General features: G+C 35.3%; 6 protein-coding genes across 13 annotated transcripts in view; 2 read left to right on the top strand and 4 right to left on the bottom strand.

Annotated features, from left to right (window-relative positions):
* The window catches only part of LOC125683060 (uncharacterized), a 10874-nt gene extending 4926 nt beyond the window's left edge, over window positions 1–5948 (top strand). Inside the window, exons 2-4 of the mRNA XM_048923776.2 lie at window positions 1579–1687; window positions 3632–3747; window positions 5433–5948. Of these exons, the coding sequence (XP_048779733.1) occupies window positions 1579–1687; window positions 3632–3747; window positions 5433–5512 (305 nt within the window). The 3' untranslated portion in view covers window positions 5513–5948. The remainder of the gene's footprint in view (window positions 1–1578; window positions 1688–3631; window positions 3748–5432) is intronic.
* A 12679-nt stretch (window positions 5949–18627) lies between these two features.
* Window positions 18628–26779, bottom strand: LOC125683063 (uncharacterized). The gene is made up of 10 exons (XM_056140803.1): window positions 26634–26779; window positions 26139–26302; window positions 25850–26015; window positions 25521–25687; window positions 22939–23092; window positions 21578–21802; window positions 20917–21042; window positions 20043–20147; window positions 19799–19877; window positions 18628–19495 (listed from the first exon to the last, which is right to left on the bottom strand). The coding sequence occupies exons 1-10, from the start codon at window positions 26689–26691 to the stop codon at window positions 18889–18891; spliced, it is 1851 nt and encodes a 616-aa protein (XP_055996778.1). The 5' UTR covers window positions 26692–26779; the 3' UTR covers window positions 18628–18888.
* Window positions 26780–27228: 449 nt separating this feature from the next.
* On the top strand, window positions 27229–30715 carry LOC125683062 (uncharacterized). Its single transcript, XM_048923777.2, has 3 exons — window positions 27229–27250; window positions 28253–28345; window positions 30202–30715. Exons 2-3 carry the CDS (start codon window positions 28264–28266, stop codon window positions 30405–30407), a joined length of 288 nt encoding a protein of 95 aa, XP_048779734.1. The 5' UTR covers window positions 27229–27250; window positions 28253–28263; the 3' UTR covers window positions 30408–30715.
* A 15598-nt stretch (window positions 30716–46313) lies between these two features.
* On the bottom strand, window positions 46314–52534 carry LOC125683059 (uncharacterized). The gene is made up of 4 exons (XM_048923774.2): window positions 52371–52534; window positions 47554–47732; window positions 47223–47342; window positions 46314–46664 (listed from the first exon to the last, which is right to left on the bottom strand). Exons 1-4 carry the CDS (start codon window positions 52441–52443, stop codon window positions 46605–46607), a joined length of 432 nt encoding a protein of 143 aa, XP_048779731.2. The 5' UTR covers window positions 52444–52534; the 3' UTR covers window positions 46314–46604.
* A 1947-nt stretch (window positions 52535–54481) lies between these two features.
* LOC130046261 (fatty acid-binding protein Fh15-like) lies at window positions 54482–57020 on the bottom strand. The gene is made up of 4 exons (XM_048923772.2): window positions 56834–57020; window positions 55705–55883; window positions 55374–55493; window positions 54482–54824 (listed from the first exon to the last, which is right to left on the bottom strand). Exons 1-4 carry the CDS (start codon window positions 56904–56906, stop codon window positions 54765–54767), a joined length of 432 nt encoding a protein of 143 aa, XP_048779729.1. The 5' UTR covers window positions 56907–57020; the 3' UTR covers window positions 54482–54764.
* A 14943-nt stretch (window positions 57021–71963) lies between these two features.
* Window positions 71964–72089, bottom strand: part of LOC125646778 (tektin-3-like) — a 13108-nt gene continuing 12982 nt past the window's right edge. For all 8 annotated transcript variants that reach the window (XM_048873304.2, XM_056140800.1, XM_048873307.2 and 5 more), the window contains exon 10: window positions 71964–72089. This exon is cut by the window's right edge and continues 1196 nt beyond it. The gene's annotated coding sequence lies outside the window, so the exon portion shown is untranslated.

Here is a 72089-nt window from a genome sequence, read left to right as displayed (position 1 = left end):
ATCTTGTTCAGTTGCTAAATATTTCTATATTTAGTGAATGAGATAACTGTTATTCACGAATAAATGTTGAAACAGTTTCATAACAGTATTGTAATTACATAATTCAATTACAAGACTTTACTTTTGGAATTTTTCAGATAATATTAAAAGATTTGTAACAGAATAGCATCTTAAAAATCCAAGCGATAAATTAATGATATGCGTAATATGTCTTTAAAAAGAGAAGTTGTTCCCTGATCATGGTCTATGTGTAGCTGTTTGGGGCAATATGAAAAACAAGGACGGTCTTTACAAATTATGCAAACTTCAAAAGCGAGCTGCTAGAGTGATTTTAAATAGAAAGTGTTATACACCTACAACAGAAATGATGCAGTAACTTAGATGGATGCCTCTGTCAGACTATTTTGTATATAGAACTATCATTCTTGTCTTCAAAGTTTTACATAGTCTAACCCCTGATTATTTAGATGTTTTTCTGTATGTTCATGAAATTAGCGGTAGATCTACCAGATTAAGTCAAAGTAATTCATTATATATCCAGAGAACAAAGACACAATATTTTAGAAGATCTTTCACAATTTACGGTTCGCAGTTATGGAATAATATGCCAGAATTTTTAAAATATTACCCAACATTGGAAACTTTAAATTCGCTTATCTTAGAAATTTTTTTCATTCGGGAAATTAAAACCATATAGATTTGTTTTTGATTATTTTCAGTTTTATTTTTATTTGTTTATTTATTTATTTTGTTTTATTTTCAGTTTTAAATATATAAATAGAATACATGTATGTATACAACATACCTTCATATACTATTTTATATTGTATCTGTATAATACTGCTATCTGTATATATGTTTTCAGGACCACAATGTAAACTAGTTTTAAACTAATTATGCTATCCTGTTTAAATAAAGGACATTATTATTATTATTATTACAACAACAACAACAACCTGTGTCAATCTTTTATTTGTTTCGCATAAGCAGCGTTAATGGAAAGCTTGATAAAATGGCTTGAAAACGAAACCGAAAGTGTCTTTTAACCGATGTAGAAAAGGTAAAATATGACGGCCATAATACTGGATTAGTCTTATTCGTATAAAAAAAACATTCCTCAAACAAATAAATATGTGTGTGCGTGCGTGGTGCGTGAGTGGATGTATGTGCATGTATATATGTGGATGTGTATATATGTATGTAGATGTATATGTGATACATGTATATCAATTTCATATAAAATGTGAGAGTTGAATACATAGTACAAATTAAAAAAGAAAAATTCAGATAAAATTGCAGTATACGTCGTTTAGGTTTTGAATCTGTACTGTTTTAACGATCATTGGTCAACAATGCTCAAATTCTCATTTTAAGAGGGAATTGGTTTTTTTCTCTCTTGCCAGTAGTTCAACCCCGTACTGAATAAAGAATCCTGGATCCGCGCATTCAATAAAAGTTAAAATAAAAATAAATCTGCCGTGAAAACTACACATTATTCTTTAAAGACTTTTTTGATTAGATTTTTAAACATGTCAACTATCAGTGGGATACAGTGTTTTTGTATTCATGTTATTTCAGTGAATGTGGACGGTGAACTCTGTAATATTTCTGAGTCGTACAAATCAATTTTGCTGAAATGTATTCCTGCAGTACTAACCGCTGTTTTGGATGATCCTGCAAACTGCAAGTAAGAATTTTTACCATTCTATAGCAAGTACTCTTTTGTATGGTTCCCTCCATGACCCGATCAGTTAAAACATACCCTGATTTTGATTGAAATTAAAATTGTTCTTGTAATGAGGTCTCAATTTTAATAATTTTTTATTTTGGTTGCACAATTACTTCTTATATATTCATTCATTCATTCTTTATTTCCTCCATGTGGAGATATTGCAATATAAGTTAATATACAATTACCTATACATGAATATTACATTTTGAACAGATATATATATATATATATACACACACACAAACAAAAAGAATATAGAAGAATAAACATATATACTCTACCCTTAAAGTATGTGTTGGATAGGGGACAGATAACGGCATGGTGTCTGACAGCTAGGGAGGCGATACCTGTAACTGAGCCAGAGCTCTCTGGTAATGCGCAGCTGCGCTTCGAACAAGATTGAAGTTCAGTAAGCGGAAGATTTGATTATTGGTTTCGTGTATTGTATACCGCCCCAGAAGAACAAGAAACATTTCCTTTTCTGTCAATCCGCATAACTCTGCACATAGGCGTATGTCGAAACATTTTGTGATCACGTTCCACCAATTGTTCCTAATAATTGCAGTTGCAGGACATGCGCAAGAGGAATGTTGAAACACATTAGAGAAAGAGAGCAATTTTGGAATTGGTCCATTGAGCACGTATTGGTACACAGTTTGCATATGAATTTGCAGAGTTCAATTTCCTTGTAGTTTTTAGCTAAAAACCAGATAGACTAGGATTTTGAGGTCATGACTCTGCCACGTACCATATTCTTCCAGTTCAGTTTCGAATGGAAGGATCCATCCTCCAGAAATTTCCATGAATGGGAAACAAGATCATATGATTGGAGAGTCACTCTGATTCCACGCCTAAGTACTCTGAAGTTGAAAAAAAATACTGAACGTTTGGCGAAGGAGCAGTCACTACTAAATATTACTATTTGCACTAAATTGATACCTGTGAACTAGATTGTTCTAGACTTCATGTTATTTTTAGTAGAAAAGTGACGTAATGGTTGCATCATTGTCTTTCACGATTATACTAGACAATTCATTCTTATTCTGAATACACTGTAATTCTTCTGATTAAAAAAAAGAAAAGAAAAAGCTCTGGTTAGATATTTTCTATGCATTTGGATTTTTTTTTTATCATGCTGTGAACTAGGATTTTAGAATTACTACTTTTGTGTGTGTAGATTCTGTTTGGGTTTATTGTTCAACAACCGTAAGTTGGTATTTTGCTATTGTTACAATTTTCTTTCCATTATTAATTTGAGATAAATATCATTAATTGTTTAATTGTCTTTTGTTATTAAATTCTGCTGCGCTATATTAAGGGTTTGTTCTGACCCATAGCGAATGAGGTTTCAGTATTTGGCAAACGTGTTCGATTATAGAAGGGTTATTATTGAGTGTACACTTTCCTTTCTAGCGCACACTCTAACGAGCAAGTCGATTTTTCTATTAATATTTTCATTAAGTGTATTTCACATTGTAAAATCCATGGAAATGGTATTCATATTGAGTACACACAAGAGTGAGGTTCCACCACTCAAATTTTGCTTACTTCGCAATATTGCCGCGGATACATTTTCAAAAATTACTTTTTTATCTAAGTAGGCAGAGGAAGCTTACATTATTTATTTGGTATGAATAGGCAATGTTGTATCAATACTGCTTTGTTTGCTTTTTTATTTGTAAAAAAAAATAATTAAAAAACCTGGCGTCAACCTGCGCTGTATCTAGGTACAAAGTGTAGTGAAGTGCATATTTGAAAGGGGCTCGAAAATTGTTAACTGTATACGTTAATCCAATGCTTAAAATTCATTAGTCTTCAAGTTAATTTATATATCAAATAAAGTTGTATATCGCAGTTGCTTAATTAAGGAACAGTATGAATTATTTATTATATTTTCAGTTCTACAGACGCTTATTGGGAATGTGTGCAACATATTGCCGAGAAATGCGAGCTTCCAGTCCGTGGAAAAATACTTGACGAAGGAAAGACATTGCTTAAAGACCTCATCTGCAGCGGTTAGATTTTAGTATCCTGTCTTATATTAACTTGTCAATCTGATTAATGCTAACTGAAATAGATGCCTTTGTTTCTTTTTAACTATATTTTGTTTTCTTAACGATTTGGTGCACGCAATTTCTTATAAATGGGCCCTGTCAATTCTCGTAAAAAGGGATTATGCATAGCTCCTGCATAGCTCCTTAGACGAATTTGACTCCAACTTTTTGGCACTCTGTTTTCCCCTAAACTAGCTCTAACACGTTTATCGTTATTTCGGATTTCAAACATTTCGGTTGAGCATCACTGAATAGACATTATTTGTCGAAATGTGCATCTGGTGCATCATAATTGGTACCGTATAAGTTTTACATCATAAACACTTTTTTCTTTTGAATTAATAAATAAAATAAATAATCTTAAAGCTGTATGACCCGATGTTCATGTATTATTTTTGTACATAATTACTTTAAAGCAGATTAATTACTTTATAAAGTTATTAACTTTCCCTTAATTACATGCTTGAAAACATCTGCATGTAAAAGAAAACAGTGAGAATATTATTTAGAAAGTAAATATAGTGTGGTACATATATAAATCATGCAGTGTTAGACGTCTTATAAATAGACCCATGCGCGTCAGGGGAATCCCAACATGATGTATTAACTCATACGCAACTGTCTAGTTTTAAGGCTGAAAGAGCGTAAAACAACGAATTACTAAGAGGTATTTGATATTTTTATTTCTATTAAACTTATGGCACGGTACTGTTGTAACAAAATACACAGCTTTACATAAATAAGACCACCGATGATCTGAAAGTTTCAACTGGTCACGTGACTGTCACTTGAAATGGCAGAGTGACGTGGTTATTTGTAAATATCGAATTAAAATCAAATAATTTTGGTTAAAACAGATGAAATAATGTATGATATGTCATACAGCCTCATAACTACATTCGTGTGATGATTTAATAGCGTTTTTACGAGATGGAAAAAAATATTGTAATTCGGACCATACAGCTTTAAACATTTTGATAAAACATGAAAGGTGACGATAACTAACAGTAATCAGTCTCATGACTCCTATAAGCAATACAAAATAGAGAGTTGGGTAAACACGGACCCCTGGACACACCAGAGGTAGGATCAGGTGCCTAGGAGGAGTAAACATCACCTGTCGACCGGTCACACCCGCCATGAGCCCTATATCTTGATCAGGTAAACGGAGTTATCCGTAGTCAAAATCAGTATGCCACGAACGGTCTAACAATCGGTATGAAACATGTCAGACAACATTTGACCCAATGATAGATTGTACTGGCAAACTAGATCGTTATAACGACCATAGAATTTGCGAAATGCTGACTTTAAACGAGACTTTAAACAAACTTCTTCATCATTCTGAATTCATTGTAAATGTTTAAATCTACACAGTCGTAATCAGAAACAGTTTGATTTAAATAATATAGGCATCGCTGAAAATTGTCGCTTCCGTAACGTATAAAAATTATGATGAATGCACAACAGTCAATGAATTTCTTTAATTTATCATGGTGCACGACAGTATTTAATCAAATACTAGTGTCGTATACTAAGTGACATTACAACACTTTTTGCATTGTCACAGAAATCGTAACTAGGGATGCAAGTATGTCACGATCACCTTTTGATCTTTATCATAATTATGCTTTGTATATTTCCAGGAACAAGAATTCATCACTCTGTACTGCTCCAGACGTTTGCAATCGCTTTCTGTCTTGTCGTCAAGAAACAGCTTGGCTAATTCACAATTCATTGTTCTATTTTCTCTTTGCTTTGCTTACCCGTTTAACGATTATATAATTTTATGTACATTCCACTGATAATCAAGGACAAGCTTTGATATGATGGTATGAGATGATACCACTTTAGACTCCTATGTGTGGACTCTTACAATTTTCTATAAATGTTCATAGTTCGTTTGTCGTTTTGTGTTTCTGAATGATATGCAATTACAAATGATAATCTGGTAACGATACTTTCAGTTCTTAAGAAAATTCTAAACGTTTTGAAAGGTGTTAGCATGTATTTCTATGTGTGTGTACATTTATTTTGTTAAGTTTCGAAAATGTTTGTTTGAACTCCATTTCTTTTTACGCAAATAGAATGTATAGTGTAAATTGTGTTACTAGAATACGTGTAACAATGCTATAGCATAAATAAAATATTTATGTTCAAAGTCAATGTGTTTCAATTTCTATGTTATTGAACTCATTGTGAATTATTAAATATTGCTGTCTATGGATTTACATTACGCTAATCGTAAAATTGTTAATTACTAGTAAAAGCAGCACTTACTGTTTTAATGATTTTTTAAACTAACATATTCTCATTTCGAGATTGTGAATGTCAGATTATAAGATCCTTTGTTGGATGATACATGCAATGAATTTATTTGTCCCTCCCACTGAATTTATGTTGTATAGTAGCCTTCCCCCTAGCCATCCACCGGAAAACAAGGTATGTAACAGTCCTCCTCGGAAACCTGGTTATATACCAGAATTACACCCCGACCCCCGAAAGATTGCTATACAGTGAGGTTATTCCCTGTTATAGCCAAATTGCCTCCGCGGAAAATTTGCTATACAATAGAATTTTACTCTCAATCCCATTCTTGTTAAGTTTATGGAGGACAATTATTAGTTAAAACTAGAAATATCTTAGAAGACGTATTATGAATTTTTATCATTGTGAAATCAACCCATTACAGTTATTGTATTATATTATAGATATTGAAATATGTGTAATTTCTCGTAAACGATTAAGATTTTGTTGCTGTGTTATATTCAAATGTTCATGTAATGTTATTACCTATGAATATTCTAAGATGTCTCAATTTCTTTGACATTATCCTGGTGTATTTTCTGTCAAGTTGAATTGTTATTTAAAGAAAAGTTTTCTATGACGTCATTTCCTATTCTGATTTTTAGCTGATTAAGTTAATCAACTCATTTTCTGCAACCAATATTTATGCAAAATAGTTGTCAGAACGTATTTGAAATACCAATAAGAAATTTTCAGAATATGCTGACGAAAAGTTTAAAAGTTCTCTATGATTTACTTTTGTCTTGTGGCAAAAAGTGTCTGAGATTGTTTATATGGAGCGGAAATTGAAAACAAAATTATTTATATGAACGTCCCTTGAAAATCCTGCGTTTAAAAACACATAAAGTAAATTGATTTAAGAAATGAAACTTATAATTCTTTGTTTGATGCATGTATCAAACAAAGAATTACAAGTTTTATTTCTTATCATTTAATTATGTTTTTAAGATAGAAAAACAAATAGTTTCTCCCATCAAAAAGCTTGAATTAACGTTTTTTGAAATGGTGCGTAGGAATACATATATGTAAGGATGAAAACAACAACAAAACGGCATGGCTGTGCGTTCAGGTCAGGTACAGTTACCGTTCAGATTTAAATGGATTATACGCCGAATTAAAGGTACAGTGGTTAAAAGCTGAATTAAATATATAGGAAGATAACAAGTGGTGACTGGATTTATGCTGCATTGTGTTGGAGGAGACGTTGAACACTGGTTGTGTCGTTGGAACGGTGGAATGCAACTCAGATCCATTTCAATATCGAGTAAAAAGTTCATCACCTCTTCATCTAAAACGCACTCATTGACTGAGCCCCATATAACACAGTTCAATTTTACCAGATCAGAAGTCGCCACTTGCTTCGTCATGTTATCGATCTCGTAAAGCAGACGATTCATACTGGGAACTCGTGTAATCTGTCTACTTCTACCAGTAAGTGCATGGTCTACGTCATCAAGTTGACTATTATGTCACTTCATCGCCTATGTATGTTGTTTCTTTAAATTAATTTGTATTTTATTAATATCTTTAGTTGTGCTTATTTTTGATATCAATAAAAAGCATTCGTTATATATAATGCTTGTGTGGAAAATCCCGTTCTATAAATATCGCTAAAATTAGAACGGGGAAGACGCATTCCAGAGAAAAGTAGTCCCGCGTGCTAAGTGCAGATGAACTCCGAACGAAATTTTGACACAGAAATCAAATGAATTTTTCAACCAATCAGCATCGTTGTTAAGTCATCACTTTAAAAGTTATTAAATGATACAGAATTTAAAACAGAAAATTTTAAATTAAATGAATAAAAAGGAAGGACCTCCTGTATTCGATTGACCGATATATATCTCTACTAGGTACTGTCACAGTCTCTATAAAAAAAAATACAGGTAATTACAAGTAATACATTTTTGCTAAGATAAAGACATGTGCTAGGCGCATGTATATATAATATATATATATTATATATTACATGTGTATAAATATATATATATATGTGTGTGTGTGTGTGTGTGTGTGTGTGTGTGTGTGTGTGTGTGAAGCGCCAAATCAACATAAATTTAAAAAGTGAAGATACCATTAATTATTTGAAGATATCTTTTATTCATTAGATGAGCGCAATAATTCATTTCCATATGTTTTAAGAATTCATGATACTGCTGTATCTTATATTTTTTATTAAATTTTGACCATTGTATGTACTAAATGAATTAAAGTTATCTTAAATCCATTTGCTAAATTGATACTGGCAAAATAGTTATTGTGGGAATTGATTGAATTATTGATTTCACTTATTCCATGGAAAAGTTAAAACAAAACTTCATGTTTCTATTTTCATTATTTAAAGAAAATTTCTGGTCGGGTATCTCCTTGCAAAAACCTCAGTAACTAAGAGCATTTTAGTTATTGGACATGAAATGTTTGACTATGTTCCATTCCTGAACTATTTGGGTAATAACATTGTCGGTGGTATCCCTTCAGAACAGCATTTAGTTCATAGGTGCATATACAGTGTGCATAATTATCACATAAGCCTTTTTAAAAAATTAATCAGTTGAAAAAAAGACAATTCCAGCTTATTCACAAATAAGTAATGCAGTCTATAATTGAAACCGAATTTCAGGACATGAATTCGTTTGTATGCTTTTATCGTACAATTCACCACAGAAATACGTACCTAAAATATTTTTTTCAGTATTAAAGAACCACTGGGTCAGAAGAACTGAAATTTACATGAAAGCTTCCTGACAGTGCAGATTCAAGTTTGTTCAAATCAAAGCCCCCGGGGGTAGAATGGGGTCACAATAGGGGATCAAAGTTTTACATACAAATATATGGAGAAAATCTTTGAAAATCTTCTCCAAAACTACTGGGCCAGGAAAGTGGAAATTTACATGAAAGCTTTCTAACATAGTGCAGATTCAAGTTTGTTCAAATCATAGCCCCCCGGGGTAGAATGGGGCCACAATAGGGGATCAAAGTTTTACATTCAAATATATGGGGAAAATCTTTAAAAATATTCGTCTCAAAAACTACTAGGCTAGGAAAGTGGAAATTTACATGAAAGTTTCCTAACATAGTGCAGATTCAAGTTTGTTAAAATCATGGCCCCTGGGGGTAGGATGGGGACACAATAGGGAATCAAAGTTTTACATACAAATATATGGGAAAAATCTTTAAAAATATTCTTCTCAAGAACCATTGAGCCAGAAAAGCTGAGATTTACATGAAAGCTTACTGACATAGTGCAGATTCAAGTTTGTTAAACCCATGACCCCTGGGGCTAGGATGGGGTCATAATAGGGGATTAAAGTTTTACGTAAATATAAATAGAAAAAAATCTTTAAAAAGTTTCTCCTTAAGAACCATTAGGCCAAAGAAGTTTACATTTCCACGAAAGCTTCCTGACATAGTGCAGATTCAAGTTTGTAAAAATCATGGTCCCCTGACGTACATGTAAGATGGGGTCACAGTAGGGGATCAAAATTTTACATACAAATATATAGGGAAAATCATTAAAAATCTTCTTCTGAAAAATCACTAGGCCAGAAAAGTTTACATTTACATGAAAGCTTCCTGACATAGTCCAGATTCAATTTTGAAAAAACCATGGCCCCCGGGAGTAGGTTGGGGTCACAATAGGGATCAAAGTTTTACATGCGAATATATAGGAAAAATCTTTAAAAATGAGCCAAGGTGACTCAGGTGAGCGATGTGGCCCTTGGGTCTCTTGTTTAAAGATCATATATGAGTTAACTCAGGTGACCTGTTCAATTGGACTGTCTCCTTCGTAGTCCGTAATGCATTAACAATTAAATATTTTTAACTTATTGATACCTACCATTCCAATTCTTTACAAATCTGATATGAAGCATCTTCGGGACAAGGCAGACATAAATTGTAAAGTTCTGAACCACTGAGGCCTTACTGGCAGGGCAAAAACACTGCAAAAATCTTCTCTACAACCGGAGATCTTTAATAAAAACTAACTATATTGAGAGAGAGGCCTCTACTAAAAACAGTAAATCTCATGATCCCCGGGCTAGAGCTTCTGACTCCAGGGCGGGGCCAAACTCGGTTTATAGTACCTACATGTATGTGTAAAATATTTTGAAAAATATCGTTAATGCTATTGATATTAGATTGAAACTAAATAGATATTTAGAATGAACATTAACATCTCTAACAAAATTGTGAATTTCACTCTTTTCGAATGAATGGGACTTGCACATTATGTAATGATTAAAAGATCATGTATGTATCATATTGAATCCTTTCCAATTAATGAAAGATTTTCATAACTCCTATAGGGAATACAAAATAAAGAGTTGGGCAAACACGGACCCCTGGATATATTATAGGTGGGGTCATGTGTCTAAGAGGAGTAAACATCCCCTGTCGACCGGTCACACCCACCGTGAGCCCTATGTCTTGATCATATGTCTTGATCAGGTAAACGAGTAAGCTGTAGTGAAAATGTGTGCCAAAAACGACCTAACAATCGGTGGGAAATACATCAGGCTGCATTTGACTCAATTATATGTTGTATTGGCAAACTAAATCATTATTTTACGACCGTAGAATTTGTGAAATGCTGACTTTAAACAAGACTTTTGCAACCCTTTAACATCAACTTGTTGGTCAGTTGCCTGCCTTGTTTAAAAACTGATCATACACAGAACAAGCTCTTGTGTACCAAAATCAGTTGATGATTAATTGTATTTTGTTTAACATCTCTCTCAAAAAATTTCGCTTATATGGAGACATCACCAAGAAAGGTGAAAGGCTTCAAATTTAGGCCTTTGCTCGGCGCTTACGCTCATTGTGAAGTAAGGGTTCTTTATCGTGCCACACTTACTGTGACACGGGGCATCCGTTTTTAAGGATGTCTCCGAGGACCCGTGATATTCACACCTGATGCTGAGCGTTTAGCGATGGAACTGTTACCAACTGTTTTAACGACTTCGGTCTGTCTTCGCCGAGATTCAAACCCCGGCCTACCGCATGCTGGGCGAACGCTCTAACCTCTAGACTACCGCGGCGGTATCCAAATCAATTGAGATATATAAACAGGATATGCAGGTGTGAATGGAATATTACTACATCAATATGGGAAGTTGACGATGGAGGAGCTGAAATCATCCCGTTTGTCGTAAAGTTGAGTTGTTAGTTTGCTGTTAATATTTATTTTCAATAAAATACTACGTACAAAGCAGAAGTGGAGGACTCTGTGGTATCTTTTATCTCGAGTTCACAGGGATATATTGAATCGACATATGAATGAAAATTATTATTGTTAATAGATAATACGTCGTCGATATATCTGAATATTGAATTGAAGGCCACACTAAGAGATTTTTTCTTCTCATGTAGAAGCTTTTGAATAAACTCTGCATCATAAGAATATAAAAACAGGTCAGCTAACAAAGGAGCACAATTGCCGATGGGAATTCCAACAGACTGTTGGAAGGATTGTTCATCAAAGACTAATAAGAAATTGTCAATGAGGAACTCCAGCATATTTTTTAGTTCAAGTTCTTTGTGATTGGAATCAGAATGGTGTTTAACAGAGAAATGTTTGGATGGCTGATCACTAGATATGAATATTTCCCCTTTCCATTTTATTTCAGAAGCAACTGTCTATGATATCAAAAAGTCTAGTCTTTACTTTATCGTGAAGAATAGTCGTGTAAACTGTTGGAAAATCATACACTTTGACGATGTTGATTTGAGAAAAGTTTTGCAATTTACTTAAAATTTATGTAGAATATGTTTAGAATCCACATTTGATTTACACCACTTCTGGCATATGTAGTCACACAGTACGTTTGACGTTTCTCCTTCACAGCTGTTAATATTTTCGTGAGGAAAAAAGGTAGGGGATTGGTAGAACATTTACTCGATACAACAATGAATATTTGATTGTACACGTTTTTGTAAAGGTTAGGAATCCAGTATAGGTACGGTAACTCATATTTATCCATCCCATTGACTGGGATATTAAATGTGTCTAAAACTGGAGTATGAATTTAAAGAATTTTATCTTTTGAAAGGGAAGTTGGAGTATAAGTACGATTACCAAAAGTGGAATTAATGCCAAATTTGTTTGAATTACATTTGTAAAAATGAGCCTTACAAAGACAATGTTGTTACAAGCTTTGTCAGCTGGAACCAAATCATATTCCTCATGAAATTTACATTTGTATAATCATTAGAATTAACTATATGACAAACCATTTCATGTTTTGAATATTGACGTTGCTGGTGCATCTTTGCCTAAAGTTAATAAGATATCGATGAACGTACTCTAATATAAACATGTAAAGGAGACGGCAGTCAAAACACTCTTCACAGTGCTTGTTATTTCATGTGTATCATACATATATGCACTTGTAAATAAATAATTCATAACGATAGGTTTGTAGTAATTGTAAACGATTTTTGAATTTTGGTGAAAAAGGCACATATTTGTACCATTTATCTTTTTGTAAATGGGAGCAGGATTTATGTTAGCTACATGTATAACTGTGTTGGAAATGGACGCAGGTCAAAATTTTAATGCCAGAAAGGGACTCGGGATCCTCAATTAACTTTAGAAACTAAATTTGGTTGAAATCCGACAAACTTGATTTTCTTATCAGACATTTTTAAAAATTTGAAAATTGAATGGAAAGATATTTTAACACTTTGAAATATTTCTGCATATGGCGGCAATTTTTAAAATGGTGGCACAAAAAATATGATGGAAATAGACTCGGGGTCACTAAATTACCATAAAAATAAAATCTTGTTATAATCCGACAACCTTGATTTTTGTTGTTTTTGTGGCAGTTATTTTAATTGGCGGTCATTTTGAAAAGTGATTCCACACCTCCTCATGACCCCCTATCAGCCCACAAAGTTTGAATTGGATCTGTTGAAGCACTATCATAAAATAGCGAGGAAAAATTCAGCACTAAAGAAGAGGAATAAGAAGAAGAAGAAAGGAGCAAAAACAATATGTCCCTAACACTATGTGTTCGGGGACATGAAACTCACAACGTGACAATTACACTCCAGTAACGGAAGGATTATCCTTCATTTTAGAAAAAAGATCCGCTAAATTCGAGTATGCTTTGTTGATTTTGGTAATTTTCAGGATGGAAAACATGTTCTCGGATGACTATGGTAACTGGGGATAGATTCGATCTGAAGGTCCGTCAAATATATTTTACAGATATAGATACCTCATATATATTTGAAGTGATATTACATGCGTAAAAATATGTTGGATAATTTTAGGATACATTTCAACTGCAGCCGATTGTTTATGAAAAAATTATATGTAATATGAAGGAGTCACCAAGACGCCTAGCATATATTCAATCGGATGTTGACAAATACGTAACTAAGACGCATGTTCATTTGCTGAGGAAACTCAGATTAATACATGTACCTGCATGGTACAGTGAAAGCTGAGAGAAAAGGTGAATCAAAGCAAGAAGGGGGCACCTGCTCAAAGCATGTTTTGTACCAGCACCATGAAGTATGGGTGCATGTGATTTAAGATCATAAAATGTAACCTGAGTAAAAAGTATCATCTGACAAGAAGCCCATGGACCACATCGCTCACTCGAGTTGCCTTTGTCCTGCCGTTGATCAACTATAATTGTTATTGTTAAAAGTTTTTTTGCAGCCTTTATTCCCATGAAAATTTTTGCTTCAACATTGTGGCCCCAACCTAGCCCCAAACGGTCAGGACAAAATCCATTGTATAAAATTTAAGGTCTTGCCATAAGGAAGTTATATAAAAAAGAAAGTCTTACATTAAACACATCTCGTGGTTAGAATTGGTCCTCAGTTACCCTTGCTTTTCGTAAACGGCGACTAAATGGGGCGATCCTTCGGATGAGACCGTAAAACCCGAGGCCCCAGGCCAGAGCAGTTGTGGCACAATGAAGGTCTTTCTCTCGCTGCTCAAAGGCCGTAAGTGCCAATCATATGCTTAAATTTTGCAGCCCTTCACAATGGCAATGGTGACGTTTACATATGAATGGAAAATTCCCGAGCGGGACGTTTAACAATATACAATCAACCAACCAACCTTAAACAGTTCAGGAAATATTGCATACATGAAGGTTAACTTTTCATACAAGGTCAAAATTCAAGGTCAAGGTTACAAAGTCAAAACATTTGGTACCAAAATAAAGGTCTTATCACAAGGAATACATACATGAAAGATGTATCATCATTCGACAGTTATGAGCAATAAAGTTTCAGTTAAAGATTTTATGTCAAACTCCAAGGTCAAGGAAAGTCTAACACATCATACCATCAAAAGTAGTGTTTGCACATAAGGAATCTATATGCAAAATATGAAATCCCTACCTAAATAGTTGAGGAAATATTGCCTTGGTTATGTTTTCTTAAGGTTAAAATCCAAAGTTAAGATCACGAGGTTAAAACTGTAGTTTCACAATAAGGTCTTGTCACAAGAAATGTTCCCATGAAATATGAGAGTTCTATCAATCACCATTTAAAAGTTACGAGCAAGGTTAAAGGTTTGGTTATGGTTTTCAAATTTGGGTCAAACACCGAGGTCAAGATCACAAGACCAAATATCAAAGTTATTGCCATACGGAATCAATAGATACAAAATATGGAAGCCCTATCTTGAATAATTCAGAAGGTGTTCTCTAGGTTATGTTTCTTTTAAAGGTAGGCCGAAGGCCAGCGCAACAGGGTTAAAAACTTTGGTACGAAAATAAATTCATATGAGATCACTTCACTCAGCAATCAAGAGTAATATGCAAGGTGAAAGTTTCCTTCAGTCAGACAAACAGGACAAAAACAAAATGTCCCCAACTTCAGTCGCGGGGACAAACAGAATTGAATCCACACAACTTAGGAACGTTTGTTTTTTTATATGATTTAGTGTGGCCCTGCTAATCTTGAAAATAAATTGTTTTAATTAATTTGCTGTATATTCCCATATAAAACTTTGATCTCTTTTTTGTGGCCCCTCCCTATCCCCGGGAGCACCTGAATTGAACAAACTTGAATCTACATTATCTGAAGATGCTTGCATATTAATATGAATAATCATGGTCCTATTGCAGGAACATTTTAAAAGAGCTTTCCTATATATTCCCTTGTACAACTTTGTTTCCCTTTAGTGGCCCCATCCTACCCCAGGGGACCACAATTTGAACAAACTGCAATGTGCAATACCCGAGGATGCTTTCTTATTAATATCATTCATCATGACCTTGTTGTTCTTTAATAAGATGATTTTTAAAAGACGTGTCCTATATATCCCTATCTTCACTAGCCAAGGATGACGCTCCACTGTGTTTCTCTTTGCTGGAAAGAGAAACACCGTGTAGCGTCACCCTTGGCTAGCGAAGATGATATATGTATTCCATGTAAAACTATTATTCCCTATTGTGGCCCCCGCTCTACCCTTCGGTGGCCATGATTTGAACAAACATGAACCTACGTACTATATGTCAGGAAGCTTACATGTAAATTTCAATTTTTCTGACCCAGTGGTTCTTGAGAAGATTTATATATGGTCCCACCCTACTTTTGCCTTTTCTTGATTATCTCTCCTTTGGGTAACATTTTGAAAACTTTACAAGATAATGAGATGTAATTTCAACTGCACCACTAAAAGGGGAGTCGTAAAGATTCTTGTGAAACATGTGGAGATTAAGGCACTGAAAAATTTATGTATGAACATGTAGTATTTGAACTTTTCTAGTTTCTGCATTGCAGTGTTCAGGAATCTATATTTTGTGTTGGTTTATATGTATTTTAAATTGCTCAGAAAAGGTTTTTTATGCATGTATTTCATTTGGTATAGAGTTCCAGTGCCTTATTGTGAATTTCTTATAATAGAATTTGAACAAAACTATTGAAGACATCGCATTGTTGCATTATTCAGCATACAACTTCTACTTTCAAACAAAAACAATCACAGCAAACCCCCGTGTAAATATCAATAATACATGTACATGTACTTTCTACTTTTATTCAATTAAGGCTTCAAAACTCCTATGTTTGATTTTTGCTCACATTGTTTCTTATTACATCCACCAGTTAATGTCGTATTAGGATTAAAAGTTTCTAAGGTATCTTTGACATCTTGCACATATTTCATCGAGTGTATAGGGACCGCCGCGGTGGCTGAGAGATTAGATCGTTCGCCCCGCATGCGGAAGGCCCGGGCCGGGTTCGAATCCCGGCCGCGACAGACCCAAGTCGTTAAAACAAGGAGTGATAGTTCCATCGCCAAGCGCTCAGCATCAGGTGTGAATGTTCAGGTGTATATGTCACGGGTCCTCGAAGATGACCTTTAAAATGGATGTCCCGTGTCACAGTAGGTGTAGCACGCTAAAGAACCGTCACTCCTCAATGGCCGTAAGCGCCGAGTATAGACCTAAATTTGAAGCCCTTCACCGGTCTTAGTGACGTCTTCATGTGAGTGAAAAATTCGAGCGAGACGTTAAGCAAAATACAATCAATCATCGAGTGTATAGGGCAAATCATTGTAATGTTTAGTATTAGAGAACAGGTTACAGGTAGTCCATGTGTTATCGTTGTTGACCATCGGTAGTTGATTGTTGACAGAAACAGAAGTATTGCTGTGTACTATTTTCGTTGGATTCAATTGATGGATAGGTAGATTTATTACAGTTTTACGTTACGATCATACAATATTTTAAAAGACACAGAGACTGCAATGCACTTTTTCAATAAAGATAGATGTAACTGCCCTAAGTGAAGAACTATTTAATATAAAGCGCCGAGTAATTTACTATATTCAATTTCTGCTGGCAGCGCACTAGACCATCTAGTCAAGTAAATTAAGTTTACTTGTTTTCAAAATTCTCTCAACGCTAATACACGCTACACCTCATACCCAATTGCCTTCAAATATGAAACTTGGTAATTAAAATTGTTGATGAATTGTTTGAAAAATTATCAATTTTGATTTATTATGTGTTACTTTTTATTATTCCGTCTGAGTACTCTCAGTACTTTGATTAACTATCTTATTGGCTGATAGCTTCTATTGCATTATTGGCTGCTAGCTTCAGCCTAGTCAATTGTCCTTATGATATTTTTGTTATATTACTACTTGTGTAGCACGTGCGTGCGTGCGCGTGTGTGAACGTCTTCAGGTGTTAATGTACTAAATGTTAGAGTTTGAACAGGAAGCTCAGTCACCTCGCGCTTGTCGTCATACTCATAGGTTTCAATCATCATATAGCCTCGTGCTTTTACATGATATTTTGTAATACTAACGCTGTTGATGATGCTGTCTCTTTGTCTAAAGTTACTAATATCCTAGTAGTGATTGTAATGTAAACAAGGAAGCGAAGTTCAAATGTAAACAAGGAAGAAGAGGTCAATACACCCGCAATGTGCGTTATTTCATGTTGTGATCCGTCAGTAATGTTAATACGCTTCAAATAATTTGTAAATAAATAATTATTGCATTGTTATAGATTTAATCTGATATTAAATAAAAAAAAAATATTAAGTATTTCTTAATAATATATCTTATAAAAAAATAATGACGTACAATTGTCATAAGTACTAGCATACACTATATATACGTCGCTTTACTACATGTGCACTTAAATATACTTGATATACGTAAGAGAAAATATAAGTCTGGATATCAGTTAATACGGAACAGGAAATTAAAACAAAATACGCTCTTCGTGTTAGATTTAAATCAAACTTTGATTTTGTTCCACATAAATTGCACAACGCATCATACATGTATAGGGCTCACCGCGGGTGTGACCGGTCAACAGGGGGTGTTTACTCCATCTAAGTACCTGATCCCACCTCAGGGCAGTGTTTCACAAAAGCATCGTAAATCAAGTACTATGTAGCTATTTACGACGTACATGTAGTTAGGTACTCCGTACGCCCTACGTTACGACCGTTTCACGAAAGATGTGTAGAACCGACGTAAATACTACGCAACTTTACCAGAAGTTACATATACATGTAAATAATTAGACTTGCTCAAGTCTCTATGTTTAATATATAATCAGTGCTCTCTTTAATACATTTTAATAATGCCAACCATAGATTTATGTTTGGTTACAGTAAATATGATAGAGAGCAGATATTCATACGAAATGATAAAGTATATAAAAACAACATAGAGACTTGAGCAAGTCTAGTAAATAATGGCAGAAGACAGAATAAAGAAAGAAAAAAGAATTTCTCAGCCAAGGAAGTGGAGATATCGATGGGGAGGTGAAAAAACAGCACCATCTTGTTTTCCGCACATCAAGATGTCAACACCGGAAAAAGAAATGTTGGGTCGAAATTTGTTCCCGTAGTTGTCCAAAAAGTCAATAATTGCATTAACTGTCCAATATCACAACTAGAATGCCGCATTAAGGCACCCTAGCATGCGCATTACTGCAAAAATAATATTGCGCTAACAATAACCCTTGTCTGAATAAATGTACGTCGAAATGTTTTGTGTGGGTCTTGTGATGGATTAATGGAATGTACAACTAATATAAATGTGAGTCCATATACGTGTATTTCGACATGAATACTGGATATACTGTAGATATAAAACTTAGAGCAATAAACACGCCGCATCACTATTTTATCTGGACTAAAACTGACAGCTACAGTGATAATTACGTTGTAAATTTCCTGTATGCCTGAAGCAATGCAATACAGTACTTCGATATCCTTTACTTGAGTCAAGTACTACTGTATTGTTTTAACACATGTACACATCACAGTAAGTCATAGTCACATACTTCTTCCACCATCTCAGATACTCGTGACTTGCTCAGACACACAGTCGTGACATACATTGGTCTCCGAGGCAGATTGGTCATCGCTTTTAAGATCGTTATCAAGCATTACAGTAGTGGTATGATCGTACGTGTCATCAAAAATATTGCTTTGTTTACTTTCCCGAATAACATCTACCTGACAGTGGTCGTATAAAGCTTCTGTTTCTTCGTCTGCTCTGCGCCATTTTACTTTAAAAGACCTCAAGTGGTCGTAGTGTCCCTCTCTTGTTCTATTTAAAGCAAATCTCCTGTCGTCGATTGTAAAGTCATCCTTTGCCTCACCATCGACGATACCATACCCATCCTCATCAAAATGCATGGCTAACCGTTTGCCATCACGGAACCTTTTCAAGGTCGTATCCATGGCGACCAGACTGTCTGACGTAGAACTATCTGAGCGTTCTGTTTTGACCTCGATGTTGTCTATGGCAGTGTATGTGATTTCTTCGGATGGAATGTGGATGTTATTCGGATGATACTTGGATCGACCGTATTTCACTTCCTCGGAATCTATTTCATCAATTGGGGGCAATTCTATAGGATGAATTTCAAGGGAATTTCGCATGCTTTGTCTGTTCCTCCTGTGGAAATTTCAACAAGATATATTTTAACAGTATACAATATATCTGTGTCGAAAATACTTAACCGATTTGGATATTTTAATGAATCCTACAATGCATATATGAACTTGTTCATTGATAATTTATTTCATACTTCGTCATTACTCTGGTGCAAATACATTACAATACATATGGTATCAAAGACTAAACTCCGCATTTAGACTAGTTTAAAATTCATTTATTTCTTCCTTTTCCTTATTTGAATTGCCAAGAATGCTATTGTATGACAAACGATAATGAATACTGGAATATGAATGAACTCACATCTGCCTCCTTTTGGCGATAATAAGAAGCAGCGCCATGGCTGCCACGAAAAACGAGACCCCTCCTACAGTTACAGGCACTGCAATAAAACGGAAAATAACATATATAACAACCACTTCCAATTAATTATTTTATGCTTGCTAATTAAACGACAAGTGATTGGATTTTTAAAAAATGAAATTATCGAATACTTATAAAATGTTTTATCAATAACATTATCTATGGATGTCTCATTTTCCCCTACCAAGTACATTTCTCTTTGGAGAATTTGCTGTTTCTCCAGCGTTAGAAGTCTCGTCATCTGCACCGTCGGGTTTACCGGCAGGGGCTGTGTTTCTCACCGGTGTTTCTGTTGATAAACATGCATTACATGATTCAAACATCGAAATATGAAAATTTCCGAAAGACGTTGCATATTTTACAAAGTATCAAATCATTGCTATTACTACATGTGCATGGCAATAATGCCTACCAATAGACTTTTTAGCAGTGAATCATTAAAGAGCAGGACAGCGCTTACTATTCTTACAGTAGTGGATCATTGAAGAGCACGACAGCGCTTACTATTCTTACAGTAGTGGATCATTGAAGAGCAGGGCAGCGCTTACTATTCTTACAGTAGTGGATCATTGAAGAGCAGGACAGCGCTTACTATTCTTACAATCTTACAGGAGTGGATCATTGAAGAGCAGGACAGCACTTAATAATCTTACAGTAGTGAATCATTGAAGAGCAGGACAGCGCTTACTATTCTTACAGCAGTGAATCATTGAAGAGCAGGACAGCGCTTACTATTCTTACAGTAGTGAATCATTGAAGAGCAGGACAGCGCTTACTATTCTTACAGTAGTGAATCATTGAAGAGCACGACAGCGCTTACTATTCTTACAGTAGTGGATCATTGAAGAGCAGGACAGCGCTTACTATTACAGCAGTGAATCATTGAAGAGCAGGACAGCGCTTACTATTCTTACAGTAGTGAATCATTGAAGAGCAGGACAGTGCTTACTATTCTTACAGTAGTGAATCATTGAAGAGCAGGACAGCGCTTACTATTCTTACAGTAGTGAATCATTGAAGAGCAGGACAGCGCTTACTATTCTTACTATCTTACTCACTACTGGTTGTCTGTGGTGTTACGTCGTTTTCTTTTTGTCCGGATTCTCCCGATTTGACCACGTTCACGGTGTCTGGGGTCAGTCCGTTTGACATAGTTGTATTCACCGTAGACAAATCGGTAGAGGCTGAAAATCATATCATTATAAAATTAAAATTTAATGTTATTCAGGTTTCTCTCGTTTTTAAATTTCAAATTTTGCAAACAATGTCGTACTCGGAAATTCGTGATTTATAAAACGAATTCGAATTAGATCTTCGATCCGATGTTTTTTTTATACCGGTGCACACACACACACACACACACCACGCCACATGCGCGCACACACATCATCACCACCACCACACACACGTACGCGCGAGCGCACACACACACACGGCTAACGTATGTGCATTACTACATTCCACTTAAACAATGCATTGCGTGTACAATTTGTGCACTGGAGTATAATTATATGGCAAATTGTCCAACACCTGTACACAAAAAATATAATACAGACACTTACGACATCTATCAATAGAACAGTTCTCTATCAATACTAGAGTTGTGTAACATTTAAATGTCATAATACAGACACGGCATTTATCAATAGAACAGTTCTCTACCACCCCTGGTGTTGTGTAACATTTAAACATCACTACATTCTGTATACAGAAACTTACGACATCTATCAATAGAACAGTTCTCTACCACCCCTGGAGTTGTGTAACACCAAGGTGATGCACGCCCGTCAGGGTTCCTACAGAAGTTTTCTGGTAATTGGTGAAATTCTGAAGATTTTTCCAAATTTTTCCAGTACATACAAGCCGTGCCTGAAGCCGAGGTCCTCATTGTTCCTTGGTACTCAGTTCCGTTATCGGTGTCCTGACATTCTCTCAATTCTTCAACTGCAAATTGTCATGTTGACAAACAATTTACAGATATAAATAGCTTCCTTGTAGATTTGATTTGAAGTATATATATTAGTATTTGTTCATATAGTGCTGCGACGCACATCAATAATTATCATGACTCTAAACCTGACTCAGTCAGAAAGGACACTGCTAGGAACTTAATTCATATAATGCAGATTTAGTGGTGCTAATGACAAACAATTCATTTATGTGTCTAATACATGAGGTGCTATTTTTTTTTTATCGTTTCCCAAAAATACATTTTCATGTTATACTGCAGGCTAAACTGACATACTATAAAATAAATTCCTTAGAGTGATTCCCTTTCGGGTGATTCAAAGTGCTATTGTACGTTGACCTATAGAATAGACCACACTTGGCATTGCATACAAGGTTGAAGTTTGGGGGGGAAATTATGTGATTTTCTACAGTCTGTCATAACCGAAAAAGTGAGTAAAATCGTCCGTATGAAAGTTTCAAGTTTACTCTGCCATACCAAATCAGATGTATCCGACAACTCCACTCTGTAGAATATGAAAGCTGTCTGTTGAAAACTTTTCAAGATACTGTGTCACAGTGAAAGTGTATTAAACTTGGATTGAAGATTTGTTGCGACTTTGATCTTGAGCAATACAAAATCTATGAATGTTTACCTATAATATTCAATTACCTTTGCATAAAATAACCGTTTTTTAAAAGTTCCTCATAAATCATATATATCTATTAAAAAACATAGTCCAATGAACCGTGGAGATCCGGGTTAGAATAGGTCCCCAGTACCCCTTGCTTGTCGTAAGAGGCGACTAAATGGGACGGTCCTTCGGATAAGACCGCAAAAACCGAGGTTCCATGTCACAGCATGTTTGGCACAATAAAGATCCCTCCCTGCTCAAAGGCCGCAAGCGCCGAGCATAGGCCTAAATTTTGCAGCCCTTCATCTGCAATGGTGACTTCTCTGTATGATTTTAAAATTCTCGAGAGAGAGAGAGAGAGAGAGAGAGAGAGAGAGATGTTAAACAAGATACAATCCAATGAATCAGTGAATATCGAGAGTATATATATATATATATATATATATATATATATATATATATATATATACATATATATATATTGGTTTGAGTTTTTACCAGTGTAGTTTAATATGTATCCAGCGCGAGTAAAGTAGAGATCAGATCTGAAATGTAGGCGAAGTCCTTCACCATAACCATATATTGTGCCAGGAAGCGTCGTGCCCGAGAGCTTAAACAAAACAGGAGAAGTCGGAGCGATCCCATTCTGCACCTGTAAAAGTTATGTCTATGTGCACTTATAAAGAATTGATGCATTTTAAAAAAAAAATTTAAATAATCAAACTTGTAGAACAGTAAAACAATTTCGTTAATTCGGGGCTTGCAAATGATTTAACGTTTCACTGTAAATTGACCCTTAGATTAAACATAAAATTAAGGTATATTAAGGTAATGTAAAACTTATACGGTACCAATTTTTGATGCACCAGATGCGCATTTCGACAAATAATGTCTCTTCAGTGATGCTCAACCGAAATGTTTGAAATCCGAAATAACTATGAAGTTTTAGAACTAAATATAGCCAAAAAAAGTGGAGCCAAATTCGTCCAAGGATAAGAGCTATGCATGAGGGAGATAATCCTTAATTTTGAAATGAATTTCTAAATTTTATAACAGCAATTAAATATACATCCGTATTTTCAAGCTAGTAACGAAGTACTTAGCTACTGGGCTGTAGAGACCCTCGGGGACTAACAGTCCACCAGCAGAGGCCTCGACCCAGGGGTCATAATGTAAAACTTATACGGTACCAATTTTGATGCACCAGATGCGCATTTCGACAAATAATGTCTCTTCAGTGATGCTCAACCGAAATGTTTGAAATCCGAAATAACTATGAAGTTTTAGAACTAAATATAGCCCAAAAAGTGGAGCCAAATTCGTCCAAGGATAAGAGCTATGCATGAGGGAGATAATCCTTAATTTTGAAATGAATTTCTAAATTTTATAACAGCAATTAAATATACATCCGTATTTTCAAGCTAGTAACGAAGTACTTAGCTACTGGGCTGTAGAGAACCTCAGGGACTAACAGTCCACCTACATGTAGCAAAAATGTTAAAATGCTGTTCGTTACGCTCCCTGTGTATCAAGGTGTTTCTCACTCGTACAAAACACGTCACACCAAATGACAATGATCAAACTAGTAGCTGATGAAGTGATCCTTTTAAATATATTAAAAGGAGAAGACATATTGTAAATCGAAACAGAAACGTAAAATAGGTATTGCATTTTGTCATTTGATTTCACATGATCTACAAATATGAATGTCAAATGTTGTAGAATTCTACTGTATAGAAAAGTTTAAACCATCTAACCAGTGGTGTAAAATGCTTCTACTGCGACGTGTGAATATATATTATTCGAAATACAGATTAAAATCTATATAGGATGCATGAAGATAAATTCCAGTAACACACTGGTCCAAAGAACAAATAAGCAATGTCTTGAACACCCGCAAGTCGTCATGTACTTTCGATTTCATTATTGAGAGAGAGAGAGAGAGAGAGAGAGAGAGAATATCAGTAGGTTCACGTTCACCACGCCACTTGAATGTTAAAGCTGTATGGTCCGAATTACAATTTTTTTCATCTTGTAAAAACGCTATTAAATCATCGCACGTGTGTAGCTATGAGGCTGTATGACATATCATACATTATTTCACCTGTTTTAACCAAAATTATTTGATTTTAAATCAATGTTTACAAATAACCGCTTCACTCTGCCATTTCAAGTGACAGTCACGTGACTAGTTCAAACTCAGATCAGCGGTGGTCTTATCTGTGTAAAGCTGTGTATTTTGTCACAACAGTACCGTGCCATAAGTTTGATAGAAATAAAAATATCAAATACATGTACCTCTTAGTAATTCGTTGTTTTACGCTCTTTCAGCCTAATACATGATGGTGGGACTCCCCTGACGCGCGTGGGTCTATTTATAGACGTCTAACACTATAATTTATGCGTTATCTGGAACACCTCGGGCCTTTCACCGAAAACACCGTGGGTGAAAGGCCGAGGTTTTCCGAATGATTTATATATGTACCACACTATATTTACTTTCTAAATAATATTCTCACTGTTTTCTTTTACATGCAGATGTTTTCAAGAATGTGATTAAGGGAAAGTTAATAACTTTATAAAGTAATTAATCTGCTTTAAAGTAATTATGTACAAAAATAATACATGAACATCGGGTTCAGCTTTAAGGAAATGTGAAGCATATTCACCGTAAATCACGCGGCTCGCTCTGTCAATCACTTGTTATTGTCCTCTTTTGATATAGCGAATACTCTCTTTAGAGAAGTGGACAGTCATAGCCTATATTCATGTAGACTATGCCTGTCCACTTCTCTAGAGAGAATAGAATAGTGATATTTGACTTACACTCAACATTGGCGGAGAGTACTGTATTATGGTAACGGTGTCGTTCTATGAATGCAAAAACTTACAACATGACGACTTGCCATGTTCTTTTTGTATTTAAGAATAAAACATGATAATGGCATGACCAATGGTACATGGACATATTTATCATTTGTATTATACTGAGCGATAGATAGCATTACATATTTTCACTTCTAACATCATAGACGGAACACTTCATTGCATGTTATGCAAACAGAAATTCGTATTTTTACCTCTAAGAGATCGGTAGCGTGAATGTCAAAGACCAGGAATTTGATAGCGATTCTTGATCTGTTCCGGTTCAGTATGGTAGTAACATGGTTGGCGTTGTTTGGGTATTTACCATAGTACCGTGGTAATGACACCGTGCCCGCCGTATTATTTACGACACTGTCATAATCTGTAAAAAGAGTAGAATTTGGTAAAATACAATTATAATAAAAGCGGATGCATTCTAATTCAAGGCCACAAATTATTAATCAGGGATTATGAATTGGCATACCCAATGCAGTTGTCTGATTATGGCAGTTTTTGGACGAAGATAGATACATGATTTACTTACCCTCCTGAATCCCTGAATACTCAACACGGAACCCTAAGCTTTCTACCGTTGAATCCGATGTCATTCTGAATGCCCCCTTTGAGGATGAAATAACGACAGAAAATATGTCCCATGTTCCACAATACTCGGCTAAAACTTTGTACGTTTTCTCCTGCACGTAAAAAATCTGAAAATGAATTCAAATAGCGTGAGAAATTGCGAGATGCGCGTCCTAAACATCTTGCGACGGTGTATGATATCATAAAGTATCATAAGTCTTTTGGTATAAAAGCGAATAGTCGACTCATACTTCTAACGAATCAGCGCTGCACTGAAAGCTGTATTCGAGTGAAAAATTTGTGAAAGTAATCAGAATATGCTCCGCTCCCTCGACATCAAACCAATAGTCACGGCTAAAGGATGGCGGGTAATCATTAGGGTAGTTCTCCGATGTGATGAATTTTGTCGTCTGAGCTGAAGTCAAAAGATACATGTAAATGCATTACCTATTAAAATGTATATGTTAGAGAGAGAGAGAGAGAGAGAGAGAGAGAGAGAGAGAGGTCATTTTCAACATTGGATCCATAGTTATTGAAATGGTACATGTATCTCATTATCATAAGCTGTGTGAAGTAAAGAATATATATTTTGTGCATTTGACAAGAGTTTTTGAATTCCCTACTTGTGATTTTTGGATACAAAAATTAATTCGGTGTTTCTGAATGTACATTCTTTGTATCCGAAAATTCGCCCTGGGTATTAATTTCTTGTTATAACTAACTTAAGATAAGAATATATTTCTTACCCGAAGAGAATGTGTAAATGAAAAAAATAAAGAATCCTCTGAATATCAATACATCCATTTTGATTTAAACTACTCCAGTCCACATTAAACATGAGAAGTTACGTTTCCTTAATCAATAGGAAAGGAAAAGGACACGGATATCATCATATGCAAGATCCTGTACGTTTTCTCCATTCAGTGGCGGATCTTTGACATTACGTATAATTCATTGAAGGAAGTGCATAGTCCATTACACTTCGTATCATATACTACAAAACAATAGCGCTTTATTATTGTATTACGCAGCGACTATTCAGATATTTTACAATACTTTATATTTCGATTGAAAATTCATAAGGTGAAGAAAATGAGATTGGCATCGCCTAGTCACTCTATAGCTCAGATGCCACACTTTCTTGAAATAAAAATCACTTAATGCATATGGTTTCACATGGGCCTACTTCAAGTTTCTGCTCATATACAGAATAAACTAAAAATGTAAGTGTCTGATGTTATAGTTGACCAAACGTATTCATCCTTAAACTTGATGATCGTTTCGGGAAACCTAATCACAAACACAAAACCATGACGTCATAATGACTGTCGTTAAATGTGAACACAGTTCCCCTTCTTTGGAAGTAAGTACAATTTTGAATTCATAATGCACGCTTTGTATTTCATTGAATGTAAGTTTTGATTCCTATTCATAATTAATTCCCAATCAATCTTACATTTTGTATTATTTCAGTAGCGATGTGCACTATATATGTGTAGCGTGCTATGTTTCAGATCTTACTTGGTTGAATTGCATTGTAAAATACCCCTACCGACATTCAAAATTCTGTTAGTTAAAATGGAAGCCAAAGGCGCTCAATATTTGTTTTTCCAACCCAACCCCGGAGGTTTTAGTATATATTTAGTACGCTTAAAACTCCTTCCATACATTTAGCAGAATTACTTTGTACAGTGTACATCTCGATTTTCTAATCATTCTATGGTTTTGGAGTGTCGGTTCTTCAAGCCCCTATCCCTTCAAAGGCGCCAGTGCAATTATCACTTCATCATACTGGTCCAGTTTTATTTCAAGTACACATGCATGATATGTACACATATGTACTTAGAATATGAAATTTTACAATTATATAACACACTCGAAAAATCCAAGATCCACCAAACTGGTATCTGTGTCATCACAATATGTCGACCTTGTAGTTACACAGTGATAAGAAGGATACTTCAGATACTTGCATGTTTTTGGGGTCCCAGTCTTTGTCTGATCGATTAAACTTTGTGTTTGCATGGCTCAAATGGGTTATGCGGTCAAACCTATTGCGTAGAATTATTATCATGAACATTTCCTACTTGATGGCGGCTTCATGATACTCGAGATATACATGATCTAGCATTTCACTGTAAGTATTATTCACAGATATTTGACGTTTTCCCATATTGTTTTCTGTTATATTTTGATATTTTTATGGTTTGTGAAAACCCAGCTTCATACGATAAAAGTACACGTACGTATATATATCTCTCAAGACGATCGTGTCAGGTCTTTAGAGGCCTATGTTTACCTCGATTTCATTTCATTTACTTCTATCATATCTGGCCTTCTCCCAATGTATATTGTCATTTTGCAGGTGAAGCAGAAATGGTGAAATCAGGACAGGTATTCACTACAGCCATAGTCACAGAGTCGGATTTTATGAAAAGGGCTGAGACACTTATCGAGGGTAAGGGGAAGGGGGGCTATTTACCATTAGAAAAAGGTAGCCGTTCTTTATTGATTATTTGATTTATTACTTAGGTATGCGTTATGTTGTAATGTTTATATTGCGTGTATGCAGAAATTATTTCAGTCTGATTAAAACCAACTCCCTCCTCCTTACACTTTAATCAGACTGAAATTATTTCATTTTGTGATTTTGTATTTATCTAATGAGCATGGCGAATATGCATCATACAATTTTCATACTTGTACCTTGTAGTGTGTGTAGACTTGTTTTGCACGTGTGTGTTGTTTTGATTTCACGTATATGCTCTCATTTGTCCTGAGGAAGGAGTAGATCGTTAAAAGTTTTGACAGTTTTCAGTTGTATGCGTTGTTAGTCATTTTCAATGCTCTATATATTTCATGTACCAAATCCGATGTTTTATTCGTCCCTAGGCGACACGGTTTAGTTTTCATCATTTTGATACTACGTGTACATTTATTATACAGGTATCCAACGAGAGATATTCGATTCAGTTATAAACAACCCACTAAAACTTGTTTCAAGGTTAGTTCACACAAGAAAGTAAATCCAGATTAACTCATGTAGACGTGGGCTAATTCACTTCGCGTTCACACGGAGCTTACTTAACCCACTAAGAAAGTGGATTCAGTGAACCCGATTGGACGTGAAATGGGTTTATTTAACCTGGATTAAGTGCAGTGTGAATACGAAGTAGATCAAGTTGCACTTGTTGTAAATCATTATCAAAGCTGAATTTTTATCCAAATTATCCAGAAGTGACCAGGATCTTAATTAAAGAGGAATACTACATCGTCCCAATGGCCAACTTCTTTTGAAACTTGAATGAAAATATCAATATCAGCAATACATGTATATTCCTTTTCTAAATCTGATTGCCTAGATGGGTAGCTCAGTCTGTTAACGTGTCGACTGTTGATTTGTAGGTCGCACGTCCGAATCTAACAGGGGTTTTCATTTTTTTTCTACTTTACTTTCTTCTAGAACTACATTTTTAAACCAATTAAAGTAAATTTGAAGCTTTTTAAAATATTTTTGTTCATTGTACATATCCTCCGATTTTTCCATCCCTATCATATTTCATTGGTGTGTTGTTCCTCCAAATTTTGCTTGGGTAAAAACACATTCAAATAGTTTCAGATTTTTTTAATTGCTGTTTCTTTCTGCTAACTCTAGGAAGTGAGATGAGTTAACGTACGTCAAGCTGTTGTGGGTCAAATATATCCATTTAAAAAGTTTAGTGTTTAAGTCAATCCGGATTATATCAATCTGAGCTAACTTAAGACCGCCGAACATTAAGTGGCAAGAAATGAAATATACAGCATTCGTGATTTTCATCCGTTACAGTCAAAACATTTGATGTCACAATGCATTTAACTCAGTGCTGAAAAATGTCCCCATCCGTGCGGCGATAGATCTATTCAATCTGCACTGAATTAGCGTTTGTCCATTGCATTGTGACGTCAAATGTAATGGATGATTGGTTTGGTTTTATACTGTTTAACGTCCCTCTCGAAAAATAAATTCACTCATACTGCCGGTGAAGGGCTGCAAAATTTAGGCCTATGCTCATCCCTTATGGCCTTTGAGCAGGGAGGGATCTTTATCGTGTTTCACCTACTGTGATACGGGGCCTTACTGAGGTCCTATTATAACCCGGATCCCAAGGATGAAAATCACGAATGCTGTATATTTCGTTTCTTGCCACTTAATGTTCGGCGGTCTTACCACTGTATGGATCGGCAGGTAAACAACCTTTGTTTTGCAATACTACATTTGTACATGCACAACATATTTCTGTCTACATATACAGTATATTACTATCAATTTTGCAGATTTGGAAGAGGAGAAACATCTGCGGTTAATAATTGTGGTGGTGGTCCTGGGGCTGATTTTTGCCATGGTTGGAGCAGGACTGACAATGTTCTGGCTATGCAGGAAGACAAACCAGAATGCTTACCGCCGAAACCGATTTTACAACCTATGGACACTTCGATCCACAACTTACAGTGGTGATGGCGACAAGCAAAACTTAGTCTGATATAATGTGAATATTTTAAGATGATGTAACTTTACCCGAATATATGATTATTTTGTGGGAGTTTATACGAAAAGAATATTGAAATGACAGAAAATGCTTGTCAGAGTGTAGTAAAGCAGTATATCATAAATGAAGTTTCTGTTTGCTGAGTTATTCAGCTCAAAATAGAAGTAATTGTTACAGTATACGGGTGTAAAGTTTTAAAAACTGGGGTTTTTTTTGTTGTAAGGGTGTATAATTTCACATCCTCTGGTATTGTATCCCATGTTTGAAAGATTTCCTCTAAGAATAAATGTTCCTTCCCTGATTCAGCAACATCATATTGATCATTTCAAAGAAGAAAACATTAAAGCCACATCTTCGCAAGCCAAGTGTCCGATTCGCTTACTCTCACCTCCCCCTTGGCGTATTTAGTCGCATTTCTAAGCTTTCAAAATATCGCGCTTCGATTTTTACAAGGCATTCAATCAAATCGCGCCATACTTACAGTTTGGTTTGAGTAATGGCGGCCCCCATGTCTAGCCTCTGTTGTCGCCTTTGCCATATTCTGTCTTAAAGAAAACAAAGACGGTCGCTTTTCGGCGAAAGTTTTGGGGTTTACGATCAACTTCAAGAGATAATCGATCCGGTACCTCACCCAAATGACGAGAAAGGACGGTATGTGCTGGAATAAACTGAACAAACTCAGCAAAATTGAGTACGATATCAAAACAGAAATAGAAACGGTGAAATCTGAAAAACATGCTTTGATACGTGATTTACGCCTTTAAAGGGCATGGACACGATCTGAGCTGAACATTTTCAAATTTTATTTTTCCATTTTTAATGTATAGAATGCTTGAATAAGGTATTTCTAATGGTCAGCAAAAATCTCAACAACAACAAAAAAGGAAAAATGAATATCATATGTCGACTTACATGGGAGATAAAGAGCTCACAATTCTTTGTCATGTAAACAAGGCTCGTGCCATGTGTTTGTTTACAAAGGTTGAATACACTATCAAAAGTTTTGTTTAAAGCAGATTTTTTAAAATCATAAATTGATGCTGAACACAATTAAACAGTTTGTAGTATTTGTCACATCTCATTTTGTATTAAACACGAATATCTTTTACTTAGCAATTTATTTGTCAACAAAAACATGGCATGAGCCCTGTTTACTTACATAACAAGGAATTGTGAGTGCTGTATCTCACTTGTAACTCAGCAACTGGTATTCAAATTTTCGCTGACCATTAGAAATACCTTAATTAAGCATTGTAAAGAATAAAAATGGAAAAATAAAATTTGAAAATTTTAAGATCAAATCGTGTCCATGCCCCTTTAACACAAAGGTGACATAAGCGTACAGCAAGTATGAATACATAAATTTAAAAAAATATCATTTTATTGTTTTTATCTGTCAACTCAATTTTGTAAACATGTAAATCATAATGCGTTATCTGACTGGTTAGATATTTTGTTTTCGTCAGGAACGATAACTCGCTCGATCCGTTAGATGGCAGTTCAGTCGCAACGATATCCGGCAGGGGGGGGGGGGTGAGAGTAAGCGAATCGAACACTTGACTTGCGAAGATATAGAAGACTTATTCGAAGATCAAACCAATTGCTTAAGTTTGTTGGTACTATCCAAAGCTGAAAAACTGTTCCAGGAGACTCTACATACCTCACCATATCAATGGTTACGTACAGACATGACAGTTGTATACATAATATCACAAACATAAAGGAGAAAAAGAATGACAAGGGGGAATTCCAGTCGCACCTTAATTCTCGGCATTTCCTGCGAGCGGAAATTTTCGAGCCCAAGAAGTTGCAATTGAGGAACATTCTGGCATTCTGGAAGTGACCTGTCAATTAAAATATTTCACATCAATTATACACTACTAACTTCCTCACACTTTAATAAAGTTCTTCATGTGACGTTATATGATTTATTTTTTCCTCAGCAGCATCAACTGTTGACAAGATCTGCCATTTAATGAAAGCACTAAATACCCGATATACTTAAAATCTCAAATACCTTAAAATTGATCAAAACATTATTCTTGTGATATTGCACCTAAAGAAGGAAATTGAACATTATTTTTGGCTTTCTTAATTTTTTGTTTTTGTTTATTTTATTTCATTTAGATTATTTTTATCCATTTTCCCTTTTTTTAAAGATTTAAGTATTTCGGGTCTTTAGTGAGTTTCACAAAATGGCAGTTGGAGTCAGGAGTTGATGTTTTGTAAAATAAGCGACCAAGATACGGTGAACATAGAGAATTGTATTAGGGTATGAGGAAGTCAGTAGCGTATAATTGATGTGAAATTTTAATTGACAGGTCCGAAATCTTCCACACTAGTCTGAATTTCGCTGCTGTCATAGGCGAGAAACGACTCCGTGACCTGGACCGGTAAATGTCCCAGTAAAAATAAACAAGTGAAATCGAGAGAACAATGACTTATATCTTTGTTATTGTAAGAACCTGTGGCCTGAAAGTTGGCATGCAAGTAGCTAAAACATTAATCTATGCAAGTAAAACGACAAATTACGCAGAACATACCTAGTTTAAGAATTTTTTGAGTATTTGAAGCGAGTGGTAAGTTTTTTTGGTTTTTTTTTATCTGTGTCAGAGTTAGACCCCTTTCTATATTTATGGTATCACAGAGTGCGGGCCCAAAACGGGCTTAGCCCCTGTGACCTATCCCAACATTTCGAGATCGCTTTCGTCTTGGATACAGTGTATTTTGCCATTTCATGATCACGCTTTCTTTAAGTCGGTGATCTCGATGTAGGTGTGGTAATCTATGCAAGTAAAACGACAGATTACGCAGAGCCTACCTAGTTTAAGAATTGTTAGACATTTGAAGCAAGTGGTTAGTTTTAGCTCACCTGAGCCAAAGGCTCAAGTGAACTTTTCTGATCAAAATTTGTCCGTTGTCTGGCCTCTTGTCTATCTGTGTCAGAGTTAGACCCCTTTCTATATTTATGGTATCACAGAGGTCGGGCTCAAAACGGGCTTAGCCCCTGTGGGATAGGTGATCGACAGCTAGATCCGATTACATTTTGCCATGTGCCGGTTTTATGTATATTTTGAATTCAAATACTGTCTTTGTACTTTATATTTTGTGTTAGATGTTATTTTATGTCTGTAACTTATTTTATTTCTATTGGACCCATATTTTCAAACACCTTCTTTAGTCACAGTATATAATTTCTAATGTTTTTTTAATCACACATTTGCAGTAATTCTATAGCATGTTCATCAAAATAAATCTTTTTGTTCTGCTCATATGCATTATCTCTTTTTTCTTAAAACTGATTTGAACATATTTTATTGTAACTGAATTTACAAAGGGATATGGCGATTGTAAGTTCTTACCTTAAAACTTAGAACGCTCTCGCCCATACACTGTACACTGTACATGTATATATAACAATATATTTTGGTATGTATGGTATAATAGTCATTGTAAATATAGATATATTCTAGCTCATGTTGACCGCTTAAAGAAGAACAAAGTAATAACATATACAATATCATCATTATACTAATTGATGAAAACGATCACACTGTTTGATAAAAGCTTGTATGACAGTAAACAGATATTCGTTTTCAGTATTACTAAGAGAATTGTTGCCCCAATGTTGACAAGAAATAAAAGAAAAAAGGAATACTTTGCCCGAAAATAGACATCGATATAAAACATTAACAAAGTATAAAACTTGCATCAAAAATACAATAGAGCATGCGCTGTGTAGTATATAACACAGTGTCACGTGTATATGTAATGGGAACTACATTACTGGTATATAATTGTCATTCAAATTTCATTGCCAAAGGCTCACTAAATTTTACGTAAATTTTCAGTAATCTTGGATCTGCCTCTGAATTTGACACATCAATTATGTTTGATTTATTTATATGTTGCATTTCTTATGTTTTCATCATTGAATAAATGTTACAAATTTGTTGCTTTTCTATGGTCGTGGTTTGGAAGTTGTAGTGTGGTTCCGTGGAAATTATAGTACAGCTAAGCTCCTAGAAGTTATTGTATGTTGGATTTCTTTCTGATTTAAAGTACAGCTAAGATTAAAGAAAAAAATACCGCACCTTGACATCCTCTTAAAGATGTACCTGCACATCATACATGTACCAACAATTCATCTTATTTGTAGCAATCATTCATATTTTACAATGGAAGGGAAACTTATGTATCATGCGCTTCGAAAAGAAAAAAAAATTCATTCCTTAAATCAGAATATAATATGTGACAGAAAAACTTAAAATTGTGAATTTACTGGATGATATTAATCAATATGTGAATTTTTGATATCTTTTCACCTTGGTAACGCTACATCTTCCATCTTTTCACCCTGCGTTATTTTCATTTGCAAGCATTTCGTCAAAATGAAGACTATTATGAACCCCAATTTAGTAAGAAATTGAATGTTTTTTTATATTCTTGTGACACATTATCATGGTTCTTTCTCAAATTATTTCAAACCGTGAATTCAGCTCATGAAGCAAACATCCGCGCGAATTTTAGTTTTAGTTTAAACAATATTTATTCGTAAATAATTCGATAATGTTTACAAACAATGTCTTATACATGAAATAGATTGAGAAACAAGTCAAAAGGCTTATATTAATCTCGCTCGATATTAAACACGAGTGTTTGAGAAAAGTAACTACTTTCATTCAAAGTATGAGGCATATTCTGTTTCTTAATACGGCTGTGTCTTCCGTGCGATATGTTTTAGACAAAGAAAATTGTTGTTTTTGACAAAAATAAATAGACCGATCGTTTCAACAATCTGGAACCCGTGTGTTACTGAATCTTTTCACCATGGTCATGGTGGGTTGGGTGGGTGCGTGCGTGCTTGCAGTCACAAAACAAAATAAAAAGCAGAACAAATTCTCTTCTGGCATAAGGATTATAATCAGAGTAGCAATGTTAGAATTATTTTAAATCATCGTGACCTTAATTAATTCGACAGAGATCTGTTACAGGAACTTTTGTGAGATTTCTTGCAGCCTCGCTGTTTGTAGATTTACTCCCGATAGGCGGTGCTACTAAACACATTACTGTAACAATATCAATAGAAATAAGACAAAAATATATCAATGATTTATTTTCATGTTATGTACTTTAATATTAGTATACAAAAATGTCCATATCTTCAAAAGTAGCCTGAAGTTAGAAATGAAATTAAAAAAAATAAATTCTCTACACACGCCGTTCGAATTCCCTTCATTGTCGGCTTTAACAAGCAAGGGTTATTTCACGTGTCACCATATAAATGCAAATAAAACAGGAATAATCAAATATCTCAAATAAAATTTGCCAATGTTACATGTATACATATTGGTGTATTTTACATACATATATATGCATGATATTTTAAAACTACAATCTGATGAGTATATATGTATACTGTACTGAACTTGACTTGACTTAATATATATACATATTTTCAATAATTAAGGTAGTACTCTACATCGTCATAATGGCTGACTTCCTTTAAAAACATGGATGAAAAAATCGATATCAGCAATATTTGGCTTTTCCTTTTCGAATTAAATACCTAGCTGAGTAGCTCAGTAGGTTAGAATACCGACTGCTAAACTGTAGGTCGGAGGTTCGAGTGCATCAGGGGTTTTAATTTGTTTTCAGATTACCTTCCACTAAAACTATATTTTTTGACAAAATAAAATGAATTTGAAAATTTTCAACTTCAAAATATTGTTGTACATATCCTCCACTTTTCATCTACGTCAAATTTCTCTGGTGTAGCACACCTCCTTAAAAGAATTGGACAAAAAAGTTCTTCCAACTTACTAGTTTTTCTTCTTGAAAGAACTATGGCGGTCATGCAAATAAATTGTGAATGTAATTACCCTTACCGAAATACAAAGGTTCTTGCAAACAGTTGTGGTAAATTTGCCACAAGTTTGCAGCAAAAGATTCCTTTGGCAAATGTTTGCTGCAAGTTTGCTGCAAATTCAAAATTGCCATGCAAATGAGCTTTGTGGCAAACCGTTCTGGCAAGTTTGCGGCAAACGATTCTGGCATACATTTCTAACATGCATATTGATATAAATCTGGTTCTGGCACATTTGCAGCAAACAGTTCTGGTGCATTTGCTGCAAACAGTCCTGGCAAATGTTCGCAGCAAACAGTACTAGTTCTAGCAAGTTTGTGGCAAACAATTCTGGCAAATAAATTTGGAACGAAGTATTTGGTTGAACCGTGACAAAACTATTTCGGAGTGGCGATGATCTAATTGTTTGTTTCACTGTCATTGATAATGACACGTCATGTCCAAGCACATATTGTTTAGAAGATTTGTCTAATTAATGTAAAATCGAAATCATACTTCATTGAAATGTCAAATCCAAGAGCGGTCAGTTTCATTTCAAATATTGGAAAACCTCTGAACTGAGGTCATTGCTTTTCTTCATTCCATTCCTATAGGCCTTTCCGAAAACGTGAGTTATCTCTCTTTGTATTCTTACATTTAGTGTGAATATGACAACTTCCGGGTAGTAACACAGTCAGACTGCGCATATATTATATGTATAGTTATATAAGTATGGGCGCTGTTCAAAATCGAGAACAGTTGAAATAATTTGTACGAGAGAGTAAGAAAATGTTAATGGAAAAAAAAAGAATTTCTTGATCGAGTCGGGTGTGATTTTCGGGGGTAGGGGGGATTTTAAAAATTAAATTGGAAATCACCCAGACATTCATTTGTTTACATATGTCTCCAATAACGACTGACATAATTATTTTGTAGACAATTTTAATTTTTATTATAGATATTTAAAACGTCGAGTGCCTGTGGTGCAAAGATCTTGCATAACACCCCCCCCCCTTTTCAAAATAAAAAAAAATCAATTAAATTAGGAAATCAACGCTCTCATTGTTTTATCAGGGCTAAAATTATTCCACCACCACCAATCGACTCTTTCAAAAATAAACCAGACTGCAATCATTGGGTAACTTTCTCCAAAGTACCTGGACGTGCAAATCATTTTGTACACTGCAGCATGAAGCTAGGATTGTTAATATCAACTGATATGTTTAAAATGCAGTAAAATAGGTAACTAAATAATATTTTTCATTAATTTTGTTCAATATTGCTAGACTGATATGGATTATTTTCCATAGACCTGTGTGATCCCGAAGGGGGGGTGTATTCTCAAATGTACTCTCTGGGGGGGGGGGGTAGGTAAATTTACCACCCCCACCCCCAATAGAATGCTTTTGACGTCTCTGTATCTTCCCTCTTTTATTCGTTTTAGCCCCCTTGAAATCTACTTGATTATGTATAGGCACATATCGTGTCATAACAGAAATTGCAATGACAGATTTAAACACCCCCTTTCGCCACAAATTTACAAAATAATTTGAGTAAAAGTCCAAATATTTTACTCAAAATGGCTGTATTTACAGGTAGGCCTACATACTCTTGTCGACTATAAATTCAGGGCGTTCAATTATACGTTATTTAATTTTCAAAGCATTGCATGTGTAAATGTCAGTTTAAAGATGGGTTGTGACGACGAATTTCTTTACGGTTATACTTGTATTTGAAACTGTATAAAATTTGTGGCCAGACAGCTGGAAATCTGTCAGTGGCCTCTGTTTCATATACAAGTACAGCCTGGGTTAAATTTTACTCACCAATCGAAGGAGATGGACATTTTCAGAATCTAGAGATGTCAGTCCGACATACCTAGACGTACATCGTGGCAGAACTTTCATCGCTGAATGTACTACATTGATATTGAACTTCTGATATTTAATTATAAATCTAACTGTATGAAAACACGGGCTAAAGATCCTGAGAATATGTAAGGAATATATGATATATACATATGTACCAGGCGCGTACATGTAGCTGCCTATACGCAAGTACGCAACTGCGTACGTGTCATTTGAGAGAGAGAGAGAGAGAGAGAGAGAGAGAGAGAGATTTGCCGTTAAAATATTTGTGCCTAAAAAATAACTGCATTATATTGTTTATGATTTGATCAACATCATTGTGTCCATTCAATCTTTAAAGTCCTTCTAGAATTTCAAATCATTAACACCATGTCGAATATCACTTTTAAAAATCTACGTCATATATGTACATGTAGTAGACGGATTATGATTTTCTTTGTAATCAGTAACATTATATACCGGTCGAAAACAACGAAAAAAATTCGTAAAACGAATGTAAAGTCAGTCCAAGTACATACGGTGAGTTGGCATAATAAAACAGTTTAGAAAATAATTTTGTGAATTCTTTTGGGTTTGGAAATTGACAAGAAAAAATTCAGGAGCTTCCGGTGGCTTCGCCCACTGGGGCCTCATGGCGGCCCCAGACCCCTTGCAATACTTCGCGTACACTTCATTTTCTTTCTGGCTACGCGCCTGTATACATGTACTAATTTCAGTTATAAAACACGTGAAATCCTGGAAAATGGGGGAGGGGTGTAGTTAGAATAATCTAACTGTGTCTCGGTCTCGGGACAGGCCTGTCGTAGGAAATTACATCAGTACATCCTATCAGGGAGGGGGGTGTCCTCCTCAACTTATACAACATTAATTTTCTATTATTTTTACATGCAAAGTTGGTTATTTTCACGTGTATGAAGTAAACCTATGCATTGAGATTTTTTATTAACGTTAACATATTTCTTGGCGTGATTACTGTAAAATTATACAGCAATATATTCGTAGCCTTCTGTACTGTTGATAATGACGCTTCTCGAATATACTACCCGGAAGTCTTAACCTACTGTTACGCAAGCGCACTATGTTCCGGATCAAGGAAAGATAACTCATGTTTTCGGATTGGCCTATACTGTAAGATATTCTTATAAACCATGTTACTTTTTTCATTACACTGTATTTGTAGAAGTCATTCTTTTAATTTCATGTCAAAGTATCCGTTCATTTAAATTCGAGTCAAAGCATTTGAAAAGAAGAATTGAAAAGGTTCGAGTTTTTTTGTTTGTTTGTTGTTTTTTTTGTTTTTTTTGTTTTTTTATTTTGGTTTTTTTTTTTCTTTTGGTTGGGGTCAAAATATCAAACTTCAATTTTACATAAATTACTTTTACATGTGTTAAAGATTTAGGACATTTAATGGCAAATTCTTGATTTCCATTTGGAAATGCGAATGGCCAAATAACAAAACTATTTCATAGCATTCAAAATGTAGATATACAAATACAGTGTAATGAGTTCTGTAAATATAATACAAAAGTCAACCATATTGAAACTTTAAATTGCTGGTGAAGATCCGCAGCAAAAATAGTAATATTGTCCAATCGTTTTGCACCTTTTGAACTTTGTCATTCTGTGCTGAACAACCATAATATGGTTGACTCGTTTGAACTCGCCGAAAAGGACGATCAACATTCACTCAAATATTGTGAGGGGACCATAAGTAGCTAATTGTAAACGGTAATTCTAAGTTGGACTGCAACGGATGACGGATGCATAAAATCCAACGTAATGAAGGCAAATTGCATGGAGAAAGTGGTATAGGATTAACGAAACAAGATACCACGATTTACCTTAAGTTTAAACAGTTTAGGGGGCGCCGTCTTCTTGGATCTTATGTACCTTATTGATCAAATTTAAAAACGCAAGGTAGAGTTTGCAACGAATGTTGATAACAGAAAATATGTGTAGGCAGTCCTAATGTTTACTTCACAATACAAGATCGTCATGTGCCAGAAATAGCACACAGTAAAATGTATGGGAAGTACATGTATACGGAATTCCGGGATGAACTTTGGTAGTAGATCTAATGTACAGTAGATTGATTATATGTGATTATATCAGAATACAGAGTATAATTTCATACCATTTGGTTCACTGTTTGTTCATCGACAAACTTGTGTACCCTATATACCTTTACTCTTTTATAGTAAATTCGAACCCAAGCGATAGGATATTGCCTGTGTTCTTCAACTATTTCTATTTACCATCGTTCAAATAACAAACCAAAGAAAGCACTTTATTATCTAAATGAACACTTAGACAAACGGCATGAAAAGTAGTTTTTTATTGACATTGCATGAAAGTTATGCAATCTTGTTCTGAAAGCAATCGAGACTTGAAGAGATAGTTTATGTTGAACAAAAAATTAGGTGAATAGCAAAAATGTGTTACCGTACTTCGTTGTTACGTACATGGCTTAAACGAATTTTAAAATTTTAAAATTCTCTTATGCTTATCTATCGCATAGATACAATCACAACTGCTTACAGTGGTTCAGATGTCTGGGGTACTCTTAATCAATATATGCAGAATTAACGATAGGACGGTTTTAAAGAGATATTATCTGCCAAATTGATAAATTCCACAGATGTCTAAATAAAATTATCTAACATTTGAAAACGAGCATCAGAATACAGTATGCCATACCCATAAAGCTATTTCACTGAACATGAAACGAAATTAAAGGTATCCATCTATAGAATTGTATATGCAGTAGTTTTTGTCAGGGATGTAAAATTATATGATCATTGAAATTACATATCCTTTCAGTTTGTAAAGAAATATAGGAATGTTAACGTTTTTGTCTTGTTTCTTTTTTAAAAATTCATAAAATTTGAAACTTTGATGAATTAGTATAGAGGTGATTTTATTTTAAATCAATCTTTTAAGTAAATTGGCAGTTTGTACTATGATCTAACAAAATGTAACGCTTAATAATTTATTTTCAATAGTAAAGCATCTCAACTTATCCGGGTTAGAATAGGTCGCCAGTACCCCTTCCTTGTCGTAATCTTGAGCCGACTAAATGGGGTGGTCCTTCGGATGAGACCACAAAAACCGAGGCCCCGTGTCGCAGCAGGTGTGGCACGATAGAGATCCCCCTGCTCTAAGGCCATAAACGCCGAGTATAGGCCTATATTTTGCAGCCCTTCACCGGCAATGGTGACGTCTCCATATGAGTGAAATATTCTCGAGAGGGACGTTAAACAATATTCAATCAATCAACCTAAACTTTGAATGTTCAAAATATCAAGCCGTTTTGTCTAAAATGTCTAAGATATTATTTTAAAAGACCTGTTCAACTTCTACATACAATATCCAAAATATCAAACTTCCAAAACAGACCTAGACAGTGGGGTTACTTGATTTTATTTTTTCAGTATGGTAAGTATGGTGCGCTATAACAGTAAGAAAATAAACCACATTGCATGAGGGATATTTCGATCCGATCTTACTCTGTAACTCTAGACATTGGAGTCAAACGGTCGGAGGAGTAAATAGGTAATCGGGTCTGAGACTAGACCATATTTCCCCGCACTATCGATCAATATTTGCTAAATAACCACAGTTTCGGAATCTATCAATTTTGAATTAAAAACATATTTGTACTAAATGAATGACTGCGTATTTTCTTACATACCGGGGATGTTGACTTTCAATTAACATATATAGAAATAAGAGAAACATCAAGAGTTGCATAATTGTAAAATGTGTTTACATGTACAACCTTGGGAATCTGCATGTGAATAAATCTCTGTTTGGATTATATGGTAAACACCAGAATAACACAAGGATGCTCGAAAGCTTGTTGTGCATAAGGTGGTGTGAGGGGGGATATTTGGTTGGATGAAAACCGTAGATAACCTATATGTCGAAGCGGGCACTCAACATACATGTCCCTGTCCCCTCCCACTGCAACTGCCAATCACAGGAATCCAATGTACCTGTACCCTCCCACTGCATCTGCCAATCACAGGAATCCAATGTACCTGTACCCTCCCACTGCAACTGCCAATCACAGGAATCCAATGTACCTGTACCCTCCCTCTGCATCTGCCAATCACAGGAATACATGTCCCTGTACCCTCCCACTGCAACTGCCAATCACAGGAATACATGTTCCTGTACCCTCCCACTGCATCTGCTAATAAAAGGAATCCAATGTACTTGTACCCTCCCTCTGCAACTACCAATCATAGGAATCCAATGTAGCTGTACCCTCCCACTGCAACTGCCAATCACAGGAATACATGTCCCTGTACCCTCCCACTGCATCTGCCAATCAAAGGAATACATGTCCCTCTACCCTCCCACTGAAACTGCCAATCAAAGGAATACATGTCCCTGTACCCTCCCACTGCAACTGCCAATCACAGGAATCCAACGTACCTGTACCATCCCACTGCATCTGCCAATCAAAGGAATTGAGCCTCGCGTTGTGTGTTTTTTTGTTTTGTTTTTTACCTCAACGAACTAAATATTACAAGAATTTGGTGGCTTCCATGTAGAGATTATTATTACGAGTGCCAGAGATTATTATTACGAATGTCAGAGATTATTATTACGAGTGTCAGAGATTATTATTACAAGTGTCAGAGATTATTATTACGGGTGTCAGAGATTATTATTACGAGTGTCAGAGATTATCATTACGAGTGTCAGAGATTATTATTACGAGTGTCAGAGATTATTATTACGGGTGTCAGAGATTATTATTACGAGTGTCAGAGATTATTATTACGAGTGTCAGAGATTATTATTACGAGTGTCAGAGATTTTTATTACGAGTGTCAGAGATTATTATTACGAGTGTCAGAGATTATTATTACAAGTGTCAGAGATTATTATTACAAGTGTCAGAGATAATTATTACGAGTGTCAGAGATTATTATTACAAGTGTCAGAGATTATTATTACGAGTGTCAGATATTATTATTACAAGTGTATGCTAACACTTCTATATGTATAGGCGTAATGATATGTTTTAGAACAGGAATTTTAACTTACACCTACATATTAAGGTATATATCTTCCCTATTTATTACAACATTGTTATATAATGATTAATGATGTAACAATAAAGCAAATACGAAAATGCTATTTTAGACACAACTATTTTACATGTTATGAACCTACTAATTATTTATTATTCGTATTTATGTATTGATTACAATGAAAACTTTGTCCTAAGTAGATTCTCTTCCAGGTATCCATCTTTGGTCAGGCTGTCTCCATCCGTCGATCTGATGTTGTAGTTTTTGCAAAGGCACATGCATAATTATCTGGTGGCTAGTAGAAATCTCTACTTTCATATTTTGTTCCACAGTTAACCAATATTGTTTAAAACAGATTGAATTATTGAGTATGGGTTGGAAGGATGGACGCAATATTTAAGAAATAATAACCATTTTAAACTTCACTGGGCTATGAATTGGGGCGGTGACGTGATCAAATCCTGTGAAGCTAGCGCTCGATCGCGTACTGCCCCACTTCATAACCCGTGAAGTTTTAGAAATGGTAATTCATTGCAATGTACAAATGTGTGCATTTCAAACGTACACACACCGGTAAACGCGTTATCGGCTATACGGTTGTTATCGGACATTCGGTTCAATGATGTTGTATATTTGGGAAACATAGGGTACATATCCTTTCAAAATATTACACTAACCACCCGCAGTCGCCGCCGCGAGGTTACCCAGAAACAAAGGGAGAGTTCTGAATGTAAATGAGGTACTGTTTCGTGACTGAGGATTTCTGCTATCATTCCGTTTCAGGATCAGGATTTCTGCTTGTACTGTATGTACATGTATCAAGTTATGAATCTGAGATGACCGGTTGGGACGAAGTAATTGGAAGGGGGTGCCTAATTCAAAGTTGACAAGATTGAGGAACTTTCAGATAATGGCGGGCTGTGTTGGGTTGGGGGTTTTTTTGTACGTGTTTAACCCTCGATGTACAGGCACGTAGTCTACTTGCCAATACGCAAGTAGACAACTATGTTCACATAATTTGCTAGCGAGAGAGGGAAGGAGGCATCTATCGTTAAAGGAGCGTGGACACGATTTGAGCTGGACACCTTCAAATTTTATTTTTATATTTCTAATGGTCAGCAAAAAATTGTGAATGTCAGATTTCGAGGTAAATGGGAAATACAGCGCTCGCAATTCTTTGTTATGTAAACAAGGCTCGCGTCATGTTTTTGTTTACATAGGCTAAATACATGTATACAAGTAAAAGTTTCGTGTAAAGCAGATTGTTTTCAATTTACAAGTTAATTCGGAACACAATTAAATAATTACTAATGTTTGGCACATCTCAGTTTGTTATAAACTCTCTCTCAAACTCTCTCTCTCTCTCTCTCTCTCTCTCTCTCTCTCTCTCTCTCTATATATATATATATATATATATATACATGTATATATATATATATATATATATATTATATGTATGTAAACAAAAACATGGCAAGAAATTGTGAGTACTGTATCTCACTTGTAACTCAACAACTGATACTCAAATTTCAGTTAACCATTATAAATGCTTTAGTTAAGCTTTGTAATCAATAAAATGGAAAAATAAAATTTTAAATCTTTGGCTCAAATTGCGTCCATGCCCCTTTAAAGTATCAGTGCCTCAAAAATAAATTTTCGTTCAATAGTTCCGATTTATAATTTAATCAACATCATTCTATCAAATTCAAAGTCCTTACTGAACTCGAAATCATCAACATCATTTCGAATATCAATTTAATGTACATCATTTACATGTATGTGCATTAATCTCGGTTGAGATTCGGCTCGGCTGAATATTTGGACTGACGCCTTCACCGAATCTTGGAGCAGTCCTTCATAATTCATGTCTGGAAATTAAATTTCAGCTTCGGCCAGTTCTAGCAATTAAAGTGCACTTAGGTGATACTACTGTTCACTTCAGATAAGTGAGTTGACTGTTAAGCTAACTCTCTATCCCTATTAATGCTGTATTACTTACCGTTTAGATATAAAAAAAAAAAAAAAAAAAAAAATAAAAAATCCCAAAATGAAAACAGGCACTACATTTTCCATTCAAATGAAGATCTCCATAGCACAATATTTTATCTCCTGGAATTGAAGAGTTCCTATAGTCTGCTTTATCTAGTTACTGATACATCGTATCTCTACACACCTACTTGCATTTCGCTAATTCAAAAAACAAACTATAGGAACTCTTCAATTATGGGAGATAAAATATTGCGCCATAGAAGTCTTCATTTGAACGGAAAAATTAGTGATGGTTTATTTTATAGAATTTACATATTTAGACGGTAAGTAATATAGCATTAATAGTGATATAGAGTTAGTTTAACAGTCAAATCACTTATTTGAAGCGAACAGCAGTGTCACCTAAGTGCACATTAATTTCTACAACCGGCTGAACTAAAAGTAAATTTCCAGACATGAATTATAAAGGACAGCTCCGAGATTCGGTGAAGGCGTCAGTCCAAATATTCAGCCAAGCCGAATCTCAGCCGAGATTAGTATGTGCATATAGTAGAAGAATTTATGATATTCTTTGTTATCAGTAATATTTATATATCAGTCGAAAACAACGAAAGGCAACCCAAGTACACACGGTAGGCATGATAAAACACTTTTAAAATACTTTTGTGCATTCTTTTTGTTTTGGAAATTGACAAAACACCCCGTTTTTATACACAAAAATAGGCGATTTTATTGGTAAAACCCAGGAGCTTCCGGAATCCCCTCCTGGGCTTTGCCCTGGACCCCCACACCCCTTGCCGTACTTTGCTGTACACTTCATTTTCTTTCTGGCTACGAATATACAATCAAACGGAATATTTTTCGATGGTACAAATTTTACCGAATATAAACGGGGGGAAATAACTATCTTTGTAAAGACAAATCTAGATCCAGTAGTCAAGTGCCTGTATACACAAAGTAACAATAATTTAAATCCGTATGTACGGAATTTTTACTCTGAACAGCTGCTGAATGGAAACAAATACGCTCTCTGTTAAATGAATTTATAGGGATTTTAAATACATTGGGCATTAATTTAGATATCTGCTTCATGTGAAATACAATATCAAGGCAACAGTATCAAAACTGAACCAGAGAGAACACAAAGGAGCACTACATATTTTGCACAGTTTATTTCACCAATAAACAGCCATCAGGAAGTTGATGAAATAGTCGATGAAAGCATGATTTGACAATGTGGAAATATAAAAGTGTCCAAGGTTTCGGTTTTCTAAAGTGTTGTAATATTTTTTCCTATTCATCTAAACACCTTTAGGTCTTCGCTAAATGGTCATCAATTATAAAACATGATTAGTGGTAGAGACTAAGTCCAGCAATACTACATGTACGAATACATTTAACCTTCAGTTATTGTCTATAAAAGGATCTATGGCTGACGACATGACTACTTCTTCCTGTACATTTTGCCTGTCATTGTAGCTTTGGCGGTAACGGCTTCAATTGTCTGGAGAGAAAAAAGAAGATACAGAAAAATCATGGCGGCGGTAGCTTTTTATCGTTTTTTAAGGTAGCTCATTACACAATTTTTTTTTTTTTTTATCTAAAGCACCTTTTATGAACCATGATTTCACCATCGAAAGAGTGATACAAGCTCTCAATTATTTTATATGATTTTTTTTAAAGATTTATCCCGGAATGATAAAAAATAAGATACTCGAGAGTCCAAATTAGATACTCTAGAGTCCAAATGTCGCTGTGATTTGATGCATAATATGAATATCTAATAATAGACGCATAAACTACTCAGGTAGACGTTCTAATTTTTTAAATAAAAAATATGTATGAAAATTGAAAACGTTATTTGCTGATATTTTTTAAATTTACGGATAAAATCTCCAAAGAACATGTCAATTAGAAAAAATATATATCAGAGAAATACATTAATTGCATTAATATGGATTTTAAAAACAATCAGAAATGGAAACATACAATGTAAGACACACATTCTAATGGATTTAATTTACCACATCGTATGCACAGCTTCTTAGCTCAGAAAACTTACCACATCCATAACGTCCCCACTGACTTTTCTGGTGATTACGAATTCTCGGTTTTTGCCATCTTCAAAATTTGTTCTTTCGTTTTCTTTTATTTCACAGTCGCTAACCACCGTGAATACTGTCTAGGAAAAATGGATTTGATAATGTATATGTACAGTGAATTATTTTCAAACGCATTGATTCATAAATACAACAAACGCATTCTCTCAATCCGTTAACCAATCTTCCATTCTTTTATGGATTTAAAATGCTCTTCCAAATAATCAAATATTGACTTTTTAATCAATTCTTAACGTACAACATATCGTTATGAAAATGATCGATCAAAACTACCTTCACATCGGAACCATCCGGGCCTTTTCCATCGAATTCTTCCCCAGCCGTGATGTTATATGTCATGGGTTTGTCAGGGTAGAGTGACGTGACGTACGTCAGAGTCACCTTTTTGCCGTCCACGGCGTATGTTGCGGTGGATGTTGCACCTTTGTATTTTTCCGTAAATGCACCCAATCCTACAGTAAAATAAATCTGAATGTCACAAATATATACTATACAGCATGTCAATATCCGATCAGCACGTCACTAGAACAAATATATAAGGCGCCACAGGTCCTACAACGTTAGTGTTCACAAGCCTTACGTGTAACGTACTCGTCTGTGTCTTGCGTGATCACTTGTGTAACGAAATAATGGTCGTGTTAAAATAATTCGTTTTGGTATTGTTATTATTTTGAGAATGCTAAAGTAAAATTATCACTATGTCGAATATTTAATAAGAAATTGTGATAAATGAACTGAAAGTCTGTTAATGCTATGATGGTTATTGCTTTCTGCGTATTGTGCATTTAAAGGATAGCATGTATAGCTACGTAATGATAGAAACGTAAAGGCCCACTGACTACATGCATGAGTATGTGGGTTATCCCACAATTTCTACCAGGGGTGGATCCAGGAATTGCTGTTACGGGGGTCGTCACTTTATGAGGCAGTCACGAGTGGGTCCAGGGCGAAGCCCTGGTGGAGATCCAGGGGGCGAAGCCCCCCGAAACTCCTGGGTTTTACAGATTTTATGGGGCTTGAAATATTTCTCCTATTTAGTCATTTGTACTATTTTCCATCATTTTAATAAGTTGAAATTAATAAAATTACCCAAATTTTAAAGGTTTTTTCGAAAAAATTAAGTTCTCCCAATAATGTAATTCAAGCTTTTAGAGAATTTGTGATGCAAATATATCTACTACCGTTCTCTTCTACGATATTTCAGCTAAAAAATCATATAGGCATGACTGCATTCATTACCGCTTATCTCCGAAAACTGCAACAATACATGATCCTACACTTCGATTTTCCGATTTATACCACGAAGTGCTTTGTACTGATACCGCACGGAATTAAAAAAAATTAAATTAGTTATGTTGAAAATTTTTAAGTCTCATTATTTTATTATCGTAATAAATAAATACAATGTTTATCATTAAAAAAATCATGAAAATATTGCTTTGTTAACAAAATGAAATTTTGAATATTGAAGACGCTGTGCGCTATTTTTAGCTACTAAAAATTCCAAAGCTATTCGTACGTTTATAAACTTTACATTACGTCAGAAGATATCAACCAAGACATCCCGAAGGGCAAAAATATTTTCGACGGTGAATTTTGAAACAGTATTTGCAGTATGGAACAGATCCACCAGAATCGTTTTTGCTCATGGTATGACATTATGATAATAATGAAACATGACTTAGGTATGTCACGCCAAATTCACAAAAATGAGCTTAAGGTAACTCCATACTCGCAGTTTTATCTGATACAAGTTTGAAAAATGTATTTATTTCCATTCATTAGAGTTAAAACTAACAATTTATCAAATAAAATACATATGTCATCACACTTTTTAAGATACGAGACGTACATAAACAGAATCATCTATCACCGTCAGAAAATTGCAATTTTCCTTAAACAGCGTTATCAAAATTTCATACAAACTGGTTATGACGATATAGTAGCATTCATAACAATTTCATGAAACTGTATCTTCACAAAAATATACAAAATATCTGTAAAAATAAAGGAAATCTATCGCATAATAGACTTGATAAAGAAATCAATAGAAACAGAGTTATTGCCCTTGGATTCAATATTTCAAAACGTATCATTGATTATTCATTCTATAATTTAGACTTTTGAAATAGTTTATTTTTAACAAGATTTTTTACAATAACTATCGGGAAAGACTCCAACAAAATGTATGTTCCTATTACGCATAAATGCAAAGAAATCATTGATTTTGCAAAATCTGATGACATCACAGGAGGGTGGAATTACTTTAACATAGTTTCACAGTTGATAAACTAGGTTTATCGACTGTAAACTATAGTTTACAGACCGTAAACTATAGTTAACGACGTTAATCTATATTTCACATCTGTAAACCATAGCTAACAGATAATCTATGTTTCACAAGCGTAAACTATAATTAACAATGAAAACAATCATTAGCGATTGCAAAACATAGTTTATCTGATAAATACGGTTTCACGATTGTAAACTACGGTTTACAAGTCTGATAAATATAGTATCACAATTTGTGAAACTAGGATTAACAATTGTGAACTATAGTTAACGAATGTAAATTATAGTTTACAAATGTGAATCTGTATTTATCAGCAAAATTTATTGTTAACGTTTATTTAAAGACAGATAAACTTGGATTAGCATTTGTAAACTATAGTTTACAACCGTTAAATATAGTTTTACGGATGAAAACTATAGTTAACGAATCGTTAACTATAGTTTACAGTTCGTAAATTATAGTTTACAGTCGATAAACCTAGTTTATCAACTGTGAAACTATGTTTAGCTCATTTTTGTGAATTTGGCGTGCCATACTTAGGCATTCTACCACTAATAAAGGGTATTTGCTATTTTCAGCGGGTAAATAATAGATTTGTAAGTTTATTTTCTGAATATAGAAAATACCGCTTTGTTAAATGAAATATGAACACAGAATTGAAATTATGAAAGTGTTGTCACCTTGTCAAATTTAAAAAAAAAAAAAACTACACAGTAACCTATGCTTTTTAGTTCTGTGATTTACTAAAGATATTATTCATTTATTGAAGACCATTTTACTGATATATAGGCTTTCCCAAGCTTCATTTCTTTATCAATCATCATTAATGGCAGTTACAAAATCTGCTTCATCTTGCCTAATTACATTACACTTGAAAAAATGCGTGATTTAAAGCAAAAATCACCAGAATCTTGTTTTAACATGTCAGGAACGGGAGGTAATTGAAAAAAATCGCCACTTCCAACTATCTGAATTCCTCCAAAGTAATTATAATTTTAGCGAACTTTTCTACACACATTTTCAAGTTGAGAAAATAGTTTGGCGGACAGCATGGAAATTTTATCGACAACTAAAACATCTGTGTTTTGAATATTTTTTTTTTTTTTTTTTTTTTTTTTGTACTTTTCGAAATGTTCATCAGTTTGTATTTTATTTACAAGTTCACAGTCAGCGTATCGGCCATCACCGATGCCTGACCACGAGTACGTAGTTGTCCCTCAGATGTTAAGAGATGTCACACCAGTGGTCCCCGTTAAAACTACCTGTTTACCTGTTGATTTTAATACGTCAGTTTCGAGATACGAACTCTTCTGTAAAGGAGGTGCATTTAGTGGAACTTTGAATGCCTAAGTGGGACAGAGTGGATATACAGCCAACGAGAAAGACGATGAAATGTATTAAAAGCGGCTTCTCTTTAAATATGTAAATGTGGGAAATACTAAATACTATCGAAAGAAATGTTTTACCGAAGTGGAAACATACAATGTCATATTTGCAAGAAATGTCTTGGATATGGTACTTATGACCAGCGCAACAACGTGATAGGATAAGAATTCTATGTATTTAATTACTCTCTAAATATCTATCTCTTACTTAGTTTGTGTATCAGTCGAATTCGGGTTTTCAAACAGCGTATGAGAAACTTACTGAGTACATTCACTTACGCTATGATGAATATCTGCCCCACTCCCGCGTGTAAACAAATTCTTTCGCGCCTTACTATGTACGAGAGTTCTCCAAAGGGAAATAACTCGGACGTATCTCGAAACCGGCGTATTCATGTCTTATTCTTTCAATGATGAAGCTCTTCCCTCTACCACTCTGGCCTAAGATAAGTACGTTATGTCCTTTGATTGTAAGGTCTAGCTCCTTTTTCTGTTTGTCATTGATGTTAACCATGCTTTTACTTCTTGCTATAAATTTATAAATCCCAAGATTTCCCTACGTAATTTTAGAAGAGCGTGACAGCCTATCAAAATCGCGCTTTTATTTCGTGTGGTGTCAGTACAAATCATTTCTTGTATGTTTTCTTTTTCAAAAGATCAGAAAAATGTTTCAAAATTGTATATTAAAAAGTAAAAGAAATGATTAAGAATTGAACAGGCTGATCTACGCGAGTTATCACTCTTGCGCTAGGTCGTCTAATAAGAAAAAAAATAAAATACCGAGCTTTATAAATACACTTTAAAATTGTTTGTGTGTGTTTTATATTGGAGACATGCTTAATCAGAAAATCATATTAGTTTGATGTATATAGCCCACATTTTTGTAGGTCTTCTGTAAGTCTGCCGTACATGTACGTCTTCAATTAGGTATGCCCCTTCGTGGTATAAATCGGAAAATCGAGGTGTAGGGTCATGTATTGTTCCAGTTTTCGGAGATAAGCGGTAATGAATGCAGTCATGCCATATATGATTTTTTAGCTGAAATATCTTAGAAGAGAACGGTTGTAAATATATTTGCATCGCAAATTCCCTGAAAGCTCAAAAGGCCGACATTCTCAGGGGATGCCATTCGGTGTCATTTGAAGCTACGTACCTTGTGTTATTATTAGTATGTACAGACGTCATAACTTATATACAGAAACAAGTGCCTGTGTGTACATAGTATAGAAAGTATTTTTTCATGCAGACATGTTTCAGGTGGTTTTTGAATTAGTATAATTCAATGCAAAAATTGTAGTTATTTTCGTTTAAACTTTGCGAATTCATGCTAGATTCTATCTTTTTTAAATGAACATAATATACCTCACTTTGAAATATTTCAAAATATTATTTTTTGACAAATCAACACTGACCTATAGCTTCCATAAAGGGTCCAAAAGTCTCATCCTGTCCCTTATCTTCCCATGTTCCGTTAAACTGAGACATTCTGCAGAAATATGGGGACTCGTGCTACACTGACAGGCAACGACAAATACAAGTGAGGTAACCGATTGACGACGCGGATATTTAAAGGCTTGAGAGATTTACGTTTTCATTGGTCGAACTGTGTTTGCTTTTTATTTGAAAGGAGAGCCACCACCAGCTTTCTACAGTGTGAATGACTGGAAAAATTTCGAAACAGATATATTCGTCAGACGTCCCATTTCCATGAGACATGTCATATTCGCCGGAGTCCCAACTTGGGGTATTAAAACTCTAACTAATGATAAATGGTTTAGCTTAGCACTGTCATTAAATCTATAGATATCAACTTTTGTTATGCGACTAATACATGTGTATGCTATATCTCTTGGTGGACGCCAAACTGTAACTAGAAAATACTCAGGCTTGTATTTGTTAACATGAACGCTCAGAATTGTTCTTGGGTAGCTCTGCAAGCTGATAAAAAATAACAACACAGGGGTAAATGCAATTGACAACTTTTTTAAACAGAAACTGTCAAAAAGCGCAGAAAATATAAGGACCAGATTTTTAAAATATTTTTTCTTTGTTTAGTTTACTCCATCAAATTACAGTGTATCGTTTCAGCTATTTTTTCTTTCTTTCTTTTATTGTATTTCAATATTTATATAACAAGTTTGATTGTTTGTTTTACGTCCCGTCGAGAATTTTTCACTCATATTGAGACGTCACCAGCTGTAGGTGAAATACCACAAATTTAGACCTACATGCATGCTTAGCGCTCGGGGCCGTAGCAGTGATGATTCTTTAACGTGCCAATGCCTGCCACGACACAGGGCCTCAGGTTTTAAGGTCATCTCCGAAAGACCCGTGATTCCGAGCGTTTGATGAAGGAGCAACCACAACTTATGTCAATGTATACAAGTAAAAGTTTCGTGTAAAGCACATTATTTTCAATTTACAAGTTAATACGGAACACAATTAAATAGTTACTAATGTTTGGCACATTTCAGTTTGTTATAAACATGCTATTTACTCTATTGAACTCTCTCTCTCTCTCTCTCTCTCTCTCTCTCTCTCTCTCTCTCTATATATATATATATATATATATATATATATATATTATATGTATGTAAACAAAAACATTGCAAGAAATTATGAGTACTGTATCTCACTTGTAACTCAACAACTGATGCTCAAATTTTAGTTAACCATTATAAATGCTTTAGTTTTGCTTTGTAATCAATTAAATGGAAAAATAAAATTCTTAATCTTCGGCTCAAATTGTGTCCATGCCCATTTAAATTATCAGTGCCTCAAAAATAAATTTTCGTTCAATAGTTCCGATTTATTATTTAATCAACACCATTCTATCAAATTCAAACTCCTTACTGCACTCGAAATCATCAACATCATTTCGAATATCATTTTAATGTACATCATTTACATGTAAGTGCATATAGTAGAAGAATTTATGATATTCTTTGTTATCAGTAATGTTTATATATCAGTCAAAAACAACGAAAGTCAGCCCAAGTACACACGGTAGGCATGATAAAACACTTTAAAAAATACTTTTGTGCATTTGTGCATTCTTTTTGCTTTGGAAATTGACAAAACACCCCGTTTTTATCCACAAAAATAGGTGATTTCATTAGTAAGACCCAGGAGCTTCCGGGATCCCCACCAGGGCTTTGCCCTGGACCCCAACACCCCTTGCCATACACTTCATTTTCTTTCTGGCTACGAATATACAATCAAACGGAATATTTTTCGATGGTACAAATTTTACCGAATATAAACGGGGGAAAATAACTATCTTTGTAAAGACAAATCTAGATCCAGTGGTCAAGTGTCTGTATACACAAAGTAACAATAATTTAAATCCGTATGTACGGAATGTTTAAATACCCTGAATGGAAACAAACACGCTCTCTGTTAAATGATTTTGAAGGGATTTTAAATACATTGGGCATTAACCTAGATATCTCCTTCATGTGAAATACAATATCAAGGCAACATTATCAAAATTGAACCAGAGAGAAAACAAAGGAGCACTACATATTTTGCACACAGTTTATTTCACCAATACACAGCCATCAGGAAGTTGATGAAATTGTCGATGAAAGCATGATTTGACAATGTGGAAATATAAAAGTGTCCAAGGTTTCGGTTTTCTAAAGTGTTGTAATATTTTTTCCTATTCATCTAAACATCTTTAGGTCTTCGCTAAATGGTCATCAATTATAAATCATGATTAGTGGTAGAGACTAAGTCCAGCAATACTAAGAATAAATTTAACCTTCAGTAATTGTCTATAAAAGAATCTATGGCTGACGACATGATTACTTCTTTCTGTACATTTTGCTTGTCATTTTAGCTTTGGAGGTAACGGCTTCAATTGTCTGGAAAAAAAAAGAAGATACAGAAAAAGTATGCCGACGGTAGCTTTTTATCGTTTTTTAAGGTAGCTCATTACACTAAAAAAAAATTATCTAAAGTACCTTTTATGAAGCATAATTTCACCATCGAAAGAGTGATACAAGTTCTCAATTATTTTATATGATTTTTTTTAAAAGATTTATCCCGGAATGATAAACAAATAAGATACTCGAGAGTCCAAATTAGATACTCTAGAGTCCAAATGTCGCTGTGATTTGATGCATAATATGAATATCTAATAATAGACGCATAAACTACTCAGATAGACGTTCTAATTTTTTAAATAAAAAATATGTATGAAAATTGAAAACGTTATTTGCTAATATTTTCTAAATTTACGGATAAAATCTTCAAAGAACATGTCAATTAGAAAAAAAGATATATCAGAGAAATATATTAATTGCATTAATATGAACCTTTATAAAAATCAGAAAACGGAAACATAAGACACACATTCTAATGGGTTTAATTTACCACTTCGTATACACAGCTTCTTAGCTCAGAAAACTTACCACATCCATAACGTCCCCACTGACTTTTCTGGTGATTACGAATTCTCGGTTTTTGCCATCTTCAAAATTTGTTCTTTCGTTTTCTTTTATTTCACAGTCGCTAACCATCGTGAATACTGTCTAGGAAAAATGGATTTGATAATGTACATGTACAGTGAATTATTTTCAAACGCATTGATTCATAAATACAACAAACGCATTCTCTCAATCCGTTAACCAATCTTCCATTCTTTTATGGATTTAAAATGCTCTTCCAAATAATCAAATATTGACTTTTTAATCAATTCTTAACGTACAACATATGGTTACGAAAATGATCGATCAAAACTACCTTCACATCGGAACCATCCGGGCCTTTTCCATCGAATTCTTCCCCAGCCGTGATGTTATATGTCATGGGTTTGTCAGGGTAGAGGGACGAGACGTACGTCAGAGTCACCTTTTTGCCGTCCACGGCGTATGTTGCGGTGGATGTTGCACCCTTGTATTTTTCCGTAAATGCACCCAATCCTACAGCAAAGTACATCTGAATGTCACAAATATATACTATACAGCATGTCAATATCCGATCAGCACGTCACTAGAACAAATATATACTATACAGCATGTCAATATCCGATCAGCACGTCACTAGAACAAATATATAAGGGGCCACAGGTCCTACAACATTAGTGTTCACAAGCCTAACGTGTAACGTACTCGTCTGTGTCTTGCGTGATCACTTGTGTAACGAAATAATGGTCGTGTTAAAATAATTCGTTTTGGTATTGTTATTATTTTGAGAATACTAAAGTAAAGGTATCACTATGTCGAATATCTAATAAGAAATTGTGATAAATGAACTGAAAGTCTGTTAATGCTATGATGAATATTACTTTCTGCGTACGGATATCATGTATAGCTACGTAATGATAAAAACGTAAAGACCTACTGACTACATGCATGAGTATGTGGGTTTTCCCACAATTTCTACTAACCAAATTTGTACATACTATCTAATACTACATTTTACATCACACCACATCTTTTAATGTCATTCTTAATAAATTAATGTAAAATATGATTACTTTCAAACTTTTGTATAATTTGCACTATCAGTTACGAAAACGGCATGTCAACCCGAAACATTACAAACCCTATCTCCGCTTCCTTCAATACCCGCAATGTGTTTGACCTGTGTATATATATATATGATCAGCAAACACTAATGTTCATGATCGTTCATGTGCCACATAGCTTTATCGTGCAGATCGTTCTTTCATCATGAATGCTGTAACCGTGATCTACATCGCATAGAAAGTCTTCTTTTTTTTTTCATGCAGACATGTTTCAGGTGGTTTTTGAATTAGTATAATTCAATGCAAAAATTGTAGTTATTTTCGTTTAAACTTTGCGAATTCATGCTAAATTCTTTTTTAAATGAACATTTAAAATATTATTTTTGGCAAAGCAACACTGACCTATAGCTTCCATAAAGGGTCCAAAGGTCTCATCCTGTCCCTTATCTTCCCATGTTCCGTTAAACTGAGACATTCTGCAGAAATATGGGGACTCGTGCTACACTGACAGGCAACGTGAAATACAAGTGAGGGAACCGATAGACGATGCGGATATTTAAGGACTTGCAAGATGTACGTTTTCATTGGTCGAACTGTGTTTGCTTTTTATTTGAAAGGAGATCCACCACCAGCTATGTACAGTGTGAATGACTGGAAAAATTTCGAAACAGATATATTCGTCAGACGTCCCATTTCCATGAGACATGTCATATTCGCCGGAGTCCCAACTTGGGGTATTAAAACTCTAACTAATGATAAATGGTTTAGCTTAGCACTGTCATTAAATCTATAGATATTAACTTTTGTTATGCGACATAGAATATCTGCTATATTTCTTGGTGGACGCCAAACTGTAATTAGAAAGTACTCAGACTTGTATTTGTTAACGTGAACGCTCAAAATTGTTCTTGGGTAGCTCTGCGGGCTGATAAAAAGAAATAACAACACAGGAGTAAATGCAATTGACAACTTTTTTTTAAAAACAGAAACTGTCTAAAAGCGCAGAAAATATAAGAACCAGATTTAGATATTTTTTCTGTGTAAAATTTACTCCATCAAACTACAATGAATCGTTTCAGCTAATTTTTTCTTTCTTGCTTTTATTGTATTTCAATATATATATAACAAGTTCTGACGTACAATATTTTGTAAATCGTACTATCAAGTAGTGATATTTGATTGATTGATTGATTGTTTTACGTCACTCATATTGAGACGTCACCAGCTCTAGATGAAGTACCAACATGTATGCTTAGCGCTCAGGGCCATAACAGTGGTGATTCTTTAACGAGTCAACACCTTCCACGACACGGGGCCTAAGTTTGTAAGGTCATGTTCGAAAGACCTGTGATTCTCACTTCTAAATTCCGAGCGTTTGATGAAGGAGCAACCACACCTTATGTTAATGTCTTAAGTTTGACGCAGACATGGCATGAACAGGGCTCGAACTCCCCGGTTACGAAGCGGTGTATATTGTCTGTTTCATAATAAGCATTGTGCCTGTTATATTCTTATTTTACTGTATATAGTCTGTTTCATAATAAGCATATATATATAGGATCTCCCATGGTTTGTAGTTGGATGTGACGAGTTGTGTGTTTTCTACCCCCTAGCCCTTTTTATCACATATCTTAGGTAGCAGGGGGACAGTTTCGCACTATAGGCCAAAAGATGGAAATACCCCAGATTTGAAGTGATATTACATGTGTAAAAATGTATACAATAATTTTAGGATGCATGTCAAATGTAGCTGAGTGCTTAGTAAAAATGTTGATATACAACATATAGGTGTCACCATGATTCCTAGCATATAGATGGGTGCAAATACGAAACTAAGACACGTGGTCAGTTGCTGAAGAAATTCCGGTGAAAACATGCAGGGTCTAGCAAAAGGTCTGTAGCTGTGAGGGAAGGTGGATGGCCCCATATGAGAGGTAGATTTTTGAGAAGGGCAGATAGGGTTCTTGATTGTGCACAGTGTCTAAATCCCCATGTTTGGTACTGTGATGGTGTGGGGGTGGTGCGGATTAGCCCAAATGAGGGAAAATCAAAGCAAAAACGGGGAACCTGCTCAGAGCATGTTTTGTGCACCAACACCAGTATTTATAGATGACATGTAATTTAGGGTCATAATTTATTAACTACACTAATATGAAATACAAGTATTGACATAAAAAGGAAATATGATTTTTCATGAGTCTGTCATAATCTGACTTTGGTGTATACCCCCTATCCACATGTTTCAAAACCAAAGAAACTGTTCCCTGTCACCTTATCCTAACAGACCATTAAATTGGCATCTCCAAATTATTTCGCTTTGTTTACCTCAACCCAAACCACATTCGTAACGTTAATAGTACGCCGCTACAAAGAGTTCGGTGGGAAATATAAATAAAATTGAATTTTGACTGTCACAATGTTTAATTCATAAATTTAAAGATAATTTTTAATAGAGAAAAACATTTGCTTTTCAGAACGATTTACTTTGAAATCGTGTGATCATTTATGAATATGTTAGCGGTTTTTTTTTTTTTTTTTTTATTGTTTATATATATTCAAATATTTATTCTTTTTTTAAATTTGTAGTCGCACACATGTGTGAATGTTGACGATGAATTTCCCACCATGTATATCATCATTCAGAGAATTTTTATTTTTTCTTGTATCATGGAGGGTGGTAGAGCTTTCATTGTTAGATGTGCTTGTGTTTCTTACATTTGTATATCAAAAAGTGATGGGATCGTTTTGTGTCCAGTTGAATGTGGCGTACCTCGGGTTCATTTGGTGCATGGAGTTGGAAAATTGATATCCACTAGATAAAGGGGTAAATATGTGAAAAAAGATCTTAATGTGTTCGCTTCTTCGTGTGACCTATCGGGTTTTTAACACTTAGAAATATTCATATTACACAGTACATCATTCAGTTCTGACAAGGGGGTGGGGTGGGGTGGGGTGGTGGCGTTCAATAGAACCGTTTCTTTTTCTTTTTTTTTTTTTTTTTTGAATTTCAAGAAAAACGATTCCAGTTCATATCACCTAATACTTATTTTTTCAATGTATTTTTGTTTCCTTGATCATTGTGAATATTTTACGATCGATACAAAACATGATCAGGGGTTGTATGCCGAGCTGTAGGCTGTTTCGCTTTTTCGAGACGATAACTAGACTACACAATGAAAATAACAGGCCCTGTTCCCTCCATCTTAACTAATTACTTCGCATATAAATTCATTGTTTTCAAATTTTGAAGAAATTAACAACACCTGTGCCACTTCCATAAATTTTTACAATTTTTGGGGGAATTCTGTCACCCAGATCCAGTTCCTATGCACATTACGTCACGCGGCGTAGGAACACCTACTGTGGGATACGAACAATATCGTATGAGTGATATCCACTGGATAAAGGGGTGAATATGTGATAAAAACAATATTGCATTATCATAAATGGTACTGGACATCTGCAGATTATGTTCCCTTGTTGTATTCCCTAAAGAACTTTTAGAATGAATCAATGAAAATACGGGCATCTCCTCTGCTTTACAAGTGGGAGGTGTCTCAATGATAAAACATGTTTCTAGAAACTATTCGATTCGGAGTTAATCCAGATTTTTGATACCATATTTTTTTTCACTTTTAATCACTCGTTAATCATGCGTGAATGAATTAACTAAGTAATATAAAGACCCTCTTTTGGATAATTTACCGATACTAAACTAACCTATGCCTGAACTAATTAGTAGATCTGTCTGAAACATTGGAGTTTTAATTTTTATAATGAAAACAAATTTTGCATTGATTGTATATGTCTCATTATAAATTACTTCATTGCATTTGAATTTTGTCAATTTGATTCAAAAAGTACAAACCATCTAAAAATTGGTCGGTATGTTTTTATGTGTATTTAAAAGATAATTAATCTTGTTAGCGCATACATCGAAACTGTGCTATTCTTTGATTAACTACATGTACCCTTAAAATGACAAGTACCCGGTGAAATAATTCAGAATTGCATATAGCAAATTGCACCATTCAGAAAGGTTGAATGCTATCCACTTACATCGCTTTTACTTATATAGATTTCAAAATACTAAAAAAATTACATAACCTGTCCTTGAATTGATGGAAAATCATAATTGCCTATCTTTGGGTGAATGCCTGACCTTATTTGGTCAATGGATTATAATTGTGTGTGTTCTCAGTAAATAATGTTGTACTGCTAGCTTGAAATTTCAGTCGATTTGTCAATATTTAACCTATTGCGGTCAAAATGAAAAATAGGACACAACACCTCTATTGACTTTCGAAAACTGACCCCCGATGTTTGCATATAGGTCCTACAGTTTCATAATTAACATATAAAAGTTCTCTATTTAATCTATGGACATTAGAAAACACCGCTGTTTTCAGATCGTAGAATTCGCCATATTCAATCAGAAGTGTATTACAAATAGAATGTGCAAAGAGAAATGACATAACTGCATGTACAGGGTGTTTCGTATTATTTTGAGCTGACGATGAAGTGTAAAGACGAAGTTATGCGAAGGATTTCGGTCTTTGATTAATAGCTATAGTTTCCTTTCGTTTCCATAACTTTTATCTAATAATTTAGTTTTTTATCTAATAGTTTCCTCTTCTGTTTTTTTTTTTTTTTTCCTGCGTTTTTATTACTATTATTATCAATATCATCAATTTTTACTATTTGCACTCATGGGCTTCCGTACTTGTCAGCAGTCTTCTGCAGGGTGAATTACTAGTACTCTGAGTAAATCAGAATGAGTTGTAATATAAAGTTTTATCTCTTGAGACGTCTGAATTGCCGACACTAAAGGGTCGGATGAGTCACCGCGTTATTGATTTGTTCCATTTATAACAGACATGGCTGTTACATGTCTATATAAGGGGATATTTCACAGGTTCTGTCCAAATATAGTGACTTAAATATAACTTTAAAAATGGATCTTTATAATGATAATGATATAGGCAGATTAAGCCCAAATAAAGACACCTTGTAACGAACAGGGGCGTATATACATGTAGCTCCGGGGCACATAACAAATGATCAATAGAAGTGTAGGCATCAAGCGGCAAGGGGACTGGAGACCGTTTAAGGTTCCCAGCGGGTCCAGGGCAGGACCCTGATCCCCTCCCGAAAACGGATTAAAACATTCTGAAATGACCTAAGATGGGCGATTTATTTTCATATCGATTCAGACTTGATGGAACGGTTTATTCCCGTTCTTTTAAAAATTTCAAATGAAAATTAATATTGAAGCCAGGATACAGAAAAATTTTGATATGCATGAACAATATTTAAACTTTATTTTTGTTGGGGCCCTGTATACCTAGATGTTAGCAGTGGCGGGTTTAGGGGGAGGGGGGTTCGGAACACACACCCCACCCTCGCTCTTTCTTTTTTTTTTTTTTTACCACACCCGAACCTATAAAGGATGTGGTGACTATAAATGAAAGGAAGAAGGAACAAGAACTTCAGTCGAAAATGAATGAAATTGCACCATTTTAAATGGGGTTAACTTTAAATGGGGTTAACCCCTCCCATGCCCACCCCCTTCGGCCCTCAACACCCCCCCCCCCCCCCCCCCACACACACACACACAGTAAGGTCTTAGTTGATTATGTCGAAACATATGCATTCAGAGAGGCTTTCGAATTTTTACAGTATATACAGTTGTACATCAAGAAATGGTCGAAAAAATCCTTCATTTTGTCTTTTAACACTCCATGTGTATACACCGTACATATACCATTCTCGGTCAGGTGTCCTCAGAAAGTTCATATCAACATGCGTACGTGTATCGCCATTATCTGCTAATGAGTTGAATAAGACGGTTAATTTCCATTAAATCATTCAATCTCTCATGGAACCATTCAGAATTCAGATGTGAGAAAAGTGGTGAATCACAAAGCCTTCTACCTGGTGTCGATTTTGATCAGTGTTTCAACGTTCTCTTGGCTCTGGTTACAACTAACGACCCAGAAATATAAACCCGATGGTAAATCATCAACTTGTGTATTTCAGAATCTGTTAAATTCAATGGAGGAATTTAAAGAAAACACTCAACGACTGGTACTAGTTGTCCTCACAGTGTCAATGAATGAGAGAAATCTGACCTTAATGTAGACACTAGCCTCGTCTACCACCTGTACAGTAGTATGAGTACAAACTATGTACACCCCTGTAACCACGTTAATGTAGACACTAGCCTCGTCTACCACCTGTACAGTAGTATGAGTACAAACTATGTACACCCCTGTAACCACGTTGTAAACGTTCGTAGTACGTTAAGTATTGTTATAAAGATAATTAGCTACAACCCTCGCAAGCCCAGGGAACTTAATCAGATTCGTGTGATGCATATCGGAATTATTCTGTTCCCCGATGAATTTCAAGCTGAAAAGTCCTATACGTAACCGCAGTGTCTAGGCTTGAGAAGCTTCCTATATATACAACCCCACAAGGGCTAAACAGTCCATGTGACCATATCTCCTATTTTAGCTATGTCCAGCATCAATGTTCCTCTAAGATTTGTAGGTGATTTTTTAAACCAAAGTTCGATTTTCAATATCTAGAAAAAAAATTCAGAAGTAAGTTTTAAACTGACATGTCCTGATGTTTTTGGTTGAAACCCATTTTGAAAAAAGGGGTGTACCAGTGGCGTAGCTTCCATTGAGGCAACCGAGGCAGCTGCCTCGGTAAAAAAAAACAAAAAACAACACCTTTTACGTTGTTAAAATGTCGATAGCTTCTGGGGGGCTCAGCCCCCCAGACCCCCTGCCTCGGTAATATTTGAACCCAAGCTACGCCTATGTGTACTAAAACTATTTTTCCTGCAGCCGTTATCAAGGGAAACTGTGACTTTTCTTTTAGTAAGAATGTTCTAATTAAGCAAAGGAGAGGATGCCATCCCCGGCATCTGATCACATCCTCTTCTACATTGTTCATCAGCTAATCAGAGAGAAATGTGCAACATGTTCTAATGAGAGAAAGGACTTATAACAGGTACGCCACAACTCCAATATCAATATTCGATAAGAAATGTGTTTTACACGCTCCTTATCATAACGGGATGGTAGTGCTTGGAAAACTTCATTATCGTTTATGGCTAATTAGACAGAGTGCAAAGAAAATTTTCAAGTTGTAATGCAGCAAAAACCGACAGTGGCGTCTTTGGTCCGAAGTTTTAAAGAGACATTTGCACATGTAATTTTCATGGCTGACCAAACAACCGAGTCTGTATTTTAGTGTTTTAAACTTGCACAATTCATTTTACTGGTAAAAGAATGTTTTAACTTTATGGCACGCACTCTCCGATTTTCGTGCCCCTTGATATGTAAAATATGATTAAAAGCAGAGTTTCTTTGATTTGAGCATATTTTGTTGTCTTTTTGTTATAACAAAAGGATTGAGCACAAGTTCTTAAAACCTATAACGCCCTCTCCTAGAGCTTCTTTAAGATATGCGCGATGACATTTCTATTTGTTGACTGCTTGCTCAATTGTAATTCATACTTTAAATCCATACTGTAAATATTGTCTCATATTAAAGCATGAGTGGACAGTTCCTGTTAAGAATGAACATTGTTGATGTTGTTGACACGATAAAGTACTTGATGCTTCATTTCATTTCTCCCTGAATGCTGATTACTTGTAAACAAGTTGCATGTAACCACAGTGGCTAAGCCCGATTTGGGCCCGGACTCAATGATACCATAAATATAGATAGTATCATAAAGACCGGGCTCAAAACGGGCTTAGTTCCTGTGCATGTACCCTTCACTGTTCATGTAGCAAAATATCATGAATTTGATATGCACAACGTCAAAAATATGCGTCGACCTCAACCATATTTAGACGTGTTAATTATAATATGTCAGTGTTGCATATATACATCGTATTTACATACATGTAGTTTTGGTCGATGTGTGATACTCAAGGGTGCTATTTGCAAAATTCCTTGAAAAATTGATTTCTCCCCCTAAAAAGTTAAATGTTTATGATGTCATATTTGAAAATGGGTATCAGTTTTAAGACCAGTAAACCTTCATTTTCGTTCCGCAGTTTTTGGAACATGGCAATTGCCAGACGAAATTAAGAAGCGTTCAACATGCATGGCCGGATACGTATAAATGTACATGTATATCTAAATCTATCCATCGTTTGACACAGTACAGTACAGTAACTGCTATTCTGTAGTGTTTATTGAACATCACTAGTTGTGGGTAAAGTGTCACACGTGGCTCTCAGGGCCGCAACAGTGATGCTTCTTTATCACGCCAACACTTGCTGCAACATGGAAAAATTCATTTTTAAGGTTTCATTTGAAAGATCCATGACTCTCGCGCCTAAATGACGAGCGTTCGGTTAAAGAGCGGACACAATCTAGATATTTTACGTCTTAGGTCGGACGCAGCCAAAGTACAACCTGGGTTTAAACCTACAACTTCCAGTCACAAAACAAACGCTCCAATTGACCAACTTCTGGTCACAAAACAAACGCTCCAACTGATCAACTTCCGGTCACAAAACAAACGCTCCCACTGACCACGACTTCCTGTCACAAAACAACCGCTCCAACTGACCACGACTTCCGGTCACAAAACAAACGCTCCAACTGATGAATTTCCAGTTACAAAACAAACGCTCCCACTGACCACGACTTCCTGTCACAAAACAAACGCTCCAACTGACCACGACTTCCGGTCACAAAACAAACGCTCCAACTGATGAATTTCCAGTTACAAAACAAACGCTCCCACTGACCACGACTTCCGGTCACAAAACAAACGCTCCAACTGATCAATTTCCAGTTACAAAACAAACGTTCCAACTGACCACGACTTCCGGTCACAAAAACAAACGCTCCAACTGACCAACTTTCAGTCACAAAACAAACGGTCCAACTGACCACGACTTACGGTCACAAAACAAACGCGCCGACTGACCAACTTCCAGTCACAAAACAAACGCTCCAACTGACCAACTTCCAGTCACAAAACAAACGTTCCAACTGACCACGACTTCCGGTCACAAAACAAACGCTCCAACTGAGCAACTTCCAGTCACAAAACAAACGCTCCAACTGACCAACTTCCAGACACAAAACAAACGCTCCAACTGACCACGACTTCCGGTCACAAAACAAACGCTCCAACTGAGCAACTTCCAGTCACAAAACAAACGCTCCAACTGACCAACTTCCAGACACAAAACAAACGCTCCAACTGACCACGACTTCCGGTCACAAAACAAACGCTCCAACTGACCACGACTTCCGGTCACAAAACAAACGTTCCAACTGACCAACTTGGACCTGTCGATGTTATTGACATGATATATATCGTAAAAGGTGCCATTTTATATTTTGAAAAATTAAAAAAAGCATGTTTGGTCTCCTAATTTTTTAGCATATATACTTTTCAATACATATAAGGATTGCATTTGCATAATATACGTTATTTATCGTCGTATGATGCATGAACACGCACTATGTTCTGTTTATACATGTATGACTCACGGTCCATGACATTGTTCATTTTCAGCGGCATTCTGGCTGGTTCCTGTATCAAATATGACGGGACCAATAAGGCTGTAAAAGTCTATGCTATGGAACTAGTGGTTGTCTTTCTGAGTTCACTTCAAACTATTTAATGGACTGATTCTAGTGGTTGTCTTTCTTAGTTCACTTCAAACTATTTAATGGACTGATTAATGTGAACCCAATGACTATGAAACTAGTGGTTGTCTTTCTGAGTTCACTTCAAACTATTTAATGGACTGATTCTAGTGGTTGTCTTTCTTAGTTCACTTCAAACTATTTAATGGACTGATTAATGTGAACCCAATGACTATGGAACTAGTGGTTGTCTTTCTTAGTTCACTTCAAACTATTTAATGGTCTGATTCTAGTGGTTGTCTTTCTTAGTTCACTTTACTTCTTTCAGGAGAGACACATTGTTTTGTACTTTCCGTCCGTCTATCTGTCACAAAATCTTGTAAACGCTTCTCGTCCTATATGGATTATCCGATAGACTTGTAACTTTGTATAATGCGTAGATGTGCATATTGTAGGGACAGGATGATCCAATTATTTTCCTCTAAGTTATAGTGGATCTAAGAGGGGTGGAGGATGTAAATGAAATAGCTTGTGAACATTTCTCCTCCTATATAGCTTATCCGATAAATTTGAAACTTTGTACAATACTTCAATGCCATTTGCAGATGTGCATATTGTAGGGACAGGAGGATCCAATTCTTTTCCTTAAAGTTATAGTGAATCTGAGGGATGGAGGGTGTAAAATAGTTTGTGAACATTTCTCCTGTGTGGTTATGGGAGTTCATATTGTCTCTGTTCCTGCTGATGCTTTCTCCTCCGTACCATACAGTACATTAAGAGGAGGAGGTTTCATTTGGAGCAATTTGGTGATCTGGGGAGACATTTGTTTTTCATTAAAAAAAGCCGATCTCTAGTTTAATGGACTGTGATCTTGGGTCAAATATTAATGTGATGGGACGAACCCAAGGCGTTAATTATTTTATATAAATGAAAATAAATTGTCTTTAGCTCTCCCTATTAATTTCTTCATCGTCCAAGAGTAGAGGAATATTTTAGAACTTCGTGTACTGTATTTCCACTATATGCCTGCGGCTTCCTGCAGTGTCAGGGGTCATAAATTTCACAACCTTCATAAATATTCCAAGAAAAAAACCCAGTTGTTTAATTCAAAATATAAAACAGCAAGAAAGAAATTTCACTTAGCGAAGCGTATGGACAACTGTGATATAACTACCGAAAACAAAACGTTTTTTTTAAAAGTTGGTAAGTTAGAATTATAAGACAGTTCAGTTATGGATGAATCAATGAAGAAATATAGACACCACAGAGTCGTCCACTTCTGTTTCATACTTAGATATTTTATTGAAAGTAGATATAAACGGCAAACTGACAACTCAACTGTATAACAAACAGGAAGATTTCAGCTTCTCCGTCAAATTTCCATATTTATGTAGCAATATTCCATTACCACCTGCATATGGTGTTTATATCTCCCAACTGATTCGATACGCAAGAGCTTGTTCTGCGTATGGTCAGTTTTTAAATCGAGGTAAGCTACTGACAAACAAGTTGATGGTACAGGGGTTTCAACAGTCTCGATTGAAGTCAGCATTTCGCAAATTCTATGGTCGTTATAACGATCTAGTTCGACAATACAATCTATCATTGGGTCATATGCTGTCTGACGTGTTTCATACCGATTATTATGTCGTTTTTGGCACACTGATTTTGACTACGGATGACTCCGTTTACCTGGTCATGATATAGGGCTCACGGCGGGTGTGACCGGTCGACAGGGGATGCTTACTCCTCCTAGGCACCTGATCCCACCTCTGGTGTGTCTAGGGGTCCGTGTTTGCCCAACTTTCTATTTTGTATTGCTTATAAGAGTTATGAGATTGATCACTTTTCGTTATCCTCACCTTTCATAGAATGGATTTATTGAGTGGACTCAAGAACTTACGCACTATTAAAGACAAAAAATATTGAAACATTCTTAGTAATCCTAATAAGTCAAATAAATGTTCGATGGATATTGATGTGTTATATAATTTTTTCAAGTCACTAAATGAAAATATGATTATACAATTCAATTATATGAATGAAGAATTGGATTTTCCAATCACAAGAGATGAAATTGTCTAATAGATCAATAAGTTTAAAAACAAAAACAAAGCAGCTGGTTAGTTGTGACAATATTTTGAACGAACACATCAAAACAACAATGTATACTTTTCTACCATTATATGAAATATTGTTTAACATCATATTTGATACTGGTTTCATTCCAGAAGAGTGGTTGATTTGTCATTATCAATAGCAATAAAAAAAATTATTTTGTGAATTTGTATATTCTACACAGGTTTTCATACTGTTTTGAGAGATGGAATCTGGTGCAAACCTCTGAAAAGTGGAATCTGTTATTGGTAAATGCTTTGCATATCGACAAAATATGTAGAAAGATATAAAATCAAAGATATGTGGTAATGGTACATCATCAAAATATTTAACCACAAAGTTGGTGTTTGCCAAGGTTATTTAAAAGATGTTAATTACAATTATTGAGGGTATTGAAGGAGACTCCGTTTTGCAAAATGAAGATGTTTCTTTTGTTCTATGCAGATGACTCAGTTGTTTTAGCAGAGTGTGCAATGGATATAGATGTTTAATTAATATAGATATTTAATAGCTATTTGAACTATGGAAACATTGTGAATATTCGTAAAACAAAAATGTTTTATATGTGGAAACAGTCATTTAGGATGTTGGAATTACCGTTTGATTATTAATCATATTTATTCGATAAAATAGTGCTGCCTGATTTACTGTGTGCATGTTGGATGTGGGGTCATGGAAATATTGATAATGCTGAACGTTTCATTCATATTTTTTAAAACACAAACTTGATCTAAAATGTAAGCACGCTAAATCATATGGTTTACAGGGATACTGGGTGATATCCTTTTAATATAGCAATTTTTATTAGAATGATCTCTTATTGGGCAAAACTAACAATGTATCAACAGCAATCATAAAACAAGAGGCCGATGTGCCACATCGCTCACCTGAGTCACCTTGGCCCATATCTGAAGACTTTCCATATATATTTGCATGTAAAACCTTAGTCCCTATTGTGAACTCAACCTACCCATGGGGGGCATGTTTTGAACAAACCTGAATCTGCATATGTCAGGAAGCTTTCATGTAAATCTTAGCTCTTCTGGCTCAGTGGTTCTTGAAAAGATTTTTAAAGATTTTCCCTATATATTTCTATGTAAAACTTTGATCCCCTATTGTGGCCCCAACCTACCCCTGGGTACCATGATTTGAACAGACTTGAATCTACACTATGTCAGAAAGCTTTCATGTAAATTTCAGCTGTTCTGGCTTATTGGTTCTTGAGAAGATTTTTAAATATTTTCTTTATATATTTCTATGTAAAACTTCGATCCCCAATTGTGGCCCCATTCTACCCCCGGGGGTCATGATTTGAACAAACGTGAATCTGCATTATGTCAGGAAGCATTCATGTAAATCTCAGTTCTTCTGGACCAGTGGTTCTTAAGAAGAAGGTTTTGAAATTACCTTCCCCAAATTTTGCATTTTTGTAATTATCTCCCCTTTGAAGGGGGCATGGTCCTTCATTTGAACAAACTTGAAAGCCCCTCACCCAAGGATACGTTGTGCCAAGTTTGGTTGAAATTGACCCAGTGGTTCTAGAGAAGAAGATGAAAATGTGAAAAGTTTTAGTTTACCACGACGACAGACAACGGACAGATTTTAATCAGAAAAGCTCACTTGAGCCTTCGGCTCAGGTGAGCTAAAACAGAGTAAGATTATTTACAAGCACAAATGTACGTAACATTCTTGACAAAGATATAATAATAAATCCAGGGCTTTCATTTTTGAAAAGTATTTTTGACAAATATGACCTCTCAAGCATTTGGTATAAGTATAGATCACGCATACATGTATTGCAGTGCCACGAGGAGATTAAGACACCTGTTAATCAAAGGCTGTGAGATCTAGTTTTGCAAAAATGGCACGATGTACATTGTAAGTCTTCAAAGTGAGTGATTTACAAACTATTTAAACAAACTTTGATTGTGAGGAATATTTGACTTTTTTACCAGGAAAATTACGAAAAATCTTTGTTAAATTTAAAACTAAAACCATAACCTTCCTGTTGAAGTAGACAGATGAAGTAATATTGAAAGAAATGAGCTCTAATGTGTATTATGCAACTGTAACCAAATTAAGATGAATCCCCTGACCCAGGCGCAATGAATTTCACAATTTTGGTAGAAGTACATCGCTCATAAAGACAATACACAGTTTGTCTGCGAGATGTCCCTGAGTAAAGATCTTTAAAGATTGCATAATTTTTAAAAGTTGACCCCACTCTCAATGCCTCGGGTCTTCGGTGATCATGAAATTCACAATTTTAGTTTCTCTTATCCCATAAATGTTCCATACCAAATTTCATGAAAATTGTCGTTACAGAGAAGAAGTTGATTATGTTCAAATGTTACCGGACGACACTGGACAACTACGAATGGCAATAGGTCACCCAGTGGCTCTCTAAATGACCACTACGAATCGCAATAGGTCACCCAGTGGCTCTCTAAATGACCACTACAAATCGCAGTAGGTCACCCAGTGGCTCTCTAAATGACAACTACGAATGGCAATAGGTCACCCAGTGGTTCTCTAAATGACAACTACGAATGGCAATTGGTCACCCAGTGGTTCTCTAAATGACAACTACGAATGGCAATAGGTCACCCAGTGACTCTCTAAATGACAACTACGAATGGCAATAGGTCACCCAGTGACTCTCTAAATGACAACTACGAATGGCAATAGGTCACCCAGTGGCTCTCTAAATGACAACTACGAATGGCAATAGGTCACCCAGTGACTCTCTAAATGATAATTACGAATGGCAATAGGTCACCCAGTGGCTCTCTAAATGACAACTATGAATGGTAATATGTCACCCAGTGACTCTCTAAATGACAACTACGAATGGCAATAGGTCACCCAGTGACTCTCTAAATGACAACTATAAATGGCAATAGGTCACCCAGTGGCTCTCTAAATGACAACTACGAATCGCAATAGGTCACCCAGTGACTCTCTAAATGACAACTACGAATGGCAATAGGTCACTCAGTGACTCTCTAAATGACCACTACGAATCGCAATAGGTCACCCAGTGGCTCTCTAAATGACAACTACGAATCGCAATAGGTCACCCAGTGACTCTCTAAATTACCACTATGAATGGCAATAGGTCACCCAGTGGCTCTCTAAATGACAACTACGAATCGCAATAGGTCACCCAGTGACTCTCTAAATGACCACTACGAATGGCAATAGGTCACCCAGTGACTCTCTAAATGACCACTACGAATCGCAATAGGTCACCCAGTGGCTCTCTAAATGACAACTACGAATCGCAATAGGTCACCCAGTGGCTCTCTAAATGACAACTACGAATGGCAATAGGTCACCCAGTAACTCTCTAAATGACAACTACGAATGGCAATAGGTCATCCAGTGACTCTCTAAATGACAACTACGAATGGCAATAAGTCACCCAGTGACTCTCTAAATGACAACTATGAATGGCAATAGGTCACCCAGTGGCTCTCTAAATGACTACTACGAATCGCAATAGGTCACCCAGTGACTCTCTAAATGACAACTACGAATCGTAATAGGTCACCCAGTGCCTCTCTAAATGACTACTACGAATCGTAATAGGTCACCCAGTGACTCTCTAAATGACTACTACGAATCGCAATAGGTCACCCAGTGACTCTCTAAATGACAACTTCGAACTACAGGCTGATTTCGAATTTCGCAGTTTGTTATTTATAGCACTTCAATTCACCAATTAGGCAAACATTGTTTTCACTCATCTGATCCGAATGTAAACAAAACAAGAAAGGTATTTAATTTTTTATAAAGAGTTTTTTTATTTGTGCAAACAACATAAGCATGACATTCTGTGTGCGCTACCACGGTCTATATACAAGAATTAACAATCAACCGCACCTATCACAGTCACTGATGGCAA

Source organism: Ostrea edulis, chromosome 6 (genome assembly GCF_947568905.1).
Source record: "Ostrea edulis chromosome 6, xbOstEdul1.1, whole genome shotgun sequence".
NCBI classification, from domain to species: Eukaryota; Metazoa; Mollusca; class Bivalvia; order Ostreida; family Ostreidae; genus Ostrea; species Ostrea edulis.
This window is presented reverse-complemented; position numbering and strand designations above follow the sequence as displayed.

What these genes read in the sequence shown, in the direction of transcription:
- LOC130046261 (XM_048923772.2), bottom strand. Translation starts at nt 56,906, where the DNA reads ATGTCTCAGTTTAACGGAACATGGGAAGATAAGGGACAGGATGAGACC. An exon ending in ACCCTTTATGGAAGCTATAG is followed by an intron (nt 55,884 to 56,833) that starts GTCAGTGTTGCT and finishes ACTTTGCTGTAG; the next exon opens with GATTGGGTGCATTTACGGAA. An exon ending in CGGATGGTTCCGATGTGAAG is followed by an intron (nt 55,494 to 55,704) that starts GTAGTTTTGATC and finishes CATTTTTCCTAG; the next exon opens with ACAGTATTCACGATGGTTAG.
- LOC125683062 (XM_048923777.2), top strand. Translation starts at nt 28,264, where the DNA reads ATGGTGAAATCAGGACAGGTATTCACTACAGCCATAGTCACAGAGTCG. An exon ending in GGCTGAGACACTTATCGAGG is followed by an intron (nt 28,346 to 30,201) that starts GTAAGGGGAAGG and finishes TCAATTTTGCAG; the next exon opens with ATTTGGAAGAGGAGAAACAT.
- LOC125683063 (XM_056140803.1), bottom strand. Translation starts at nt 26,691, where the DNA reads ATGGATGTATTGATATTCAGAGGATTCTTTATTTTTTTCATTTACACA. An exon ending in CATTTACACATTCTCTTCGG is followed by an intron (nt 26,303 to 26,633) that starts GTAAGAAATATA and finishes TTTTGACTTCAG; the next exon opens with CTCAGACGACAAAATTCATC. An exon ending in ACGCTACCGATCTCTTAGAG is followed by an intron (nt 23,093 to 25,520) that starts GTAAAAATACGA and finishes TAACTTTTACAG; the next exon opens with GTGCAGAATGGGATCGCTCC.
- LOC125683059 (XM_048923774.2), bottom strand. Translation starts at nt 52,443, where the DNA reads ATGTCTCAGTTTAACGGAACATGGGAAGATAAGGGACAGGATGAGACT. An exon ending in CGGATGGTTCCGATGTGAAG is followed by an intron (nt 47,343 to 47,553) that starts GTAGTTTTGATC and finishes CATTTTTCCTAG; the next exon opens with ACAGTATTCACGGTGGTTAG. An exon ending in GTGGGGACGTTATGGATGTG is followed by an intron (nt 46,665 to 47,222) that starts GTAAGTTTTCTG and finishes TTTTCTCTCCAG; the next exon opens with ACAATTGAAGCCGTTACCGC.